This window comes from Panthera onca, chromosome Y (genome assembly GCF_046562875.1).
Source record: "Panthera onca isolate mPanOnc1 chromosome Y, mPanOnc1 haplotype 2, whole genome shotgun sequence".
Lineage (NCBI taxonomy): Eukaryota > Metazoa > Chordata > Mammalia > Carnivora > Felidae > Panthera > Panthera onca.
Window position 1 is genome coordinate 22,448,956 of NC_138358.1, and position 72,089 is coordinate 22,521,044.

Here is a 72,089-nt window from a genome sequence, read left to right on the forward strand (position 1 = left end):
CTTTGTCTCACCCTCCCCCCCCCCCCCCCCCAACCAAAGATATGTGCTGGAAATCATACTCCAAGCTTATGACACCCTGATATACATCTAAAGAGCCTCATCATTGAGGTTTCGCTAAATTGTAATAAATGAACCTCAAGGTCCTGGAAACCTTGCTTCCTAAATTTCTTAGAGACATACTCTATCCCTGACCCCTTGCCAACTTGAGGGTATAATCAGTTATCTGTCATAATTCCAGTGCAGCTCTTTCTGCCTATAGGTCCTGCCCCATGCATTAACAAAATCTTTTTTTTTTTTTTTTTTGCACCAAAGACATCTTCAAGAATTCTTTCTTGGCCATTGGCTCTGGAACACCTCACCATCACCCCCAAACCTTCATCATATGGCACCTAATGTGGGGCTTTGAGTCTTTTCATCTGGACTCTGAGCTGGTGCAAATTTGGTAAGTACTTTCTCTTTTCACCCTTTACTCTCATTTCAGGAGCTTTTTGAGAAGTATGTTCTTATTGGAGCACTTTTATGTCCATTGCTCAGGCTGTAATCCTGTAGCCCACGACTACCCTACAGGGAAGAGAAAGCCTGCATTTTGGCCAAAAGTTAGTACCCTTACTGGAGTGGGTCTTCTGAATAAGAACTAGAAACTTGCCCTCTCTTTATTCCTGTCCTTATATAAAGTTGTCTGCCTTGGGCACAAGACAGCCACCTAAGTCACCAAGACAGCTGCCAATCTTAAGACTCCCATGAAAGTTTTCCTCCTCATTGATGTAATGTGATCCCCTCCAGATCTCTGGTGTAGCTGCTTCTAGCCATAGGACCTCCACTGGGAGCTGACTGAAACCAGTATCCGATTGAATTAAAATCCCACTGGGGACCATTTCCTAGGGAAGTTGGCTGTAAGGACTATGTATGTTGGAATCTCGCTTAGATCATGATGGATTTTCTTGCTATTTTCAGTCAATGTCCTCTACTAACTACTACTTAGGTTACAGAATTGGGTAATTCCCCCATCTAAAATTTTCTGGTGTTTTCCATGGGTTAAAAAATCATGATTTCTTCTATACCTTCTCAGCAAGCAGATTCAGGTCCATACACCAGCAACTATCTGTAGTCCAGAATGCAGAGGGGAAGCAGGTAGGTTGGTCAGTGGTCATAGCAATTTCACTTAAGGAATGCCTCAGGGCTCTTTGACACCAGGAACCTCTGACATATCCTGCATGTAGGATGCCACCTGGGAGTAGAGAGGATTCTAGGGGTAATGGACCTTCTCTCTACTTCTCTCTCTCCTTTTCACTAGGAGTAACGTGGGAGCTTCCTTTCAGTCCTCAAGGAGTGTCCCTGGGGATGCCTTTTTAATTCACTGGAAACAACTTGGATTACAAAATGTACAAAGGACTAATCCTGTAAACACTACATGGCCTTAGTAAACAGGGCAAATGGATGGATATACCCCAGGTCCAGGGCTTCACAACTCAGGACGCAGACTCACGGCCTCTTGCAGAATGTGTTTGGTCAGCTACAAGGCCATTAAACTAGCTCCTGATATACTTGATGATAATTATTTAAATAGACGTCCTAATAGAAGCTAGATTGCTGGAGGAAACACAAGCCATCCTTGACAGAGGGGACGCTGACTCTTTCTCTGTGTTCCTTCTCCTAATAGATGTGAGGACCTCTCCCTCATTCACTTCCCAGTTAATGATTATGATAATTGGAGCCAACTGTGCTTAGTCTGCCTTAGAATGGGAACTTTAAGGGATATTCCCAAGCAGCTGGCAAAACTCCATTTGTTTGGGGGAAATTACCTGTCTTCTCTGACCTAACATTGACTCCATATATCCACTTTGGTGGAACTAAAAGCATGGTGTCTGTGACTCTGAGTGATCTGACAAGGTTCACAGCTGGGAAACTTACCTTCTCTGCCTTGTGATGGCACATAGCCTCTTCTGCCTTTCCCTCTCCCTCCTCTTTCTGTACTACCTTGGATGTGGCCTACATAGCTGGTTCCAGTACCATCTTCAATGCCTCAGGCACCATCATTACCTCCTCCTCCCACCCTCAGTTTCAAAGAGCAAAGAGCAGCCCATTGGACCACCCACTTCAGATTCCCCACCAATATTCCAGGAAAAACTGACAATAGGGAAAAATTGATTGACTTTTAAGCAGACACACATGAAACAATTTGGTATTTAAGCTAACTGAAGTTTGTCTTTAGAGTTGTCAGTATTAAATGTGAAATGTATTCTACCAAGGTTTACAAAAGTCCTATAAGCTCATATTATCTCTATTGCAGTTTGTTAGCAAAAAGATGACTTAAAATAATGGTTAATTCCGTCCATCTCAGAGTTTTCATAGGTAACTGTTAAGATAGCTTTCAAAGTCTTTAGTAACCTGAAACTTTAAAGTTTTTCTTACACAACAAATGAGATTGAATTCAGTGGACATCTAGGTCTTTTTTAAATAGAGTGGAGTACTAAAGTATTGATTACTAAACATATGGATTATTTGCTTTTGACTTATTGCAGAGCAACTAAGACTATTTGAGTCTTGTAAATGTGTGTGCTTTATTTTTATTATGGAAAACCTGCTTTCCATAATTTAATTGATAAATTAAACATTATTAATTAATTAATTAATTATTATTATTGATAAATTCACATTTTAAAAAATGCTGAGAGAGGAGCTAAGATGGCAGAACAGCATGAAAGTATTTTTTGCATCTCTTGTCGCTGAAATGCAGCCAGATCAATGCTAAACCATCCTGCACACCTATAAAACTGATTCGAGGATTAACACACCAAGCTACACAACCTGAACCATGGAACGTGGTACACAGCATGGATAGATGAACCAGGGGAGAGAGAAGGCAGGAAGCTACAGAGGGCAGGAAGCTGTTTTTGCTTTAGGAGAGAGGATGGAGATGAGGGGTGAGCAGGGTAAAGCACCCCCTCCAAAAGCAGCTGAAGAGAAAGTGGAAAAGTGGAAACAGCCACAGGGACTGAACAAAAAAAGGGAGAAAGGAGAAAGAAGAAAAAATAATTGTCCAATTGAGCTAACCACATTAATGAAACAATTGACCCAAAAAGTAATAGTGTGAGAAATTAAAAATTCATACAAATCTAGGCATGGCTGTCATCACTTATAGGTTAGTGCTCAAAAATTTAGAAAGAAAAAATTAACGTTTCCAAATAAAACTATGTATATTTTTAAAACCTTATTTACTTATTGAAAGAGAGAGAGAGAGAAGGAAAGAGGGAGTCCCAGGAAGACCCCACACTCTCAGTGCAGACTCTGATGTGGAGCTGGAACCCACCAATTGTGAGATCATGATTTGAGCCAAAGTTTGAGGCTTAACTGATTGATCCACACAAGTGACCCAATAAAACTAGATATTTTAAAGTAACAATGGTTACTAGTGGAGCAGTAATTGTAGTGCCCCTAAAATTTGGGAGACTTTTTCTACCTCTGCATTTTGATTATAGCATCCAGTAAATTAAAAAAAAATCTATTCAGCCATGTTGTTTCATTAAGAACAATAACAATGACGACGAAAACAACAACAAAAAAATTGAACTCTGAATAGTGTGGGGAAAGTTATTTAGAACAAAGCTGAGGTGAATTTTAAAATAGATAAGAAATCCCACTTGGAGAAGCAAGTCAATAATGCTACTACCTAAAAATCACAAATCCCTGAAGTGTCTTAATTTCTATGGATATTATTTTGTCTCTCTTTTTTTCCCCATAAACATAAATGAACAGAAGAAATCAACATGAGAAAGAGAAAGTCAGTTAAGAATATGAGGGAATGAAACAAATATAATTAGTTAAAGTATATTCAGGGTTAGCAGCATAGCATTTAGCAGAGTATTTGGTTGTTGAACCATAGGCTTTGACAAAGTCTTTAGGAGGCCATTGGTGCACCCTTTACTCAAACAGGTGTGTACCTAAATCATTCAAGTCAATTACTTTTAATTTCATTTTTAACCATCTCTGCAGCTAGGGATTCTATATTGCCTCTCTGTATCTTGTTTTTAATATTTAATAATTCTTAGAGTATAACTGGATTTAAAAAGGAAAGCATAACAAAACAAAACAAAACAAAAAAACAAGAATGAAAAGAACTCCTAATTATATTTGTACTTTACTGAGTTTAGGATATCAGAATATAAATTCTGAAACAGTGGTTCTAGAACTCCAGTTTTCAGACTCACAAATAGCCACACTGGGAACTTGTTAGAAATACGACCTTAGGCCACACCCCAGACTACCCAATCAGCAACTTTGGAGATAATGTCCCACATAGTTTAATTAGCCTCTTCTGGGATTTGCACATTCACTAATCTTGACAACCACTTCTCTAAAACATCTGGTGTTCTGGACTAGTGTATAGGGGCCTTGTGTTCTTTGGAGTGTCCTGTTCTAATTTTCCATATTTGGGAAATGTGTGCAATATGAGTCCATTATTTATTCTAAGTATGGAGATTAATTTATGGGGATAATTGAGGAAGGCAAATAACTGAACATTTTCTCAGCACATATTTTATAAATATACATATATACAGCACATTTATCTTTGAAAGGTTAAAAAGTGGAGAAAGGCCAAGAAAGGGGCTATTGTCAATATCTTGTCTTTCCACTTTGTAACCAGTATTCTCTTTGGACCCCAAGTGGCCATACTACATTAAGCAAAATTTATATTCCAGTTTCTTGAATATTTAGAATGCTTCTTCCAGGAAATCATATGGTTGGTTATTCATGCAAGGAATCGTCAAAAGATTTATTTTGGTCAACTACAATAGCTACAATCCTTTCTCCAAAGAAGTTTTGGTAAATATAGTATTCTTTATCAGATTCTTTATCAATATATCTCCAACGTGTAATTGTAGTCATATTTTAGGTTTTTTTTTTAAATTTTTAATTATTTTGAGAGAGAGAACAAAAGAGAATATGAGAGGGGTAAAGATAAAGGGGAGTGAGAATCCCAGGCATGATCCATGCTGTCAGCACAGAGTCCAATGTGGGACTCGATGCCACAACCTTGATATCATGACCTGAGGCAAAATCAGAAGTCATAGGCTTAAGATGCTGAGTCACACAGAAGCCCCACATTTAAAAATATTGGAACTCTAGACCCTTGCTTGGCTGACATACTCCTCACTTCAGTTTACTATCTAGATGAGTAAAACCTTAAGAGCACTACTCAGAGCCCCACATCAAGCTCTGCCCTGACAGCATGGAATCTGCCTGGGACTCTCTCTCTCTCCCTCTCTCTCTGCCCTTCCCCTGCTTGCTCTCTGTCTATCTCTCAAAAGAAATAAACATAGCCAAATAAATAAATAAATAAATAAATAAATAAATAAATAAATAAGGATGTCTTTTACATGCTCATCTTTTTTTTTAACTTTGTTTTTTATTTTTTAAAATTTACATCCAAATTAGTATATAGTGAAGCAATGATTTCAGGAGTAGACTCCTTAGTGTCCCTTACCCATTTAGCCCATCCACCCTCCCACAACCCCTCCAGTAACCCTCAGTTTGGTCTCCATGTTTATGAGTCTCTTCTGTTTTGTCCCCCTCCCTGTTTTTATATTATTTTTGTTTCCCTTCCCTTATGTTCATCTGTTTTGTCTCTTAAAGACCTCATATGAGTGAAGTCATATGATTTTTGTCTTTCTCTGACTAATTTCACTTAGCATAATAGCCTCCTGTTCCATCCACATTGTTTCAAATGGCTACATGCTCCATCTTAATGCATGACTTTAACTTCAGCTAGCCCAGAGCATGACTGAAGGACCAAAGGACCAGAACAATGACCACTGGGGTTTCTGTGGAATATCAGTGCTTTTTTCCTACTTTGATAAGAGACAAAGTAAAAATAATTGTCAGAAGATATGGTTGTATCTTTAAATTTTTTTTAAGTTTATTTATTTTTGAGAAAGAGAGAGACAGAGCTTGACTAGGGGCAGGGCAGAGAGAGAGAGACACAGAATCTGAAGCAGACTCCAGGCTCTGAGCTGTCAACACAGAGCCTGGCATGGGTCTCGAACCCATGAATGGTGAGATCTTGACCTGAGCTGAAGTTGGACCCTTAACCAACTGAGTCACCCAGGCACTCCATTATGCTTGTACCTCTAAAAGATAGTGTGCATTCCAGTCTTTGCTAGAGACTAACATATTTTGAAGATGTTCAACTTGAAGACAAATTTTTATCACTAACAAATGGATTAGATTTTGTAGAATTTATTCTTTAACTTAAATAATGCAAAAGAAGACTTACCATGAAGAAATGCAGGTATATTTTAGTATGGGAATCTATTAAGCATCATTAAATGTATCATTACTATGTAAATGTATTAAGTATCATTAAATGTATCATTTACTATGGGAATTTATTAAATATCATTAAAATGCAAGGAAGTGATGGGTGAAAAGTTAAATTAAAAATTTTAAAGGACACTTCAAGTTCATCCCTAGTTATAATTGCCAGGATTTAGCAAGTAAAAATTAAAAATATCAGTTATATTGGAATTTCAGATACAACAAATAATGTTTTAGTATAAACATGTCCTAAATACTTATATTAAATAAATACGACATAAGACATACTTATTCTAAAACATTATTTGTTGCTTACCCAAAATTCACATTTAACTGGGCATCCTATATTTTCTCTAACAATCGAATCCCCATGAATTCACTTCCTTGAAATCATGGTAAAAGTAAGCAAACAGTATATGAACTCATATTACTCCACTCCCTTCTCACCTATCTGAAGAGAAGAGTAAACTTTTGGAAAACTACCTTGATTGAATCACAAAAAGTGATTTTAGTGTCAAGAGATTTGCTGGCCTAGCCCAACACTACAAAATATCCATGTAGAAAAGTTGTTGGACTGGATTTGTCCTTGATACAGTGATTCTTCTTTTCTCTTCCTTTATTTTTATTTTTAAAAAAATTTTTTTCCAATATATGAAATTTATTGTCAGATTGGTTTCCATACAACACCCAGTGCTCATCCCAAAAGGTGCCCTCCTCAATACCCATCACCCACCCTCCCCGCCCTCCCACCCCCATCAACCCTCAGTTTGTTCTCAGTTTTTAACAGTCTCTTATGCTTTGGCTCTCTCCCACTCTAACCTCTTTTTTTTTTTTCCTTCCCCTCCCCCATGGGTTTCTGTTAAGTTTCTCAGGATCCACATAAGAGTGAAACCATATGGTATCTGTCTTTCTCTGTATGGCTTATTTCACTTAGCATCACACTCTCCAGTTCCATCCACGTTGCTACAAAGGGCTATATTTCGTTCTTTCTCATTGCCATGTAGTACTCCATTGTGTATATAAACCACAATTTTTTTATCCATTCATCAGTTGATGGACATTTAGGCTCTTTCCATAATTTGGCTATTGTTGAGAGTGCTGCTATAAACATTGGGGTACAAGTGCCCCTGTGCATCAGTACTCCTGTATCCCTTGGGTAAATTCCTAGCAGTGTTATTGCTGGGTCATAGGGTAGGTCTATTTTTAATTTTAAAGAAAAATATTCTTAATAAAAATTAAAAATAGGGGCACCTGGGTGGCTCAGTCGGTTGGGCGTCCAACTTCAGCTCAGGTCATGATCTCATGGTTTGTGAGTTCGGGCGCCACATCGGGCTCTGGGCTGACAGCTCAGAGCCTGGAATCTGTTTCGGATTCTGTGTCTCCCTCTCTCTCTGACCCTCCCCTGCTCATCCTCTGTCTCTCTCTGTCTCAAAAATAAATAAGTATTAAAAAAATTAAAAAAAATTAAAAATAAGTATGAATTTTTTTATTTTCTGTATCTAAGAAAAAAGAAAAGAAATTAAAAGAGAAAAAAGATTTAAAATACATAAAAAATAAATCGTTTGTAAATTTGAAAGAGTGAATACCTGTAGTATTCTAAAATAAAATGATGGAAATAAAATAGAACTTGAAAAAATTTACATAAAAAGCCCAAACGATAATAATGAAAATTAAGTACAAATATCTTAATAGAAATTTAAAGTAAGAATGAAGTTTTTCTCTTTCTGCATTTAAGAAAAAGAAAAGAAATGAAAAAGAAAAAGTGAAAGAAAAGGAAAAAAAAAGAAATTGTTTGAAAATTTGAAAAGGTGAATACACTGAAGTAGACTAAAATAAAATGATGCAAGCAAAGTAGAATTTGAAAATTTTACACAAAATTAAAAAATATAGTAATAAAAATTAAAGACAAATATTTTTAATAAAAATTAAAAATTAAAATGATTTTTTTCTCTTTCTGTATTTAAGGAAAACAAAAGATTGTAAAAGAGAAAAAGAAAGAAGAAAACAAAAGAAAGAAAATTGAACAGATGAACCTGTTAACTGATTGAAGTAGGACTGAAATTGCTTTGTTTTCTTCTAGAAGTCAGTCTATGTATCTCTTTATAGTCCATAAGTTAAGCCAGTGGTGAGACTTGTGTTCTTGAAGAGTGAAGTGGCCCAGTGGACGGGGCTCCATGTAACAGCTCTGCTCTCCACTAGATGGCTCTACTAGCCTACTGGGGTTGATTGTTGTGGCTCTCTTTGGTGCATATGCACATGCTCGAGAGTGGTGAAAATGGCACCACTCAACTACCCAGTCTGTTCTCCCGGATCAGCAATGGTGCTACCGTCCTCTGTCTTCATCTCTTGTCCACTCCCCACTCTTTCATTCTCTGTGACCAGGCCCCAGGCAGTACCTCACCCCTGAGTTTTGTCTCAGGTACGGCTGTTTTCCCTGGCCCCTTACTTCTGAAGGACTGTGGCTTTGACCTGCTCTGACCCTCTGTGGGAGGGTCTCACTGAGCAATAGCTGAATGAGCAATGACAATATATCGGCTGCATCGAGGAATGCCCTCTGGACCCTGCTGCTGCTGGTGCCCCAACACTACGGCCAGGTGCCAGCCTGTCCCAGAAAAAGTTCACAAGACAGTGTAGCAGCAGCATTTCAGGGATTATGGAAAATCACAACACACATCTGGCACCAGGCTTCACCCTCAACAACCTTGCCCCAGCACCAGTGAATATGGCTGCTTTCCGGGGCCTGCTGGGACCAGGTGGCTTCAACTGTCTCTACCAAATGTCCTTCCAAAGTGGAACGCTTTTCCCCATGTGGCCTGAGAACCTCCCAGACCCCACTCTGTTCCTGAGGATTCACCCTTCCCACCAGAGCACTACCAGGTATCAAGCTGCAGGAGTTGCACCCTTTGTGCTCCCCTTGTTTACAGCCTCCATGGAATTTAAACCTTCTCCTTTATCCTTTCTCCCTTTTTAGTTTAGTCCCTGTGGCTGTTTCCAATTTTCCACTTTCTAGCCAGCTGCTTTTGGGGAGGGGTGCTTTTCCTGTATTCTTCCCCCCTCCCTAGTCTCTGTCCTCTCTCTGCCCACAAAAGCTGTTCCCTAACTTTCATGGCTTCTTGCTCTCCACTTCACCTCTCCACTTCACATACCTGCTGAATTCTGTGGTTCAGGTTGTGCAGATTGTTGCGTTAATCCTCCAACCAGTTTTCTAGGCATGTAGGATGGTTTAGTGTTGGTCTGGTTGTATTTCATGGACAGGAGACACACAAAAAGCTTCCATACTGTTCCACCATATTGGCTCCTCCCTCACACAAGATACTTTTGAGACTGAAAGGGCTCAATATATAATTATGCCAGAACAATGTATATAAATTAGAATTACTTTAGGGAATCTGTGATGTGCAGTTTTCAACATATCACTACTTTAAAATAATACAGATGTTCATAGTTGCACTATTTCAAAATCTGTATTTTTATCTGATAATGAGAAATGCTGTCAGGCACTAGAAGGATTCAGAATTAATTACATTAAAAATATAATATATATACTTCTATTTCTGAAATATATGATATATTGTCATGCTTTGGGATTTTAGTTAAATTTGGAATTAAAGATAATTATTGCCCCATTCTCCTCTAAATGTTGGTTACCTATTAATGGAAACTTCTTTGGGTGAGTATAAAAGACAAATATTTATTGGAATACTTCCTGGTGATAACTGGAAAGGAATGTCTCTAGGCTCATCAAACTGCTGTATAGCTGGAAATAAACTGAAAACAAATGATTGCAAATGTGATGAATCTGTGTGAAGAGGACTGTGAACCAAAAAGTATCACATCTCTTTGTTGGTCTGCAAAGTGACTGTGAAAAATGACATATGGATCATGGTTGAAGGAACTGTGGCCACTTAGACCCTGTTAACTCCACCAGCTTTGACTATGAAGAATAAAGGATTGGGCGCTTGGGTGGCTCAGTCGGTTAAGCGGCCAACTTTGGCTCAGGTCATGATCTCGCGGTCTGTGAATTCGAGCGCCGCGTCGGGCTCTGTGCTGACAGCTCAGAGCCTGAAGCCCGTTTCCGATTCTGTGTCTCCCTCTCTCTGACCCTCCCCCGTTCATGCTTTGTCTCTCTCTGTCTCAAAAATAAATAAACATTAAAAAAAATTAAAAAAAAAAGAATAAAGGATAGAATGAAGGGATAGAATGAAGCATGGAGGTTGGAATAATAAGGGAGAGCCCTGCTCCATCATATTCAATGACTCACTAGTCTATGCCCTTTTGCTTAATACTGGTGGGTTCAATGCTTTGACATGGATAAATATATTCAGAAAACCTTTCTAGTCAACGCTGACCTCAGCAACTAATATTTAGCAGGACAATAGCTAAAAGGAGGGAAAACTTACAGAAGATTGAGTTTGTATTTTTTGTTGCATTAATTATTCATTCATAGACAATACTTTTTTTTGAAATTTATATAATATTAACAGATCTTCAATTGACCACATTAGGAAAATGCACAAGTAACTAACTTGTAATGTAAACATTAACCATGTTTTTGAAATTTTTCCTTTGTAGAAGAACAAAGAAGCTAATACTGAAACCCATCACATGATTTAATTTTCAACTACTCAATGAAATTATTGTTATGCTGATTTTGGGGATGAGAAAATGGAGACTGAAGTCTTTGACAAATGATAAATTGTCCAATGGATGAGTTTGACTTTGAAATAATGTCTATCATGGCAAACTCTATTTCTCACTATCATATTTGTTTCTCCAGAAGTTTCTGTTTTTCTCCTATTTCTCAGAAATCTGCTTTTTATTTTTTATTTTTATTTTTCCTTTCTGTAAAGGGCCAGATAATAACTACTTCTGGCTTTATAGAGCAACTACTCAACTCTACCATTTTAGTAGGAAAGCAGCCATATAGTATGGAAAAAAAAAATGGCCAGTCATAGATTCCCGATTCCCACCAGGGAAGGGAAGGGAAGGGAACGCAGGAAAGAAAAGGGGAGGAGAGGAGAGGATGAGAAAACAAGAGGATGTTGTGTCATTTCTCAAAGGGCATGCCTGTAGACCACATGTTTTCAATATTGGCACTATTGACATTTGGGATTGGATAGCTGGATAATTCTTTGTTGCAGAACACTGACCTGTGCATTGTAAGAAGTTTATCACTATTCCTGGCCTCTGCTCAGTAAATACCAGTATTCTTTCTTCTCCCCTTCCAGTCACTCATGACAATCAAAAATGTCTCCAGGCATTACCAATGCCCCTTTTCTGGGCAGTTGAAAACCACTGTCTTATACCCTTTCATAAAAAAACTACATGTAATATACATTGAAAGAGAAAACAAAGTTAATTAAAAAAATACAAAATATTAGATTATGTTAAACAATTTGTTTATAAGTATTCTTTGAAATAAGTAGATTTCTCTCAGCTTTAAAGCCAATACTTCAAGGGGCGCCTGGGTGGCGCAGTCGGTTAAGCGTCCGACTTCAGCCAGGTCACGATCTCACGGTCCGTGAGTTCAAGCCCCGCGTCAGGCTCTGGGCTGATGGCTCGGAGACTGGAGCCTGTTTCCGATTCTGTGTCTCCCTCTCTCTCTGCCCCTCCCCCGTTCATGCTCTGTCTCTCTCTGTCCCAAAAATAAAAAAAAATAAAAAAAACGTTGGAAAAAAAAAAAAAGCCAATACTTCAAGGCATTTACAAAACATTGAAAGCCAAGAATTCTAAATTCTATTCCTGATGATCACATCCTGACTGAGTCGCCTTGGGCAATTAATCTTATTTTTTCTATATATTACTTTCTTCCTCTGCAAAGTGAAGAGCTTGGACAAAGTGACTTCCAAGTCCCTTTTAGATGTAGCATCCCGTGGTTCACCTTTCAAAGAGTTGACTCATATGGCTTTATCCAGGACAGTCCACATGTCTCCCAAATACCCCAGTTGGTGTGGGCCTCCATTCTTCACTTGGCCCTTTCCCTTTCAGAGCAGTGTTTCTCAATCCCCTTGGCATTATCCACAATTCTAAACCTACAAGGAAAAAAAAATCTGGAAGCATTAAAACCTGAATCTGTAACTTAGCAAACCAAACTACCAATAAAGTGTAAAATAAAGAATAAAAATATTTTCTAACATGCAAAGTTTCAATATAACTCCCTGCTTTGTCCCATGATTCCTTTCTTAGGTAGCTACTAGAAGATATATCTAACAAAAGGGAGAGATAAAGAGGATGCAAGCTTCAGGAAATGGGTGCTGCAACACAGAAGGGAAGTGGAATGAATTCTCAGAACAGCAGTGAAAGAGGATCCTGGGTTATAGTAGTGCCCATGGTGTAGTGAACCATTCCACAGTGGAGCAGGTCATGAGTGTCTAGGAGAGAGTGCCTCTGGAAGAAACAATTGACAGATACACCTGAAGAACTGGGAGGAGATTATTCTCATAATGAAGAGATAAGTACATGAAAACTAAGAAAATGAAACAAAACCATACAAATAACAAAAGGTAACTGGAGGATACTCTGATTCCATATTGTAAATACTGAATACTGACCTAAACAAAATTAAGATAGAACTTTACTGGGCATCTAAGAATGAGAGCAGGACTCATATATTGTAGAGGTGAATGGGTGAAGAGGTACTAAAGAAAGTTGTATATTTGTCACAGCAGGAGGTCAGTAGATAATGCTTCAAATGGAAAAATTAAAAAGGAGTAATATAAGCATGTTACTTATTTTTTTAATTTTTAAATTTTTATTTATTTTTGAGAGATATAGCATAAGCAGAAAAGGCACAGAGAGACAGGGAGACACAGAATCTGAAGCAGGCTCCAGGCCCTGAGCTGTCAGCACACAGCCTGGTGTGGGGCTTGAACTCACAAACAAATCATGACCTGAGCCGAAGTCAGCAGCTTTAACCAACTGAGCCACTCAGGCACCCAAAACATGTTACTTAAATATGTGGAAAATTCATAATAATCAGGAACTCAATGCGCTTACTTCTAGAAAGGGGAGAAGAGCTGAGGGGGAGGTGGCTGGCAAGCAAATATTTTTATAAGAAGTCCTGCAGAACTGTAGAGATTTTTTAAATCATGTACATGTACAGCTTGAAAATAATTAATGAAAAATGTTTTTTGCCTAATTCTAAAAAGTAATTTGAGGTACTTCTGTGGCCAGGACACCACCATACCTGGAGAAGAATCTGGGGTTAATAGGCATAAATGAGGAAGATCACTGGGACTTTAATAAGAATGAAAATTTCTTTAGTGAATTCCTCTCTACCTTGCCTTTGGACAAAGGCCAGTTTTATGTTCACAGATAATCTAGCTTTTCTTTCTTGAGGCAAAACATAATCTGAGAGTTAACAGTTGGCTTCACAAAATGATGACTTGTCTTTATAAAACCCAGTGACATTCTGATCAAGTCAAATCTGACCTGATATTTCATACTTGGAGTAGATAGTACAGTAACTCCCTCACTGTCCTGTTAAGCCCAAAGTTTACTTCTTAATAACATTAGTTTTAGAATTTTTTGAACTTGACAGAAAACAGAACAGCCTAACATTAAATTATTCACTTGAATGGCTTTACAAATTGAAATCAAAAAGATTGCAAAGTACAGAGTCGTAATTACACAAAAACACATTTGAAATAATTTCAGATTTTAACATTTCCATATGGTCCTATTGATTTCAATGCAGACAGTCTACTCATATGGATAATGCTATGCAGATGGGGCAATGGCATTGGGGCCCTCTGCCAATGCCATCTCTGTGCCAGCCCACCTCTGGTATCCAGATTCTTTTTATGTAATCTGTAAGGATTATACATCTTTTTAAGGGGGACAGAGTAGCCAGAGTATGAACAAAAAATGTGTTCATAACATCAGTTATAGTGAGATGAGAGTATTTCTGCTGTGAGGACCACAAGGTTGTCTGCCAGGAAAATGAACTCATTTGCCATAGTCAAATACTAGCCTTCTCTCAGCCAGGTGCCTAGGGAGCAGGACGAGGTAGCATGTGATGGAATCCTATAGTAGAGGTCCAGGCACATTTACCGGGTGAAATAGGTTGTATGCACATGGTTTCTAATAACAACTTAAATTTTTGTATTATTTTCATGGTTAGAAGACATCTTTCCTTACATCTAATTTCATCTCAATCTTCCCTTCTTTTCACCCTAAACCCAAGTCTTCCAGACATGGAAAATTAAGGCTATTGGCAAAGGCTGCTCCAGCCAATACTTAAAATAAATGTGCCACATAACTTTCCAGTAGCATATGGGGTGCCCTGCTGGTTCAGAGTCACCATGAGCCAATATTTCTATGTCTCAGAGACTCACTCTTCTCTATGATGCCCTTCCTTTATTTGGTGACAGTACTTCCAACTCCCAGTTAGCTAACATTAGTCATCTGAGTAATCAATGTCATCTCCATAAACCAATTCTGGACCTCTCTAATTCAAAATGAAATTCAAAAATTGTATATAATTAAACAATTAGTAGCAAATGAGCATAGACACATGGTAAAATCTCCACTAATTTTAGATAAGATACATTAAAACATTATTTTCATTTCATCTTTTTAAAAAGTCAATTCTTTAGAGATGATGGAACTGTACAAATCTCTATTGAGTAAGGCTTGCCTTCATTCTGGAAAATAATCCTTTTGAATCCTCCTAGTCACTTGGCAGCCACAGAAACACATATGGAATATTTCCTGGGTAGGAAGGTCTCTGTCAAAACTATCTGTGTCACCTTATTGTACTCAGCTTGTGGGTATCATTTTTCTCTGGGCAAAGGAAACATCTACAACATCAAGCTGAGATCACCTTAAAATGAAATTCAGAGCTTGCTATTCCTCTGCTTAAACATTTCTGAAAGTCCTCTTGCAGGGACCCTCAGGTCCTGAATGTGAACCACAACTTCATGATCAAGCTTTCTGCTCTCCTGCTCTTCATCCTATGCCTTGGTTATCATGCTGAACCTGAGGAGCCTCCTTTCTGCCTTTTGGACTCACCATTCTACCTACCTGGAATGGTCTTCCAAAATTTGTACCTGATTAATTCCTACTCATCTTTTGATTTCAGCTTAAATATCATTTCCTCTGAGAAAATTTTCCTGGCAGACCTCCAAATGAAAAGCAGGACCTTCTCCCAATACAATTGTCTCTCATGGCCTACTATATTGTGTCTTTAATAATTTGTAACAATATATTTATTTTTGTGTTTCGTGGGTTATATTTATCTCCCCAGCTGGACCATAATTGCCATGAGGTTGGCTTCTGTTCCTTTACAGTCACCAGTTTATACTCAGTGCCTAGTAGAGTGCCTGGAACATTTCAAGAGCACAATAATAGTTTGCTGTCCAAATGGATGAGTCCATAATCTCCCTCCCTGCACTCCTGTGCTTCTGGGAGCTCTCACAAAACTTCATTCTCTTAACCACTCACTTTGCACTATTGCAGGCCTCAGCAAGTATTTTTAAGATTGATTTTTTGCTTCCATTTTTCTTTTCAGAAAGGCATCTATTGTGGGTCGAGTAGTGTCCCCATCTAAATTTGTACTTTCTTGCAACCTCTGACTGTGACCTTATTTGGAAATAAGATATTTGCAAATGCAATTAAGGATCTCAAGAGGAAATCATCCTGTTCAGGTTGGCCCTAAATCCAATGACTGATGTCCTTATAAAAAGAGTAGAGGACACAGAATAACACAGACTCACAAGGAAGAAGACCATGTGAAGACAAATACAGACTGCAGTGAGGAAGCTACTAACCAAGAAATTCTAAGGATTTCAGGAGCCACCATAAGTTGTAAAACACAAGCAGATTTTCTCTCCTACAGGTTTCTGGGGCAAGTGGGCCTGCTGGCATCTTGACTTTGGACTTCTAGGGCCCCTACAACTGTGAGAGAATACATTTCTGTTTTTTTTAAGCCACCTAAATTTGTGGTAATTTGTTTTGGTAAGGCTAGATAATGAATACAGTGTTCTAAGATCACTGGTATTATTATGTAACCACTATCATTTTGCTTCACAAAATTACTGAATAAGAAACCAATCCAGAGACAAGGACCCATATTAATAAGTCATTTTAAAAATTCATTTACAAATACATAGAGGAACAACAGATTCAGAATCTTGGAATTAAGGGAGCAATAAAGGTTATTTTGTTCAACCTACTCACAACACACATTCCTTACAGATGGTTCCCTGGCTTCTGCTAGATGACAGAACATTCACTATTCCATAGCACTGCATAGACACAGAATTCCTAAGGAAAATGGTTTATATGCCCTGTAACTCACAGCTGATAGCCTAACCTGGCATGGATTACTACACCTGTGAAGTGCTTTTCGGTTTCAAGGAGGTACAAAGAGTGTAGCTCCTTTTTTTTTTAAATGCTGACATAATCTTGCTCCATTTTTCTTAAAACCAATTCCATGTTTCTCATAATTAAATAATATAAGTAACATTCAGTGATTTAATTTTATTCAATTATCTTTGACCAAATTCCCATAGAAATTGGAGAATAGAGTTAATTTTCATACTTGTGACCAACACCCCAGTCAAATTCAATCATATACACTAAGAATTATTGAGTACTTTTTAGGTTAATTTTTTAAAAAAGTTTATTTATTTATTTTCAGAGTGAAAACAACAGGGGAAGAACAAAGAGAGAGGAAAAGAGAGAATCCCAAACAGGCTGTGCACACTCAATCTGGAGCCCAATGTGGGGCTCCACCTCATCAACCTTGAGATCCTGACCTGAGCCAAAATGAAGTATTGGCTGTTTAACTGACTGAACCACGTGGGTGCCCCAGTAAATGTTTTATTGAAGCAAAACACAGATCTAGAAAAGGGTTCCAGTCATAGCATACATTCAATGAATCTTTGCAAATGAGCCCCTGTGTAGCCCACAACCAGATGAGAGAGAGAGAGGGAGAGAGAGAGAGAGAGAGAGAGAGAGAGAGAGAGAGAGAGAGAGAGAGAAAGGGGGGGAGGGAGGGAGGGAGAGAGAGACTTACCAGCATCCTCAGGTTCCCTGACTTTCTCCTCATGGTCACTGATGCGACCAAAAGCAGGCAGTCCCCTTCACGAGTTTTGACTCACTAGATTAAACCGTTCTGGGTTTATATTTTTGTTTTTTTAATTATTATTATTTTTTAATATATGAAATTTATTGTCAAATTGGTTTCAATACAACACCCAGTGCTCATCCCAAAAGGTGCCCTCCTCAATCATCACCCACCCTCCCCTCCCTCCCACCCCCCATCAACCCTCAGTTTGTTCTCAGTTTTTAACAGTCTCTTATGCTTTGGCTCTCTCCCACTCTAACCTCTCTCTCTCTCTTTTTTTTTCTTCCCCTCCCCCATGGGTTTCTGTTAAGTTTATCAGGATCCACATAAGAGTGAAACCATATGGTATCTGTCTTTCTCTCTATGGCTTATTTCACTTAGCATAACACTCTCCAGTTCCATCCATGTTGCTACAAAGGGCCATATTTCATTCTTTCTCATTGCCATGTAGTACTCCATTTGTATATAAACCACAATTTCTTTATCCATTCATCAGTTGATGGACATTTAGGCTCTTTCCATAATTTGGCTATTGTTGAGAGTGCTGCTATAAACATTGGGGTACAATTGCCCCTATGCATCAGTACTCCTGTATCCCTTGGGTAAATTCCTAGCAGTACTACTGCTGAGTCATAGGGTAGGTCTATTTTTAATTTTGTGAAGAACCTCCACACTGCTTTGCAGAGCGGCTGCACCACTTTGCATTCCCACCAACAGTGCAAGAGGGTACCCGTTTCTCCACATCTTCTCCAGCATCTATAGTCTCCTGATTTGTTCATTTTGGCCACTCTGACTGGCGTGAGGTGATATCTGAGTGTGGTTTTGATTTGTATTTCCCTGATAAGGAGCGACGTTGAACATCTTTTCATGTGCCTGTTGGCTATCCGGATGTCTTCTTTAGAGAAGTGTCTATTCATGTTTTCTGCCCGTTTCTTCACTGGGTTATTTGTTTTGCGGGTGTGGAGTTTGGTGAGCTCTTTATAGATTTTGGATACTAGCCCTTTGTCCAATATGTCATTTGCGAATGTCTTTTCCCATTCCGTTGGTTGCCTTTTAGTTTTGTTGGTTGTTTCCCTTGTTGTGCAGAAGCTTTTTATCTTCATAAGGTCCCAGTAATTCACTTTTACTTTTAATTCCCTTGTCTTTGGGGATGTGTCGAGTAAGAGATTGCTACGGCTGAGGTCAGAGAGGTCTTTTCCTGCTTTCTCCTCTAAGGTTTTGATGGTTTCCTGTCTCACATTCAGGTCCTTTATCCATTTTGAGTTTATTTTTGTGAATGGTGTGAGAAAGTGGTCTAGTTTCAATCTTCTGCATGTTGCTGTCCAGTTCTCCCAGCACCGTTTGTTAAAGAGACTGTCTTTTTTCCATTGTATGTTCTGTCCTGCTTTGTCAAAGATGAGTTGGCCATAATTTTGTGGGTCTAGTTCTGGGGTTTCTATTCTATTCCATTGGTCTATGTGTCTGTTTTTGTGCCAATACCATGCTGTCTTGATGATTACAGCTTTGTAGTAGAGGCTAAAGTCTGGGATTGTGATGCCTCCTGCTTTGGTCTTCTTCTTCAAAATTACTGTGGCTACTTGGGGACTTTTGTGGTTCCATACAAATTTTAGGATTGTTTCTTCTAGTTTTGAGAAGAATGCTGGTGCAATTTTGATTAGGATTGCACTGAACATGTACATAGCTTTGGGTAGTATTGACATTTTAATAATATTTATTCTTCCAATCCATGAGCATGGAATGTTTTTCCATTTCTTTATATCTTCTTCAATTTCCTTCGTAAACTTTCTATAGTTTTCAGCATGCAGATCTTTTACATCTCTGGTTAGATTTTTCCTAGGTATTTTATGTTCTTGGTGTAATTGTGAATGGGATCAGTTTCTTTATTTGTCTTTCTGTTGCTTCATTATTAGTGTATAAGAATGCAACTGATTTCTGTACATTGATTTTGTATCCTGCAACTTTGCTGAATTCATGTGTCAGTTCTAGCAGACTTTTGGTGGAGTCTCTCGGATTTTCCATGTATAAGAGCATGTCATCTGCAAAAAGTGAAAGCTGAACTTCGTCTTTGCCAATTTTGATGCCTTTGATTTCCTTTGGTTGTCTGATTGCTGATGCTAGAACTTCCAACATTATGTTAAACAACAGCGGTGAGAGTGGACTTCCCTGTCGTGTTCCTGATCTCAGGGAAAAGTTTTCAGTTTTTCCCCATTGAGGATGATATTAGCAGTGGGCTTTTCATAAATGGCTTTTATGATGTTTAAGTATGTTCCTTCTATCCTGACTTTCTCGAGGGTTTTTATTAAGAAAGGATGCTGAATTTTGTCGAATGCTTTTTCTGCATCGATTGATGGGATCATATGGTTCTTATCTTTTCTTTTATTAATTTGATGGATCACGTTTATTGATTTGCGAATGTTGAACCAGCCCTGTGGCCCAGGAATGAACCCCACGTGATCATGGTGAATAATTCTCTTTATATGCTGTTGAATTTGATTTGCTAGTATCTTACTGAGAATTTTTGCATCCATATTCCTCAGTGATATTGACCTGTAGTTCTCTTTTTTTTTTTACTGGGTTTCTGTCTGGTTTAGGCTTCATAGAATGAGTTTGGAAGTTTTCATTCCCTTTCTATTGTTTGGAATTGCTTGAGAAGGATAGGTATTATCTCTGCTTTAAACATCTGGTGGAACTCCCCTGGGAAGCCATCTGATCCTGGACTCTTATTTGTTGGGAGATTTTTGATAACCGATTCCATTTCTTCAGTGGTTATGGGTCTGTTCAAGCTTTCTATTTCCTCCTGATTGAGTTTGGAAGGGTGTGTGTGTTTATGAATTTGTCCATTTCTTCCAGGTTGTCCAGTTTGTTGGCATATAGTTTTTCATAGTATTCCCTGATAATTTTTTGTATTTCTGAGGGATTTGTTGTAATAATTCCATTTTCATTCATGATTTTATCTATTTGGGTCATCTCCCTTTTCTTTTTGAGAAGCCTGGCTACAGGTTTATCAATTTCGTTTATTTTTTCAAAAAACCAACTCTTGGTTTCATTGATCTGCTCTATAGGTTTTTTTTAAGATTCTATATTGTTTATTTCTGCTCTGATCTTTATTATTTCTCTTCTTCTGCTGGGTTTAGGCTGTGTTTGCTGTTCTGCTTCTAGTTCCTTTAGGTGTGCTGTTACATTTTGTATTTGGGATTTTTCTTGTTTCTTGAGATAGGCCTGGATTGCAATGCATTTTCCTCTCAGGACTGCCTTCACTGCATCCCAAAGCGTTTGAATTGTTGTATTTTCATTTTCATTTCTTTCCATATATTTTTTAGTTTTTTCTCTAATAGCCTGGTTGACCCACTCATTCTTTAGTACGGTGTTCTTTAACCTCCATGCTTTTGGAGGTTTTCCAAACTTTCTCCTGTGATTGATCTCAAGCTTCATAGCATTGTGGTCTAAAAGTATGCATGGTATGATCTCAATTCTTGTATACTTATGAAGGGCTGTTTTGTGACCCAGTATGTGATCTATCTTGGAGAATGTTCCATGTGCACTCGAGAAGAAAGTATATTCTGTTGCTTTGGGGTGCAGAGTTCTAAATATATCTGTCAAGTCCATCTGATCCAATGTATCATTCAGGGCCCTTGTTTCTTTATTGACCGTGTGTCTAGATGATCCATCCATTTCTGTAAATGGGGTGTTAAAATCCCCTGCAATTACCACATTCTTATCAATAAGGTTGCTTATGTTTGTGAGTAATTGTTTTATATATTTGGGGGCTCCAGTATTCGGCGCATAGACATTTATAATTGTTAGCTCTTCCTGATGGATAGACCCTGTGATTATTATATAATGTCCTTCTTCATCTCTTGTACAGCCTTTAATTTAAAGTCTAGTTTGTCTGATATAAGTATGACCACTCCAGCTTTCTTTTGACTTCCAGTAGCATGATAAATAGTTCTCCATCCCCTCACTCTCAATCTGAAGGTGTCTCAGGTCTAAAATGAGTCTCTTGTAGACAGCAAATAGATGGGTCTTGTTCCTTTATCCATTCGGATACCCTATGTCTTTTGGTTGGTGCGTTTAGTCCATTTACATTCAGTGTTATCATAGAAAGATAAGAGTTTAGAGTCATTGCGATGTCCATAGGTTTCATCTTGTAGTGATGTCTCTGGTACTTTGTCTCACAGGATCCCCCTTAGGATCTCTTGTAGGGCTGGTTTAGTGGTGATGAATTCCTTCAGTTTTTGTTTGTTTGGGAAGACCTTTATCTCCACTTCTATTCTAAATGACAGACTTGCTGAATAAAGGATTCTCAGCTGCATATTTTTTCTGTTCCTCACATTGAAGATTCCCTGCCATTACTTTCTGGTCTGCCTAGTTTCAGTAGAGAGATCCGTCATGAGTCTTATCGGTCTCCCTTTATATGTTAGAGCACGTTTATCCCTAGCTGCTTTCAGAATTTTCTCTTTACCCTTGTATTTTGCCCGTTTCACTATGATATGTCGTGCAGAAGATCGATTCAAGTTACATCTGAAGGGAGTTCTCTGTGCCTCTTGGATTTCAATGCCCTTTTCTTCCCCAGATCAGGGAAGTTCTCAGCTATTGTTTCTTCAAGTACACCTTCAGCACCATTCCCTCTCTCTTCCTCTTCTGGAATACCAATTATGTGTAGATTATTTCTCTTTAATACATCACTTAGTTCTCTAATTTTCCCCTCATACTCCTGGATATTTTTATCTCTCTTTTTCTCAGCTTCTTCTTTTTCCATAATTTTATCTTCTAGTCCACCTATTCTCTCCTCTGCCTCTTCAATCCAAGCTGTGGTCATCTCCATTTTATTTTGCCGCTCATTTATAGCATTTTTTAGCTCCTCCTGGCTGTTCCTTAGTCCCTTGATCTCTGTAGCAATAGATTCTCTGCTGTCCTCTACACTGTTTTCAACCCCAGTGATTAATTTTATGACTATTATTCTAAATTCACTTTCTGTTATAATGTTTAAATCCTTTTTGATCAGTTCGTTAGCTGTCGCTATTTCCTGGAGATTCTTTTGAGGGGAATTCTTCTGTTTTGTCATTTTGGATAGTCCCTGGAGTGTGGAACTACAGGGCACTTCCCTTGTGCTGTCTTGAATAACTTCCATTGGTGGGTGGGGCTGCAGTCAGACATGATGTCTGCCCCCAGCCCACCTCTGGGGCCACAGTCCGACTGGTGTGTACCTTCTCTTCCCCTCTACTAAGAGTGGGATTCCCTGTGGGGTGGCATGGTCCATCTGGGCTACTTGCACACTGCCAGGGTTGTGGTGCTGGGGATCTCGCGTATTAGTTGGGATGGATCAGCAAGGTGCACAGGGGCGGGAGGGCCAGACTGAGCTCGCTTTTCCTTCAGTGATCCACTTCGGTAGGGGCCCTGCAGCACTGAGTGGGAGTCAGATCTGCCGCCGCTGGAGGGATGGTTTCACCGAAGCAGTGTTTGGTGTTTGAGTGGTGCAAGCAAGTTCCTTGGCAGGAGCTAGTTCTCTTTGGGATTTTGGCTGGGAGATGGGTGAGGGAGATGGCTCTGGCAAGCACCTTTGTTCCCCACCAAGCTGAGCTCTGTCCTCTGGGGCTCAACAACTCTCCCTTCTGTTGTCCCCCAGCCCTCCCACTCTCCGAGCAGAGCTGTTTGCTTATAACCCTCCAGATGTTAAGTCCTGCTTGCTGTCTGAACACACTCCATCTGACCCCTCTGCTTTTGCAAGCCAGACTCGGGGGCTCTGCTTTGCCCGTGGGTTGCGCCTCCATCCCAGCTCCCTCCTGCAAGTCCATGAAGCAAGCACAGCCTCTCCACCCTTCCTACCCTCTTCCATGGGCCTCTCGTCTACACTTGGCTCTGGAGAATCCATTCTGCTAGTCTTCTGGTGGTTTTCTGGGTTATTTAGGCAAGTGTGGATGGAATATAAGTGATCAGCAGGATGCGGTGAGACCAGCGTCCTCCTACACCACCATCTTCCTCGAGACTCTACTGTGCTGGGTTTTGTTTGCATGTTTTTTTGTCCTTTTTTTTGTGTGAGTATGGTATAGTTAAGAACAGTTTCAGAATGGAAAAACAGTTGCCTATAGATAGTCATAGGCAGAATAGCCACAGGCAGAAAACAGAAGAATTATCAGAGAAACTGAAGGGAAGTGAAGTCACCTGCACACATAAGGAGGGCATCAGGGAGTTAGGGCATAGTCTTTAAATAATTACAAGGGACACTTGGGTGGCTCAGTTGGTTAAGCATCCAACCCTTGATTTCAGCTCAGCTCATGATCTCACAGTTCATGAGTTCAAGCCCCACATTGACTCTGTGCTGATGGTATGGACCCTGCTTGGGATTTTCTCTCTCCTTCCCTCTCTGGGCCTCCCTGCTCCCCCTGCCTCAAAAAATAAGTAAACTAAGAAAATAAATAAATAAGTAATTAGGAAACCATATGGAAGATGATTTTTTTTCCATGACAGCCCAATACAAAATTCCACCTTTATCTCTCTTGCATGTGAAATCTTTATCTGACAGTCATGCCTCCAGTATGGAGAAGGGTAATGGTATGGTGTTCCTAATTGTGAATCATACTTACTTATGCATCACACACAGGACCTTGCCATTTTAACCCTCAATCATAAGCCACATGTGAGACTACAGAGGTTTCAGTGAGCAGATGCCACTATTACATCTTCAAAAGCTTTCTTGTTGTCCACCGGTGAGGTCAGGAGTACAGCCCTTCCCCCAATATCCATCACAGGTTACAGGTGAGGGAAAGGACAGCCTTAGAATGATGGTGCCCAAGGAAGCCTAGCATTCACAAGATGTAACTGATTGCCAATATGACAGATTGTCTGTTTCATATGCAAAAGAGGAAGAAACAGAGGAGCATCTCTGCATCTCAGTGCTCTGCAGCAGGCAGGCACAGCCTACAGGTGGCATGTGGCAGGCAAGCCAGGGCCTACCAAGGGCTTCTGTGGTGGAGTGAATTAGTAAACAGTGAACTGAGAGTAGTGAAGCCCCCCAGCTCTGCGTTTGCTTCTTAGTCCTGAGCCACAGAGTAAGAAAGGACTTGAGATGTCTATGCAATTCTTTCTTCTTCTTACAGGTGAGGAAAGAAAGGCACTGAATGGTGACTACCTGGTTTAGGTCATGTACATGATTAGTGCCACTGGTAGAAGGAGAACCCAGTTCACCTGACTCCTACACTACAGCTCCTTGTACTGTTTTTCTGAAAAAAGCAGCTTACCCAAGAACAAGTCCGTATAGTGTCAGTGGGTTACTGGGGGTGTGGATATCAGATTACATTTAGGCTTTGTATAAACAGGCAAGAAACCCATGCACAGCCCACATATCTGTCTAAAGTAATTCAAGTTTAGGAGGGCAGGGACTATCAGTGGCCCTCCATAGTGAGCCTTCATGCGGAATTATTCTATAATAGGAGTTTCCTCTAATGGTAATGATTTGTAACACCCATTTGCATATTCAAATTCCCTATCAAAAGAAGAATTAGGCAATTTTAAACTAAAAATAATTCTTATTCTAAAGAAAGAAAATTAAAGCTCAAGGGGAAAAGGGTTAAGAAGTATGCTTCCCACTTCAATCCACCCACCACCCCAAAAAAGCAAATATGAGAAAGAGAAAATGTGGGAAGAGGAGGGAGAAATGGAATTATCAGTATACATAGTATTAGCTTGGAGAGAATGCTTAATTAACATGTAACCACCAAATACTATTAGTGGAATGACCAGTATATAATAAACAGTAAAAAATGTAATAGGAGATGTGTGTGCCTACAAATAATCATAATTCAAATGGATGAGATGCTTATCAAAATTATCAAAGAGTCTTAAACCACTGATGCACCATCCAAATAGGATCATTCCTTCTCCCAGTATAGTACATGCCTTCCAGTTCAGTACACAATGCTACCATTTTTAAACCGTTTTAAAACAAAACAAAACAAAACAAAACAAAAACATTGCAGTATTAAAAAATGTTATGGAGCTAATTTCAGAAAGTTACTACACTAAATCAACTGCTTTCATTCTTGCTTATTCCCTCTCTTGCTTTGTCCACTTAGCTGAGTTTTATATAGTTATGAATGTAATTCTTACTTATTTTCAAATAATAATGCAAAACAACCAAAGTCTGTTCCAAATGAAATGTTATTCCTGTGAAATGTTGCAATGTTTACTTACAGTGTAAATGTTGCCTTGCTGTGGACCCTGAAGTCAGACAGACTGATGTAGTATCTCTGCTCCACCTCCTACTAGTGTTTGTGTACTTATCTGATAAGTAGGCTGGACATACTGATGGCATTTATCATGTAAGTCTGTTGCAAGGAATTTATATATGACACATATAAAGTACTTAGGACTGCATTAGGAACATAATAATAGCTTAGTGATATCACTTAAATAGATTAAAAATCTCCAGATGGTAGTTTGTAGTCTTAAGACAGAGTCAAAGCAATTAAGTCCTCCTAAAGATCTGCTCACTTACACAGTGTTTTCATCCTCCTTTCTCTCAAATTTCTGCATGAACCCATTACATTGGTCTGCTCCATTGTGGAGTATGTTTTGATTATGCACATCCAGCCAGCAAGAACCAAGGGCTTCCTAGTATTGCAGTTAACACAGTGCCACATACAATTACAAGATTAACACTCACATTCTGATGATAATACTAATGACAGTAATAGCACCATTGATAACTAAGAGATGACAAATAACCTGAAATTCAAAACTTGCCCAATTAGGGGTCACCTCTCCCTAACTCTGGGCTGAATACAATAAAAATGATCATCTCAATCATGTATGCAATTAAACACTTCCCTGTAGGAAGCTGAAAGTAAAAGATACATTAAGTGCATGGGAGCTGCGTTGGTGAGTATTTTGTGTCATATTGCAGACTGTGATTCAAAATATTAACAGGCCATTAAGTACCCAAGATCCCAATGGGTGCCCAGGTACCAGAATGATGCCTGAAAGCTTTGCCATAATTTTGCTTTAGGTAGTTTTTTCCCCATCAAATTTGGAGTTTTAATCTCAAATTAATGAGCTTAAAGAATTTTGAAAGAGTCCATAGGTATAATTTATGTCAGATGGATATTTACCAGTTCATATGTGATCCATCATGTTTTGTATTAAACAAAAGCTGGATTATTTCATTATGGCATATACTTCAGAACCTAATCTTTCAGCATGGCTCACTGAAAATCCAACCACGTTAGGAATTTGTCAGTTATCTACAGGGTATACCTGGCGGGCAGCTACACCCAGGTCACACAGCAGGCTAAAATATTCTAAACTTAAACACAGGAAATGATCAGAGGGGGAAATGACACATGGTGGTAATATATTAAGGCAGCAGGTAAGTCATTCTTCACCTAGACCAGCAGCTGCCATTAAAACTGTATGAATGAGTCTTCTCTAATGTAACTAGCGAAACTACCACTGAGCTTAGAAAGGCATATAAGAACTGTGCTTGCAATTCTAGCTGACGAATTCATTAGATTTTTATAAGGCAAATAATGTGGAAAGTTAGAACAGAATTTCTAGAACCATTTATCCTGTGATGTTGTAAAATCAAAGTACTACTTTACTAAATGAGTTATTTTACACAATATGAACATCTAAGTATAATTAGAATTGTAAATACTTTAATTGACTTTGGTACTTTGTTAGTGCTCTAGTTGTGTGCAAGACTTATTAGTGCAGTAAAATTTAAATATGTAGAATATGCTTGTACTGATAAGACATACAGAAATGTCAGCAATTTCCCAAAGTAGGTATAAGAAAATAGCAGTGAGTGGGACACAATGCCATGTTATTGCCATAAAAGACCCAAAAGATGAGACAGTAGAAGAGAAAGGGTCAAAGGTGCGAGTTCGCCTGTAAACTTTATGCCTGAACATCAGCCAGTTCTGGAGGAACTGGAGTCTCTACCAATTAGGAAAATTAATTCAAAAGTCAAAAAGGTAGAATGGAGTGTGCTTGGTGTCCCTTGAAGAACAGGCATAAAGGATGAGAGCCAGGTGGACTCAAGGGCACCAATGGAAATATTTTTCAGTGAGCAACAGGCCAGGGAAAGATACCTCTGTGGAGCTCACATAAATTCAGCAACTCATGATGCTCTGAGTCTTTGAAACAAAACTCTCTTTATAGATCTCCCCTCTGCCTCTGCCAAGCAGTCTGCCCACAGGTTTAACAGCGACCAATTACATATCAAGCAAAAAATAAATAAAATAAAATAAAAGCAGCAAAATCAAAAGTGCTGTGATTCTTAGAACCATGTATTTCCTTCCCCAACTTCTAAATCTATAGCCAACTTAAAGTCTGAGAGTATACCAACAGCCTTGGTGAGGAAAGGTTAAACTTCAAAGACTACAGGTCAACTTTTATGACAGATCTATAGTGAATTAATTCAGTTATCATTCAACAAAAGTTTATTTAACGCCTCCTGTGAGTCAGACTATGTTTTCAGCATTGAGCATACAGCAGTGAGGCAGACAAGGCATTCACCTTTATGTTCTTTATAGTCCAAAGAGGGAAACAGACAACAACAAATAGAGTTATAATATAACACCAATTACTATTTTACACATATTAATACAAGGTCACAGTATAGAATAATTCCAGCAGGTGTTGGGAGTGCTTACTTTAGGTAGGATGGTTTTCTGTCTGGCATACAATTAAGTTTTTGGCTTTTCTATGTTCACTGGCAGAGTAAAGTTATTCTGTTGGATACCAAAAATCTTTTTCTGAACAATCATGTAACGTTTCTATAGATCAGCTTCTTTCCTCTATAAGCCTTTATTCCAAACCAACATTGTTTTCCCCCTCTTTCTATTCAATATGTATATGTTAGAATTAGAACATGGAAGGTTCATTTGTGAGTACAAAGCAGTTAAATCTAAGGTTAGTTAAATCAGAGTAACGTCTCTTTTCCATATGCTAAAAGAAATACTTGCTTAGTATAGAGAAATTGGAAAATATAGTATGAAAAAAATTTTTAATCACAATCTCCACCAAAAAGACTACAAATAACATGTTGGTGTGCTCACTATATATTTTGGTAGATCTCTCTGTCTCTCTCTCTCTCTTTCTCTCTCTGTCTCTGTCTCTCTTTTGCATGTATGCTCACACACACAAGTCACACTGCACATTTTATTTTTTATCTTACATTTTTCTCTCCAAATTGCATCATGAGTATACCCTAATGTATAATAAAATTCTTTGAAGATATTTTAGTAGTTGCATAATAGTCTGTCTTATGATTATACTATACTTTAATCAGCCATTTCCATATGGATGACAAAGTAGACTATTTCTAATTTTCACTGTTATGAAAAATAGAGCTGCAATCAGCATCTCTGTCTATATATAGATGTACACATCTCTATTTCTTTAAAATAGATTCCAATGAGAAATATGGCTCAATAAAAAGGATATCAAACATTTTTAAGGCCTTTGATAAAATTGCCAAATTGATTTCCAGAAACGTGGCCAATGCATAATGTTACCAACAATGTCTTAGAATGCCTGTTCCACAATATTCTCAACAGCAAAAATTCATTATTCTTTTTAAATTCTGTTACTCAACAGTAAAAAAAAATCTATCTCACTGTTATTAAAAATCTTTTTTCTTATTCACAAAATTGAAAAATTTGTGAGCTTGGACTAGTTATTTAAACTCTGAGGATGAGTTTCCTGCCCCCCTGTAAAATGGAGATAATCATAGATTATCATAGGTGCCCTCCAAGCTGCCTCTCCAAGTTTAACAACAAAATATCTTACAGGCATTGTAGGAAGGTAAGTCTGGTCAGAGAAAGAATGGAGTAGAGTGAGCATGAAGTGAAACTTTATTTGAACGTGTTCAGCACCGGAATTCTAAAAGTATAAAAAGTAGCAGTGGACAAGGAGATAGCTTTTTGTGCTAAACTATATGATAAAATGTCCCCAGGTCATGATTTTTGGCCCATTTAACCCAGGATCCTTTTCCTCTAAGTTAAATGAGAGTTCAATTACTTTGTATATTTGCTGAAATTCTGTTGCAACATAGCATTTTACTAAAAACAGCAAATCACAGGGAACCTGAGTGGTTAAGTTGGTTGACCATCCAAATCTTACTCTCAGCTCAGGTCTGATCTCACAGTTTGTGAGATTGAGCCCTGTGTGAGCTCTGTGCTGACAGTGAGGGAACTGCTTGAGAGTCTCTCCATCACCCCTTCTGCCCCACCCATGCTGGTGCTTTCATTTGCTCTCAAAATAAAAAAAGCAAACACTGGAAATCAAATTTGGTCTCTTACATATACTGTCTTTTTACCCTATTATCTTTAGAACATTGTTGTTTTATTTATCTTTACAACATTGTTGCTTTATCTTTACAACATTGTAGAACATTATCTTTAGAACTGTCATATGAACCAGGAAACAAATTTTTGACCTTTTTCTAAAGCTGAGTTACCTATAGATGCAGATGCAGTAACCGTGACTATGCCTGGTGTAGTTCATGACTGAGACTTGGAACATTTCAGAGACCGTTACAACATCTTTATCTTAACATCTTCTCCCAACCCCTATACATGTTGCCTGTGCAAATTTGTGTTGACCTCTTTAGACTCTGGCTTCTGTATTGGATGTGATCCTGTCTCCCAAGATTCTGGGTTAGGGTTTTTCAAATACGTTGAAGCTAAAGAAATTTTACATGTAAAAAGGTATGAGATAGGTTTTTGGGGGGCCAATTCAAGAGTAACTTAGAGAAATAAAAAGATGAAAAAGAGGGCCAGATATAACAAATTTTACTTAGTATCACTTTCTGGGAAATTATCCAAGCTAGAACCAAAATACGATTATCTTGTATCACTATGCAAGCAATGACTATTAAGCAAATATGTAGTAATAATCATAAATCATATAGACCACAAATTTAAAATTAAATATCATAGTAGATATAGGGAAGCATTTCTAAATAACATAATATCATTTCTTTACTTTTTTTTTAACTTGGTTCTCTCTTGGGTCACAGTAAAATAGAGTCCTACTGTTCCTATATGCAGTTTGCTAACGGGCGTGACTTTCTTCTGTTCATGCCTTTATACCTGCTGTTAATGCATCATAGAGGCTTTCACCTCCCAATCCCTGCCTTCCTCCCTGTCATCTCCCTCCAGTTTAATTCCCTTCCTCATTTGTATCTCAGCTCTGACACCATCTCTCCATGACACCTCCTCTGACCCCCCTCTCTTCACCCCAAGCTCAGAAAGGTATATGTTTAATACCTTGCTCTTCTCAGAGCACTTTTCTCACCACATTTTTGTGTTTTTTCACTGTGGGTATTCATTTGTGAGCTCCTTAAGGGCAATGCCTAGTACTTTTTACCTCTCCTTTCCAGTGTGTTTCCTGGTACCCAGTTCAAGCTTGGTGCTTCTGGATGGAGAATGGATGAGTTAACAATAAACAGATGTACATATGAAAGTACTGAAACTTTTCAGGCAATGCTTAAACTGAGCTGGCAACATCCTGAATTCTTTTTGATTAACAAATAATCTGCTTTGAGGTAAAGGCTAGACTGGAACTTAGTGGTAGTGAAGAGAAATGAACAGAATTCAAAAATAGACTTCCAGAAACTTAAAACATCAGAGGAAACAATGTTCATTAATAGCCATCAGGAAATAATGGAAGCCTCATTATACTTGCAAAATATTTCACAAAATCCTAAAATATAACCATCATGCCTAGGTTTTCATAATAAATATAATTCTCAAGCTTTGGTATGTGGGACTCCTTGAAAGAAAAACAAGTACAAATGATAAACCCAGGGCTGTTTTCTCAGGACTGGACCTGGTCTGGACGAGGATTATTCTACCCAGATTTTTGTTCTGAGAGTTAAAGATTCCAAGAATTTTTTAATATAATTGGAATTATTTCCACTATGGGATTCTATTGTTAAAAGGTGCCAAAGTCACCTTTTAACATCTACACTTTTCTGAATGACACAGGTTCATCAAATGCTAGGATCAGAATGGACTTGCATCATGGCCTAATTAAGATATCTCTGCAAATGTTTTAGCATCCTAAAACTTAGTAGTCAGCTAATGAGAAATCCTTCCTGTCCAGAGGTTACTCGGCTGCCATAGGTTCTTTTTACGATGTTACTTGGAGCATAAAGTCGTTTTATGCAAAACGACTAGTCTAGTATGCAAAGAAGGATTAAACTTTGAAACCCAGTTGTCAAATCCTATCATATTTTTTTAACAAATCAATGATTAATCCATTTGTCATTAAGCAAAAGTTTTTGAGTAACTTTTATGTGCCAGGCCACATTCTAAGCAGAACACTCAGCTAAGTGATCTGTGCACCGATACACAGCTCAGTATGATAATTGTCATACCAACATCTGCGTTTGTAGATTCTCAGTCTAGTGCTCTTTCCACTGGACACATTCCAGACAAATTCTCTAGTTCTTTTATGCCCCATTACTCTTTCAGACCAATTTTCTACTTAAGAGAAGCATTGAACAGAAACCCCACCCTTCTGTGTGAAGACTACAAACATATGCATCAAAATAGAATAACGGACAGGGTATATGATTTACAGGCTAGTTTTACAGCCTTGAGCCTCAGAACTCTTAGAGCACAAGCTAGATGGAAGAATGCCCTGACACCCTACCATGTAACTGGGCAGTCTTTACACGAACACTAATATATCTTTTTGCCTGTGTCAGTTTCCTTTCAAATACCAAATTCCAAATACCCATATGTAAAAAGCATCAGAATTCCTAATAATCCTGTAGCCAGCTAGCCTCCTTACATTCTCCCAAAAATTCATTTTGAGGTTGATGCCACTTTTTTTTTTTTTTTTAATTTTTTTTTTCAACATTTTTTATTTATTTTTGGGACAGAGAGAGACAGAGCATGAACGGGGGAGGGGCAGAGAAAGAGGGAGACACAGAATCGGAAACAGGCTCCAGGCTCGAGCTGTCAGCCCAGAGCCTGACGCGGGGCTCGAACTCACGGACCGCGCGAGATCGTGACCTGGCTGAAGTCGGACGCTTAACCGACTGCGCCACCCAGGCGCCCCAGAGGTTGATGCCACTTTTAATTAGCCTCTCTGAAAACCAGGAACTTTCAGAGATCAAAATTCCTATTAGGATAACCATCTTTATCTGTGTAATTGATAATTACCCACTGCTATCCCTAAGAGGGGTAAATATAAATGTACTTAGAAAGAAATGAGACGAGCATTTATATTGCCATATGAAAAAATGGACTTGTTACTTTATAGTCACACTTAGCATAGCATAATTCTTAAGGGAATCCTTAGAGATGATGCCAGAGATATAGCTGTGGACACAATGCCCAGGGTTATTTCACCATCTGGGAAGCAAGTGCCCCAAAGCTTTGTATTAAGATGCATGAAGGGTACCAGAGGTATGATTAGTTATAAATTTGGGCCAGACTGTAAATTCTGCCAGGCTGAAGCATTTAGCTCATCTAGCTCAAAGGAGAAACATGAGGGAGGTTAAGAGAAGAAGATTGAAACAAAATTCTAAAAGTCTCCTATACCAATAGATACTGAGGTTGGAAAAGCATCAGTAAGAGCAAATAGCCATGGGCACAGGGGCACTCTAAACCTATAGAATAAGAAATAATTTGCATGTGTGACAGAAAAAAAAAAAAAGATAAAGACCAGTATCTTTAATACCACTATATTCCTGACTTATGGATGATAGGTATTTTGTTGTTTGTGTATCAAGAGCGCATGCCATTTATTTCATTTGCAATGTGGGATTCAGCACCCAAGTAGTTTCCACAAGCTTGGGGTCTTGAGCAGAAGTCTTCAATCACCATTTTCAATTAATAAAGCTTGAACTTTGAGGATATGAGGAGAACATCTTTCATAAATGCTAAATATAAGTGGAAAGTCTATATAATTTTTCTTAAAAGATACTGTGACTGCCTTTAAAGCCTCAAGTATTTATTTATTAAGTCAGAATACTAAATCGTAAGTAAATAAATTACCATCTGTCATTTTTTTAAAACAAATGGACTATCCATGTTATAAGGGCATATAATAAATTGTGTCATATAACCAGAAATTTTTCTTAAGTGTTACATTTGAACTTCATCATGTACAAGTGTAGACAATTTTATGTGTATTGTGAGTGTCAAAATATCACATTATATTTATAAAGTTTTATCATCTCTGTGAACTACTTTACACCCATCTTTACAGAATCATAGAATGTTCGCCTTAATAAGGGACCCTTAATAACTACTTAGTCTTAGACGTAGTATAAGAATATAGATCATTTTTTCCCACTTATCTCCTTGATTCCAAGTTTACTCTGGGAAGTGGAAAATAGAGAATATCAGATCCTGTGGATCCAATCACAGACCTCTGGGTTGTGTGTAATGATTTTCCACCTCTGTCCACAACCTAATCATGAGAAACATAGAAACTTTTGGGGGGAGTGGGGTGGAGGGAGTTCATTCCTTATCTGTCTAGTTTTTTTCCCCTTTCTACTTGATTTCATTTCCTTTTAGTTTTAAAACAAGTCCTGTCATCTCAGCACATTTTCCAGAAAGAAATCTTTGTAATAACTTTAAGTGAACAAATTGTCCTGACATGATAAAAACAAGAAAGAAAAGACATTAGAAGAAGCAATGTTAAAAAAAGATGACAAAATCCATAAAATCCAACTCACATTCCCAAATACATTTTCATGAGCAATGCTGCTGCTCCCTATCACTTATTTGCCCTCCTTTATACTCAAACCTGGCTTTGCCTTGATAACTTTGTGTAGAGTTTCAGGAGAATTAAGAGGTTTCTAAAAAAGGCATTTTCATGTTGGAAAAAAAATCAATGGTCAGTGCTGTAAAATGTCATTAGATAGCCTGTATGATGAGGTCTGTGAAGACAGCACCAAATTTGACAATGGGAAGGTCATTAATGGTATTTTCTAGAAAAGAATCAGTGGGGTGATAGAGGCACACAATTATAAGAGATGAATAAGGTAGACTTTTCTGTCTAAGAAGGAAAAAAGAAAGGCTGGAGATAGGTAGAAATAAAGGTGAGGCTAGGGTCAAGAATGTTTTTTGTTTGTTTTATTTCTGAGTAGAAGTGACATAGGGAAAGAAGTCTGTAGAGAATGAGATATCAGAAATTCAAAAGACTAAAAACAAATTAAAAAGTGAATAATTGATTAAACACGGCAGAAAAGAGAAGGGCATAGTGGGGGTGCTTGGTGTGACCTTTATCATTACAAATTAATAAATCTCTCTGTGTATTTTGCTAATACAAATATTCCCTTGAAATATAAACCTGTTTGTGTACTAGCTAAGCCATGTCTGAGAGCTTACAAAACTGATTTCTGACATTAATAAATTCACCTCTCAAAGAAGTCTTTTGGGAGACAACTGCCATCCTTTCTGACTAAGACATAATGCATACTATTCAGCTTTTTTATCTTCCATTCCTCCCTCCCTTCCTTCCTCCCTCCCTCCCTTCCTTCCTTCCTTCCTTCCTTCCTTCCTTCCTTCCCTCCTCCTCCTTTCTTTCTTTCTTTCTTTCTTTCTTTCTTTCTTTCTTTCTTTCTTTCTTTCTTTCTTTCTTTCTTTCTTTCTTTCTTTCTTTCTTTCTTTCTCTCTCTCTCTCTCTCTCTCTCTCTCTCTCTCTCTCTCTCTCTCTCTCTTTCTTTCTTTCTTTCTCTTCTTTCTTTCTTCCTCTTCTTCTCCTTTTCCCCCTTTCCCTCCTCCTCCTCCTCCTCCTCCTCCTCCTCCTCCTCCTCCTCCTCCTTCTTCTCCTCCTTCTCCTTCTCCTTCTTTTTTAGAATTTCTACACAAATGATTTCACCTCCTTCTGACTCATTCTAGTGCCTTTTCTTTAATTAATTGAGGTTATTTCCTTGTATACATTGATGTATACGTTGCAGTTGTTTTCAAAGAGCCTAAGATCCATCTCTGACACTTAACTCCTTGTCTTACCTTGGACATAATGTTGAATCCCTCAGAATTTTAACTCCTCTGGTGATAAAATGAGTACAATAGTGACCATTCTGCCCACTTGACTTGGTTCTTATGGGGATCAATAAATCACTATATGTGGAAACACTGTTATGGTAAAAAAACAAAATAAACTCTAGTATTATTGTTATAATAATAATTATTATTAACTTCATTTTTTAACCACTCTGTTTTTGCAATTTTTTCTATCTCATTACAAAATAGAGCAGTATATGAACTATATCCTCAGCATCTTCCTGTGTATAAAGAATAACCTTCCTTCAAGCTCTAACTCAACCTCCGACAAGAAGCCCCTACATCTCCCTCAATCCTCTCCCTACAATACAGAAATCTTATGGTAGGTGTTTGTACCTGTGTTAGTTTTTGAATTCAGTTGTTGAGTTCTTAATGGGCAGGATCCAAGTATTATCTATCTATAGCCCCACATCATTCAATGCCTCTTACATGGTATTCCCAGAAATGTTGACTGACTTAAAGCAATGAACATTTATTATCTGACACAGTTCATGAGAGTCAGGAATCTGAGCATGACTTAGCCAGTGTTTGTGGTGTGTGGTCTTTCATGATGCTTCGTTCAAAATGTCAGTTGCAATGATAATCATCTGAAAGCTTGACTGGGCTAGAAGATCCATTTCCAATCTCATTCACATGGTTATTTGGCACAAAGCCTTAGCTCCTTGTAATATGGGCCTCTCCATAGGGCAACTCACAACATGAAAGCTGGAATGCCCCAGAGAGAGTGATTTCAGAGATTGAAAGAGAGAGACAGAAAGCATGGGGAAACGGGGTTACAATGCTTTTTATAACCTAATCTCCAAGTCACATACTATCATTTCTGCATTATTCTATTGATTAGGAGTGATTTATAAAGGCCAGCTCATATTCAACAGGAATAAATTATATAAAGATGTAAATACCAGGAGGCAGAGATAATTGGGGGTCATCTTGGAGCCTGGCTACCACAATGACTGACTGTCTGAATGAATATGTCATGTCTATCTTTAACTTAAAAAGTCCATTTAGGGCTTTTCTCTTCTACTCAAAACAGACTTGATTTTACTTTTACTCAAATGTGCTCAGGAGTGTGAATGCAAACCAGTCATTAATTAACATTTATCTTATTCAGAAAAGATGACACAATAAAGAATTTTGAAACAAAATGAATTATCTGATCATTGTTCACTCTACCCTCACCTCCACTACAATGTATATATAAATGACTGATAAAATTTTACCCACCATTAACAAAATCTTTTCAGCAAACTGATAACAGTAAAATCAGTAAGTATGTGCAAACTGAAATAAGACAGCAATTTATTTTTATATTTTCTAATTTATATTTTACATTTCCTATATCAAATCCAGCCTACTCAGCCTTCTCCTCATATTGAAGAGCGACATTATATTTATTAGGTCTCTACAACATGCTAGGCACTGTGCTTGAGGTAGAAAGTAAGGAAGAGACACAAGGTACCTACTCTTATTCAATTTACAGGAGGGTAAACAATATGCACTACAAGCATTCTTTGGAACTGGATACATCAATTTATCGGACTTCATTCCACCTTTATACTTACTGCCTGTGAATTCCTTCATGCTTCTCCATTTACCCAAAGATTCTTCAGGTTTATTGATGTTACCCAAAGTGGAATGTCTACCATAAAATTTTCAGTGAATTCAGGTCAACATCCTTCTGCTTCTTTGAATTTCTGTAGCACATTAGCACTTAATTATGAACTGTCTTGTTTCTTTATCAAATGGCTTCAAATGATTTAGTCATGCTGCCCCAACAGATGGCAATTTCTTTGAGGTTCAGGCACCTCCCCACTGCCTAAAAGTTACTCAATAAATGCTTGCCACTTGATGTCTAATAAAGATAAAGTGTTTGATTCAATGTCCTTGGCCAAAACTGTGCATGTGAATCTGGACTAATAAGACTAGTTTCTGAATTAATATTCTAGATGCCTAAGACTGATCCTAATTTGAAATAAAATTTACATATATTATTTTAATCCAAATAAATGCACAGTGCCTTAATCTTTTCTGTACTTGTAATTTATCAGGAGATTAATAAATTACTGATATATAGTGTGGAAGCTTACCAATTGGAATGTTAAATATTTTTTCATAAATATACAAAAGAGTGTTATTTGCAGAATTCTTTAAATTTTTTTTAATGTTTATTTATTTTTGAGGCAGAGAATGACAGAGCATGAACAGGGGAGGGGCAGAGAGAGAGGGAGACACAGAATCTGAAACAGGCTCCAGGCTCCGAGCTGTCAACACAGAGCCTGACGCGGAGCTTGAACTCACGGACCATGAGATCATGACCTGAGCCGAAGTCGGACGCTTAACCGAGCCACCGAGGTGCCCCCATTATTCTTTAAATAAAATACCTGAAACAGCCCAAATCCTTGGAAATAATTTTGATCTTAGAGTCACACAGACCTGGGTAAGACAAATTCTAATATTTGGCAAATTGCAAATCAGTCTAAGCTTCCATTTCCTCATTCATATGAGGAGGATATAACTATTTGCTTTCCAGCACTAGCTGTGTGAATATCACTTCTACTCTTTTTGATATCTTCTAAAGAAATATTGGAAATATATTGTTTTATCCATGGGAAAATTAATTGTAAATCATCCAACGTGCCTAAATAAACAAAAAAGTCACTGAATATTTTTTTAAAAAATTATTATTACAAAGATCCCATGCACGATCACATCTGACAGTGCACTCAGTGAAATGGCGGAAAACTTAGACTTGTGGCTTCTTCAGATTTTAGTGGATCACGATCAGCCTTGGGTCAAAGACAGGCATCAGACAAAACAGAAAGACAAAACAGAAAAGCTAAGAAAAAATCATGGCCAAAGACAACTGAAGAGACATGAGAATAAAAGCACTGCTCTCTAGATTTTGTTTGTTTGTGCACCATCTTTTTTTGAGTGCAAATATATGTTGTTATTCTGGATTTACAGACTTCATCTGAACAGTTACATGTTTCAACACTGAATGTCTCTGTCCCATCCACAATGTCTATATTCTCTTGATTTCTAAAGATATTTAGATTCTGTTGTCACTACCAATTCGCATGAAACACTTTAGTAAGAATATTTGGCTTTGAGTTTTAGAATTATTTTTGTTTTATTCTGCTTGCCAGCAATCCATAGTATCAAGAAATATTTTTAGGATACATATTTAACCTGTGTGTATATACATAATCTAAATTTATTTGCAAAGTACCATTAAAAGTATCTAGCTAATATTCTAAGAGAAATTCAAGCTGTCTCCATTTTTCTTGAGCAAATTGGACTCTACTGAAGTCTTCCTAGAATCAATATTTATAATAAATTTGAGCAGTAGATTCATTTATGGAGTAAAAATTGCCGAGCTGAGGGTCAGGAGACATGGGTCTCAATCTGAATTAATTATAGTCTCTAAGAACAATGAAAGAAGAAGTTGGCCAGGCTAATGAGTAGAACCACCACAGGAAAGAATTTTGGAAGAAAGTTACACAGAGGGACAGGATGTTCTAGGTATGACAACAATTGCATTGAGTCAGCTTCCATAGATTAGCCCAAACTTCCATGTTGTCAATGGGAAATTATAGAGAAAGATAAGAGTATTGGAAAAAACATTATTAAGAAAAGTTAGCTCTAAGCAAGATTAGTGCTAGGACCTCAGCCCTGAACAGTGGTTGATCTATCTTCAATCCCCCTAATTCTACTTCAGAGAGACTATGACATTCCTAGAATTATGTGCAAAGGAGCTCATGGATCATGCTGAATTTATTTGTTCTATTCAAGAAGCTCTCATACAGTTGACAGGAAATAGGAAGGTCTGCCCAGTGGTGATAATTTGCTGATCTAATGGGCCTCCAGATCTTATGGGCTCTGACATGAGTCTCCTCTGGGATTTTGATTAGGTGTTTCTGGGTTTGGGACACTGTTCTCAGAAATGTGGGTTGATGAAGTAGAGGACCATTAACTCCATCCTGAACAATGGATGTTTGAGGTTTGAGAAAACTTACTTCTCCTGTGTGTTCTCTTTTACTACTCACACAGAACACTTCAGTTCTGACAGTTCTGGTCACCAATATGTGGAGGTTTTTTTCCACACTAAACAATTCTCTGTGATGCTAACTATGTCTCCTAGAATTTAACCCCATTCTGACACTATCTACATGAAGAGAACATCAGATTCCACAGATTAAGGGCTCAGTCATACAAGACTGTCCTCTCAAACCCTCTCCTCTTCAGACCTCAATCTAAAGTTGTTTGTTATCTGTGTTTATAAATGAATGGCCATGAGTTAGTGGTTTCCATGAGCCCCTACTCAGGTTTGATTAACTTGGTAGAGTGGCTCACTCAGGGAAAGTTTATTTTTATATTACCAGTTTATTATAAAAGGATATAGCTCAGGAACAGCCAGATGGAAGAGATACATAGGGCAAGTTATGTAAATAGGGAATGCATAGTTTCCATCCTTTCTCTGAGCCACTATACCAGCATCTCTACATGTCCACCAACTCCAGACGCTTTCTGAACACCATACTTTTTTGGATTTTTTATGAAGCTTCATCAGGTAGGCATGATTAATCATTAACTCTACGTCAAGCTCCTCTCCTCTCTCTGGAGAATGAGGGAGGTAGATGGGGATGAAAATTTCACCCATTGCTGAAAATTCTAATCATGGTGACTGGCCCCCATCCAGGATCCCACCAAGAGCTGCCTCATTAGAACAAAAGATATTACTATCTCCTTAGAAATCCCAAGGGATTTAGGAACTGTGTCAGAAATTGGGGTCAAAGAACAAATATTATAACAAAAGATACTCTTAGTGTTCATATCACTTAGAAAATTACAAGGGTTTTAAAAGGTATCTTTCACAAACCAGGCAGAGACCATATACGCATTTTCTTTGATCCCACAGCATCTCACTTAGACTATCCAAGCACTGTCAGCTACTACTTTATTTCCTTCATAATAAAAGGAAATTGATAAGTACACCAAAATAGGAAAACTTTTTGTGTATCATCCATTCTTCTATCATATCCATCTATCATATCCATCCATCCATCCATCCATCCATCCATCCATCCATCCATCCATCATATCTATTATCTATCTATCTATCTATCTATCTATCTATCTATCTATCTATCTATCTATCTATCTATCTATCTATCATCTATCTAATCTATCATCTATCTATCTATCATCTATCTATCTTTGATGGGGGGGAGGAGAAGGAGAAAGAGCAAGAGGAAGAGAGAGAGAATCATAAGTAGGATACGTGCTGAGGATGGAGCCTGACACAGGACTTAATCTCACAACGCTGGGATTATGACATGAGCCAAAATCAAGAGTGAGATGCTTAATTGAGTAAGCCACCCAGGCATGCTTGGAAAAAATATTTTTTAAAGCTCAGACTTGATGTGTTATGAATAGTTGTCCAGAGTTAAGCCAGTATAGAAGGGATTCTGGTAAGGTATGTAAAAAACACCTATTAAGTTTTAACCCCACTAGCCATGATGAGATGTAGTCAGTTGGAGGAAAAACCTAACAGGAATAAGTGCAGTCAGACTATTAGGAAGGAAGGAAATGAAGAGATCAGCACTCAATGCCGTTATGTTTAGAACGAAATGAAAGAGAAGCCTCAGGAGTAACTTTCCTAAGATTTGAGGAGTAGCTAAATGAATGATATTGGAGACCAGACATCCTGGGTTGGAAGAACAGTGGCCTGACCTGTGTCCCTGTGGATTAAGGCAAGATTTTCTCCACTGCTGATGTTGGTATAAACACTTTAAGTTGGCCCTTGAGAATCAGGCTTGGATTGTATCTGCATCCATAACATCAGAAAAGCTAATAAATCACACTGTCCAAATGTTTATTTTATTTTAATTTGATTTAGTTTTTTAATGTTTATTTACTTTTGAGAGAGACAAAACGTTAGCAGGGGAGAGGCAGAGAGAGAGAGAGAGAGAGAGAGAGAGAGAGAGAGAGAGAAAGAATCTGAAGCAAGCTCCAGGCTCTGAGCTGTCAGCATAGGGCCCAACGCAGGGCTCAAACTCATGAACTGTGAGACCGTGACCTGAGCCAAAGTTGGCCTTTTAACTGACAGACTTTAATTAAAAGACTTTAATTTAACATATGGAAAGACTCCTTGCTTTAAGGGGGCAGAAACGGGGGGGGGGGGCGGGGGGGAGGAGAGAGAGAGAGGGAAACCAAGAAAGAAGTTCTTAACTGTAAGAAAACTGATGGCTTTCAGAGGGGAAGTAGGTGGGGGGGGGGGGGGGTTAATTAAATAGGGGATGGGGGTTAAGGAGGATATTTGCCATGATGAGTGCTGGGTGATGTATGGATTGTTGAATGACTAAATTGTACATCTGATACTAATATTACAAGTGTGTTAACTAACTGGAATTTAAATCAAACTTAAAAAGTAAAGAGACAACAAAGCATGACTTCTCATAAATGAGTAACAATTTTTCTACTTCGGAAAGTTTTACCTAATGCAAAATTCTCCTAATGAAGGAATTTCCTTGAAGACATGGAAATTAACTGCAAGTTTGAATTATGAAAATAGTTTCTATCTATCTATCTATCTATCTATCTATCTATCTATCTATCTATCTAATCTATATATATGTATGTACATGTATATGTATATATCTTTATCTTTATCTTTATCTTTATCTTTATCTTTATCTTTATCTTTATATTTATATTTATATTTATATATGTGTGTTTTATATGCTAGTATGTATATATAGTGTATATATGTCAGTTCCCAGGATTTGGCTAATTGTGTGTGAGTGTGTGTGTGTGTGTGTGTGTGTGTGTGTGTGTGTGTGTGTCTACATATATATGCTGTCAGTTCCCAGGTTCAGGCTAATTATAAAGACCAATGGTAAGAGGACTAGGGAGTAATGAAAAGAAAATAGCTTTAGGGTCAAATTGACCTGGAGTTGACATTCAGTTTCCTTAGCTGCTTAGGAAATACCATTTAACTTGTCTACGCTTCCTAGCCCTTCTTTTTACAATGGAGCTAACAAAATATCTAAATCATATTGTGGTAGGGAATATGTTCCAACACCCCTAGCGGATGCCTGAAACCATGAATAATACTGAATATATATATATATGTGTGTGTGTGTGTGTGTGTGTGTGTGTGTGTGTGTATACATCAGAATATTCATGCATAGGAGAACACACACACATTATATATATATATATATATATATATATATATATATATATATATATATGCACACACCCACATTATATGTGTGTGTGTGTGTGTGTGTGTGTGTGTGTATATATATATATATAATATATATATATATAATGTGTGTGTATGTATGTATATCTATATATCTATATATCTATATTTCTATATATCATCTATCTATCTATCTATATATATATCAGAATATTCATGCATAGGAAAACACACACGTGTGTGTGTGTGTGTGTGTGTGTGTGTGTGTGTGTGTGTTTTCCTATGCATGAATATTCTGATAAAGTTTAATTTATATATTAAGCACAGTAATGGATTAACAACAGTAATAGTAAAATAAAACAATTATAATCATGCATTGTGATGAAAGTTTTGTGAATGTGGCCTCTCAAAATATCTTACTGTATTATACTCAGCTTTCTTCTTATGATGTGAGGTAAAAAAACACCCACATGATGACATGAAGTGAGGTTAATAACATAGGCACTGTGATGCAGTATTAGACCATGATTTACCAACCCTTCCATGTATTGTCAGGATGATCTGCTTCCAGGCTTTGGTTGACTTCAGGTAACTGAAACCAGGGAAAGTGAAATCATAGGTAATGGGGAACTACTGTGTAGATTGGGGAAATAATTTAAGTCTGACATAATGTAAGTACTTAGTAAATTGTTAATCCTTACTCTGGCCCCAACCCAAAGTAACTTATTAATGGACTCTGAAGGATTACTGTAGACACTGGAGTTGGGCTTTCCATGAACAATAGAGAGAGGAAATTCAGGGGGGGAAACAGGTATACATCATCATTAAAAATAAAAGAATTTAAAAAAATTCTAAAAATATGCTTGAAGATGAGAACACTATAAAAAATATCTTTCTCAGTGTTTGCAGGAGGACATACTTCCTTGTTTGTGGAGTCTAATTAATTTTTTTATCAATATAATTTACTGTCAAATTGGCTTACATAAAACACATCCCAACAAGTGCCCTCTTCAATGCCCATCACCAGTTTTCCCTCTCCCCCACCCCTTCATCCACCCTTAGTTTGTTTTCCGTATTTAAGTGTCTCTTGTGGTTTCCCTCCCTCCCTCTCTGTTTGTAACTATTTTTCCTCCTTCTCTTCCCCCATGGTCTTCCGTTCAGTTTCTCAAGATCCACATAAGAGTGAAAACATATGAAATCTGTCCTTTTCTGACTGACTTACTTCGTTCAGCATATAACCTTCCAGTTCCATCCACATTGCTGCAAATGGCATGACTTCATTCTTTCTTATTACCAAGTAGTATTCCATTGAATATATAAACCACATCTTCTTTATCCATTCATTAGTTGATGGACATTTAGAATCTTTCCATAGTTTGGCTATTGTTGAAATCACTGTTATAAACATTGGGGTACACATGCCCCTATGCATCAGCACTCCTGTATCCCTTGTGTAAATTCCTAGCAGTACTACTGCTGGGTCATAGAGTCGTTGTATTTTTAAATTTTTGATGAACCTCTGCACTAATTTTCCAGAGCAGCTGTACCATTTTGCATTCCCACCAACAGTGCAAGAGGGTTCCCATTTCTCCACATCCTCTCCAGCATCTATAGTCTTCTGATTTGTTCACTTTAGCCAGGTGGTATCTCAGTGTGGTTTTGATTTGTATTTCCCTGATGATGGGAGAGGTTGAGCATCTTTTTGTGTGTCTGTTGGCCATCGAGATGCCTTCTTTGGAAATGTGTCTATTCATGTTTTCTGCCCATTTCTGCACTGGATTATTTGATCTTTGGGTGTGGGATTTGGTAAGTTTTTTATAGATTTGGGATACTAACCCTTTAACCAGTATGTCATTTGCAAATATCTTTTCCCATTCCAAGGGTTGACTTTATTTTTGTTGATTGTTTCCATTAAGCTGCACAAGTTTTTTATCTTGATGTGGTCCCAGTACTTCATTTTTGCTTTTGATTCCCTTGCCTTTGGGGAAGTGTCACGTAAGAAATTGCTGCGGCTGGGGCGCCTGGGTGGCGCAGTCGGTTAAGCGTCCGACTTCAGCCAGGTCACGATCTCGCGGTCCGTGAGTTCGAGCCCCGCATCAGGCTCTGGGCTGATGGCTCAGAGCCTGGAGCCTGTTTCCAATTCTGTGTCTCCCTCTCTCTCTGACCCTCCCCCGTTCATGCTCTGTCTCTCTCTGTCCCAAAAATAAATAAAAAAAAAAAAAAAAAAAAAAGAAATTGCTGCGGCTGAGGTCAGAGAGGTTTTTGCTGATTTGTCTTCTATGGTTTGATGGTTTTCTGTCTCACATGTAGGTCTTTCATCCATTTTGAGTTTATTTTTATGTATGATGTAAGAAAGTGGTCTAGTTTCATTCTTTTGCATGTTGCTGTCCAGTTCTCCCAGAACCATTTGCTAAAGAGACTTTTTTCCACTGGATGTTTTCCTGCTTTGTGAAAGATTAGTTGTCCATACATTTGTGGGTACAATTCTGGGTTCTCCATTCTATTCTCTTGATCTATGTGTCTGTTTTTGTGCCAATACCATGTTGTCTTGATGATTATAGCTTTGTAGTAGAGACTAAAGTCTGGGATTGTGGTGCCCCACTTTGGTTTTCTTCTTCTATATAACTTTGGCTATTCAGGGTCTTTTGTAGTTCCATACAGATTTTGGGATTGTTTGTTCTAGCTTTGAGAAGAATGTTGCTGCAATTTTTATTGGGGTTGCATTGAATGTGTAGATAGCTTTGGGTACTGTTGACATTTTAACAATATTCATTCTTCCAATCCATGAGCATGGAATGTTTTTCCATTTCTCTGTGTCTTCTTCAATTTCCTTCATCAGTTTTCTATAGTTTTCAGCATAAGATCTTTTATATCTTTCATTAGATTTATTCCTAGGTATTTTATGGTTCTTGGTGCAATTGTAAATGGGATCAGTTTCCTTATTTCTATTTCTGTTGCTTCATTACTGGTGTATAAAAATGCAACCAATTTCTGTACATTGATTTTGTATCCTATGACTTTGCTGTATTAATACATCAGTTATAGGAGTCTTTTGGTGGAATCTTTTGGGTTTTCCATGTACAGTATCATGTCATCTGTGAAAAGTGAAGTTTCACTTCTTCTTTGCCAATTTTGATGCCTTTTATTTCATTTTGTTGTCTGATTGATGATGCTAGAATTTCCAACACTATGTTAAACAGCAGTGGTGAGAGTGGACATCCCTGTGGTATTCCTGATCTCAGGGAGAAAGCTCTCCATTTTTTTCCCATTGAGGATGATATTAGCTCTGAAATTTTCATATATGGCTTTTATGAAGTTTAAGTATATTCTTTCTATCCTGACTTTGTTGAGGGTTTTTATTAAGAAAGGATGTTGTATTTTGTCAAATGCTTTTTCTGCCTCTATTGACTATCATATGGTTATTATCCTTTATTTTATTACTGTTATGTATCACATTGATTTATTTGTGAATATTGAACTAGACTGCAGCCCAGGAAAGAATCCTACTTGATCATGGTGAGTAATTCTTTTTATATGCTGCTGAATTTGATTTTTGGAGTATCTTGTGGAGAATTTTTGCACCCATGTTCATTAAGAATATTGGCCTGTAGTTCTCACTTTTTTGTGTGGGGTCTCTGTCTGGTTTAGAAATTGAAGTAATGCTGGATTCATAGAATGAGTCTGGAAGTTTTCTTCCCTTTCTACTTTTTGGAACAGATTGAGAAGGATAGGTATTATCTCTGCTTTAAATGTCTGGTAGAATTCCCCAAGGAAACCATGCGGTCCAGGACTCTTATTTGTTGGGAGATTTTTGATAACTGATTCAATTTCTTCACTGGTTATGGGTCTGTTCAAATTTTCTATTTCTTCCCATTTGAGTTTGGTATTGTGTCCATGTCTAGGAATTTGTCCATTTCTTCCAGGTTGTCCAGTTTGTTGGTATGAAATTTTTCATAGCATTATCTGATAATTGTATTTCTGAGGGATTCATTGTGATATATACATTTTAATTCATGATTTTATCCATATAGGTCCCCTCTCTTTTCTTTTTGAGAAGTCTGGATAAGTGATTATTAATTTTGTTCTTTTTTTTTTTTTTTTAAACAAAACCCAGCTCTTAGTTTCATTGATACGTTCTGCTGTTTTTTTTTTTTTTTGGGGGGGGGGGGTGTTCTATATTGTTTATTTCTGCTCTGATATTTATTATTTGTCTTCTTCTGTTGGATTTGGGGTTTCTTTGTTCTTCTGCTCTTAGTTCCTTTAGGTGTGCTGTTAGATTTTGTATTTGAGATTTTTTCTTATTTCTTGAGATAAGCCTGGATTGCAATGTATTTTCCTCTTAGCATCCCAAAGAGTTTGGACTGTTGTGTTTTCATTTTCATTTTCATTTGCTTCCATATAGTTTTAAATTTCTTAATTGTCTGGTTGACCCATTCATTCTTCAGTATGATATTCTTTAACCTACATGCATTTGGAGGTTTTTCTAACTTTCCTGTGTTTGATTTCAAGTTTCATAGCATTGTGATCCGAAAGTGTGCATGGTAGATCCAAATATTTATTGAGGGCTGTATTGTGACCGAGTATGTGATCTATCTTGGAGAATGTTCCACGTGCACTTGAGAAGAATGTGTATTCTGCTGCTTTTGGATGAAAAGTTCTAAATATATCTGTCAAGTCCATCTGCTCAAGTGTATCCTTTGGGGCCATTGTTTCTTTATTGATTTTCTGTCTCAATTATCTGTGCATTGTTGTAAGTGGAGTATTAAGGTCCCCTGCAATTACCACATTCTTACTAACAAGACTTCTTATGTTTGTGACTAATTATTGTATATATTTGGGTGCCTCCGAATTCGGTCCATAAACATTAACATTGTTAACTCTTCTTGATGGATAGACTCCATAATTATTTCATAATGCCCTTCTTCATGTCTTTTAAAAAAAATTTTTAAGTGTTTATTTATTATTGAGAGACAGAGAGAGACAAAGCATGAGCATGGGAGGGGCAGAGGGGGAAGGAGGCAGAATCCGAAGCAGGTAGTGTGAGCTGTTAGCTCACAGGCTCTGTGAGCTGTTAGCACAAAGCCAGATGCAGGGCTTGAACTCACAAACCATGAGATCATAACCTGAGCCAAAGTTGGATGCTTAACCATCTGAGCCACCCAAGTGCTTCTTGTTACAGTCTTTAGTTTAAAATCTAGTTTGTCTGACATAAGTATGGCTACTCCAGCTTTCCTTTGACTTTTGGTAGTTCTTCATCACCTCACTTTCAATCTGAAAGTGTCCTCAGGTCTAAAATGGGTCTCTTGTAGATAGAAAATAGGTGGGTCTTGGGGCGCTTGGGTGGCTCAGTCGGTTAAGCATCTGACTTCAGCTCAGGTCACGATCTCACGGTCCGTGAGTTTGAGCCCTGTGTAGGACTCTGGGCTGATGGCTCAGAGCCTGGAGCCTGCTTCTGATTCTGTGTCTCCCTCTCTCTCTCTCTCTGCCCCTCCCCCGTTCATGCTCTGTCTCTCTCTGTCTCAAAAATAAAATAAACGTTAAAAAAAATTTTATAAAAAAAAAAGAAAATAGGTGGGTCTTGTTTTTTTTTTTTTAATAAATTCTGATACCCTATGTTTTTTGATTAGAGCATTTAGTCAGTTTACATTCAGTGTTACAATGAAAGATATGGGTTTAGAATCATTCTGTTATCTGTAAGTTTCATGCTTGTAGTGATATCTCTGGTCTTTGTGGTCCTTGCAACATTCCACTCACAGCATCCCTCTAAGGATGTCTTGTATGGCTAGTCTAGTGGTGATGAACTCCTTCAGTTTTTGTTTGTCTGGGAAAATCATTATCACTCCTATTCTGAATGACACCCTTGCTGGATAAAGGATTCTTGGCTGCATATTTTTCCTATTCATCACATTAAATATTTCCTGCCACTACCTTCTGGCCTGCCAGGATTCAGTGGACAGGTTTGCAACTACTCTTATGTGTCTACCCTTGTAGGTGAAGGCTGATTTGTCCCTATATGCTTATATCTGTTTTGATCAATTCTTTAGTTGTCTCTTCTTCCTGCAATTTCTTTTGATAAGAATTCTCCTCTTTCATCATTTTGGCTGGTTTTCTGTCCCTTATGTGTTTTAAAAGCTTGTTATGTGACTGCACCTGTTAACACTACTATATTAAAGAGGGGTCATACACTGTCCACAGCCTGGCCTTTCAGGTGGTGTTTTCTGGAGGGTTACTTGCTCTTTGTCATAGTGACTTGGTTACTTTATCTCCCTACTGGTAATGGTGTTTTGGACCCTCCACTAGGTGTGGTTTTATTTGTTCATTGAAGGTAGCCCTGAAATGAAAACAAACAAAGAAAAAAAACCAGAAAACAAAAACATTCAAACACACACACAAACAAAAAACAACTAAAAACAAAAAACCAGAAACACCAGCTACAAGTAAACAACATGGTGTAGGCAGTGACTATGGAAAAGGCTTTATCCCACACAAAGAGAGAAATGACAGGGGAGGGGAAAAGAAAAAAAAAAATGACCAGACAGAGAAACTGTATGGCTTAATCCAGAGGGAAATAAAGGAAAATAAATGAAGCAGGAAAAAGAAAATAAAAGAAACTTGTCCAGACAGAGAAACTGTAAGGATTAATCCAGAGATAGAGAATGGAGAATAAAGAAGAAGGTGTGTAACATATATCAAGAGAATGGGTTAAATTCTCTTGAGAATTAAATGCTCAGCCAAGCAGGTGTCTGCTTAAACAAACCAACAACTATAGTAACCAGACTAGAGGAGGGGAGATATAAGGAGAAAAGGAATAAGAATATATCTATATGACAAGAATTGTCTGAGAATTAAACCATGCAATGCAACAGAGCTGGTCTGTAGGAGGGGCTGTCTTGTTCTTCAGTGTAATCCTCCAGTAGATACGCAGTCACAAGGCACAGAGGGGTGTGGTTTGGTATACATGGGCCCCCCTCTCACTGTCGGACCACTGTCTGATCCCTAAAGTCCCACATTGGTGGTGGTGGGGAGAAAAACAGCAACACCCCATTCTCTTCTTCATGGATCAGGTGTCCCAAACCTCTCTTTTCAAGCCATTCTCACTGTGCCATGACCGTAAACGAGGGCTTTGTCCTGCTCCACCAACTACCTTGCCTCTGGTGATTGGCTGGGATTCAAATTCCTGCTCCATGCACCCTGGTATTTGGGGGAGTGCTACTCCATGTCTCCTGATATATGGCCCCTGCTGATGAATGTAGGCAGGCTTTGTCCTGTCCCACAGCACTCCAGGGAGGGGATCATTTTCTCCTACTATGGACTGCTCCTCTGACCTAGCCACTGAGTCTGGGACTGGCTCCCCTCCTCCCCAGGTTCATGATCTGGGCAGTCAGCCCCAGTCCAGAGAAAGCCCCTCAGTTAGAGATTTGATTTTTCTCAGTCCCGGTTTGTGGTTTTTCTCTTGTCCAGATAGAGTCCTATCCTTCCTCTGCCTCTCTTTCTCTTCCCTTTGACTCTCCACAGAAGGGGATCCCTTCTTTCTGTTTGTTTTATCTCTCCCAGTTTGCAGTCATGCACCTATGGCCCATCAGGTTGTCCTGGTGGGTCCCTGGGAGAGATTCTGTCACTTTGTCTGCTGGACTCTTGTGGTTCAAAGTCCTTTAGCTTCAACACTGCTTTGTTTGATAGATGAGGGAACTTCAGATCCCTCTACTTCTTCACCAGTTGGTCCCTCCTCTCTAAGCACATTTTTTGAAAAAAAAAAAACAATATTAAATGTTGAATGGAAAAAAATTTAACACTGTTGACCTGCAAATACATTTTAAGAACCAGAGTTCATTCCCTTTTCACTGTTTTGCTTTACTTTCTCCAAAATTAAAATCAGAAATGAAAACGCTAAACTTTATCTCTCCTAAAATTAATGGCAAAATGAATGAACTGTTATAAACAATAGAAGAGACAAAATCCACAGAGCTTGAGAGCTTCAGTAATACTCCAAGACCACGAGGCTGATTTCTAAGCTGACGAAATGATTACAGATCATCTCAGGAGCACGACAGCCAAAAGGATGGCAGAAGTGCTGTTTGTTTTCTACCTTTTGTGTTTTTCTTAATGTTAATCTTGCCATACTGCCACACAGATTCCAGCAGCCTGGGACACATTAGGGATGAAGTTTCTGATGTCAATGTAAAGGGCAACTGCTGACCAAGTATAATCAAGAACGTTCAAGGCATGACATGGTGTTTCCATCATTTTCACTCTTTTATGTCTGTCTCTGTAGCTTAGAAACAATTACATGGGAAGGTAAAGCATGCAGTAAATACTTTCCTTTTGTTTGTTCTGTACTTATCCTTCGTCTTGACTTTAAAAAGCATTTGATGTATTTGCTTTCAGAATCCTGGGTCATTCTGGCTACTGAAATAATTGCAGTTGATTCGTCTACAAGGTGCAGGAGGAAAAGTATTAATATATTTGTTCAATAAGAAACCAGCCTTCCTAGACCCCCCTGAACTTAAATAGGATCCTTTCAGGTGGCAGGCCAAAAACAACAGAGAGCATCAGTTTCTTGAGGGAAACATTTTTTTTCTTTCCATTTTGTCAGAAAATAAACAAGAGGGAGAGAGAAACATAAAGAGTCTGTCACATATATTTCCTCCTACCCTACATATATTTCCTCTGTAAAAAAGAAGGCAGTTCCTCTTTTTCCAATAAGAGACTAGTTCAGTTCACCCAAATTGGACAGGATACATGTCTTTACAAATTTAGCCAAAATAACAGCAGCAACAACAAAACAACAACAAAACAACAACAACAACAACAACAACAACAACAACAACAACAACAACAACAGAAACAGCAAGAACAGTCACAGAACCAGAGATGGCAGAGCAGCTGCTACAATAACATTTCTCATTGTGTAGCTCAGGAAGATGCTTCCAAACACATTGAGCCTCAATCAGCACAAGCTCAAAAAGAGGCATTTTAAGTCTTTACCTCCTCTTATTCATTGTATGCACACGTACTCTGTCATAATTAATAGGACAAAGATAGTTTCAACACTAATGTATTAGCTCTAGTGATACTAGTATGTGGCACGTGGGTGAAAGAATGGACAATATTTATGATTAAAGTATTTATTCAAAGACAAAAAGTTTAAAACCTCGGTATCAAGAATTAAAGAAACTTGTCTAATAATTAAAACATATGCCATAAATTAAATGCATTATTTCCTGTTTATCACAAAATGTTGGCTGAACTTACTTACTATTGAATTTCACTGCTCCTCAGAGATCTTTGGGCTGCACTAAAAACCCATTCGAGGTGGTATTATGTTCATGTTTTTGTAATAAATGCCTGAGGAAAAACAAAGATATCAAAAATTCTTCCTCTACCCTCAAGGCATCTACAATCTAGTTAAGAACCTCAAAATGACTTCAATTCGATGCAGAAGGAAATCAACCTTTAAGAAAAGATCATTGACTGAGAAAATACGTCAGTTTCTATATTCTGAGATTTTTTACTTAAGGCCCAACAGCTGCTAAAAGAAAAAAAAACCCAGGAGGAAAAAGGAAAAGGGAAAAAAAAAACCTAAAAGAACAAAACAAAACAAAACAACTAGCCACTGCATCTAACATTAGACTTGGGACAGGGTCATGGAGGGTCTAATTTGACTGTGTCTTGTGCCCACCACAGAAATAAGACTTGTCATATAAAGACTTGGTCTCAGTTTAGTAATCTGTAAATGAACTTAAAAATCCCCCACAATCCCAACTACTTAAAGTCTGGCTTGTTAAAATATTCTCAGATACAAGTCAACTCTTTGGGTACAAATCATTTACACATATATACTGACTACTAGAGGATAAAATTTTACATACTATGGGATAAAACATTGTCTCATTTGCTATTACAGTCAACAGTAGTTATCCTAAAATAGTGGTAGACATTATTTCTTGAGCACTTACTATATGACACATGCATTATTGAGTGTCTAACTCAATTTGATTAACTCAACTTAATCCTCTCAAAAATGTATGAAGTAAATATAACTATTACCACTTGTAGTCAAACTCTTAATTTGACTCTTAATTGTTAAACCCAAGACCTAAAGACCTTAGACTATATCTCCTAACCATTCCATTCCTGGACCTAGTCAGACTTAGAGGTATAAGTTGGTCTGATAAACAATAAAAGTTAAAGAAGGAAAGTGTGTGAATCAAAAATAAAGAACATATCATAGGACTTTCTAGAGTTGAATAGTATTTAAAGGCTATTGAACATCCTCATTTTACAGATAACTAAACAAAGGCCAAAAAACAAAAGAAAAGCCAATCGTTTGTTAAAGGTTACCCACCTACATAGTCAAAACTAGATATGGTCTACCAGCTGTTTGATTCATATTCTAGTGCTTTTACTCTTTCAGTATCTTAAAATAGTAAAAATGATGAGGGAAGAATATGGCCTACCCAATGTGCTAATTACCTAAAAGATAAACAGAAAGCTCTATGCCAACCTTTATTACTGAAAACTTAATATGAGCTGGATTTCCTGCTTTAGTAAACATAATAGAAGACCAAAATATATTTCTTGGTTTCAGTATGCTACAGTGAAAATGGATACTGAAGTAGGACTGACTTGGGTTCTATTCTCTACTAGTTATTTCCTACACAAATGTGTAGATTGTTGCATGAAGGCTTCCCATTGAATGACATCTTTGGGTGTTCACCCCATTGTATGGTGTCTGCAGTATAATCTCTAGACTTAGTCATGTGATTTGCTTTGGCCAATGACAAATTAGCAAGTGTGATACACAAAAGCTTGCACAGCTGTAATAGTAATGAAAGGGTACATTCTAATCTCCTTGAGCATGAAATACTGTAGAAGAGAGATGCCCAGCCAGTTCAGCTATTTTTAGAATAGGTGGTCCAGAACAATGGATGTACCATCGGTTATATGTAAGATTAATAACTAAGGCAGAAATAACTAAGTTTGCCCCATTGTGGCCTATCTACTTATAAGAGGAGAGTGTTTTGAGTCTTCAGTGAAAGATTAACAATGAGATCCAAAACTAGCCATAGCTTTTATCCATCCATTCCTTTCTATCCCATCAGAGGGTATATTCCATGTTTCAGAAAGGGCCCTCTTTCTTCCATCTTTTGAGTGTGAGCTAGACTTAGTGAATCACTCCCCAAAATATAGAGTATGGAAGGAGAAAATTACTACATAACAAGTGAAGAAACTCAGCAAATACTACCTTATCCAAGTCCTGAAGATTATCATTAATGACAGGTCATATGGATTTATATACCTTTTTACATGAATTATAGTAAGGACGCCTCATCTCTATGACATCCTTCAGGAAAATAACATCAGTCTACACATAAAAGAAATATCATACAACCCCAAATTACAAGGCATTATTCACAATCCCCAACTAGCACTCCTCAAGAGTGCCAAGATCATGAAAACTTTAAAGAAGACTGAGAAACCATTACTGAACAGAGAAGACCAAGGAGAAGGAGACATAACAACTGCATACAAGGTGGCCTCCTAGATTGCATTTATAAAAATATGTATTTTTCAGAGAGACAGAGTGCATGCAAGCATGAGTGGGGGAGGGGCATAGGAAGAAGGGGACACATGATCTGTAGTGGGTTCTGTGTTGACAACAGTGAGCCCAAAGAGGAGCTCAAACTCACAAACTGTAAGATCATGATCTGAGTGAAAGTCCAATGCTCAACTGACTGAGCTACCCAGGTGCCCTAGATTGCATTTTAAACAGGGAGAAAACAATAATGAAAAAAATGTGAAATCTAAATGAGGTTTTCAGTTTAGTGTAAAAATGATAGAGACATATATCATAACAAATGACACTACCTGCTTCCAACCCACAGGAGAAATTAAAAAATAAAAGATATTATCTATTCAGAAGAATATCTTTCTTCACTTCCCACCCTACGTATCAAGATTTTATTATGTATCCAGACACATAATGCACTAAATTCAGTGAAATTGTTACTAAATCTAAGGCCTTCAAAGTTATGGCACAAAATTAAAAAGGCAAGGAAGGAAGGAAAGGAGGAAAGAAGGAATGAAGGATGGAAGGAAGGGAAAAGATTATGTGATTATATCATCTTGTTTCATATCTCCCTCTCTGCTATCTATGTCCCATAAAAGTTGGAGCACCCAGAAAAAATATTATTGAATCAATTATTGAATTATTGAGTTATTCAATCAATTATTGAATCAATATTGAATTGGTTCAGAGCTGGGGCGCCTGGGTGGCTCATTTGTTTAAGCATCAGACTTTGCTCAGTCATGATCTCAGGGTTCATGCATTCGAGACCTACATGACTCTCTGCTGACAGCTTAGAGTCTGAAACCTGCTTCAGAGTCTTTGTCTCCCTCTCTCTCTCTGCCCCTCCCCCGCTCACTTTCTGTCTCTCTGTCTCTCTCAAAAATAATTAAATAAAACGTTAAAAATTTTAACAGAAAGATTCAGTTGTATTCTAGTTAATTGAATTTGCCCATTGACGTCTTTCAAGTGACTAGCATATACACACATAAATCACTTTTCATAAAACTGTTTTAAATAAATATTCACTTTAAGTGTTATTATTAAATATGCTTAGGTAAGTATTTATGCTTAGGTAAGTCACAGATCTTCTAATATCAATATTCTGTACTAATCCTTTGTTATCCCAAAGCACAAACTTAACTGAATTGTAAGTTTTCCTTTGCACAGAGACTTACATAGGTTAGTGGACAGTATTTCTACTGGTTTATGTAAACTGATTTTGTATGACAATTATGGTCTATGATAGAGATGAGGATAATCTAAAAATTTATACAGGTCTACATAAATAAAAGCTTACACTGTGACAAAAGTGCATTTGGCTCTTTAAATATTTATGAAAATAATAATATAAGGCCTCTGTTCTGTATGAGGTTTACTCCCTTTTGAAGAGTTTAGTTCTGCAAATGTGATGGTAAAATGGTTGGCATATTATACTGAATCATGCTAATGTGATGTGGTTAAAAACTTCTTTTTTTTTTTTTAATATATGAAATTTATTGTCAAATTGGTTTCCATGCAACACCCAGTGCTCATCCCAAAAGGTGCCCTCCTCAATACCCATCACCCACCCTGCCCTCCCTCCCACCCCCCATCAACCCTCAGTTTGTTCTCAGTTTTTAACAGTCTCTTATGCTTTGGCTCTCTCCCACTCTAACCTCTTTTTTCTTTTTTCCTTCCCCTCCCCCATGGGTTTCTGTTAAGTTTCTCAGGATGATGTGGTTAAAAACTTCTGATGGAAAATGATTACATCTGTGCCTTTTTATTTATTTATTTATTTATTTATTTATTTATTTATTTATTTATTTGGCATACTGGAAAGAGATCAAGAAGTGCCACGTGATAAGTAACATAAAATAGACATAGCAACATGAGGAAACAGAGACAGACGACCTGGAGAATGTGCTAATTTCAAACATGTCACTTTTAAAATTGGTCACACTCTCAGTTATATGACAAGGGCTATTCCTTACAGTGAATGATAAGCTTTGAGGGACAGGCATAATGCTCAGTTTGCAAAAATCTGTTTTCCTGGATTATAAAGAACTCATGTTTGAGGTCCAAGTATCTACATTGCTGAGAACCCAGCTTTGAATTTAAGGATGGTTATTTTAAGCCTCTCTGCAGGGGTCACTAAGCTAATGATAAATATAAATGCTATTATAATAAAAAACCACTGTTTCCATTAATAATAAGAGGGAAAAAATACATATGGAGTCAAAGACACAGCTGGGGAAGTTTTGGATGAAAACATAAAATATTTTTCAATAATGATAGCATTTTACACAGAGAGTCAAAATATAATAGTTGCCATTTAGTGTAAATCTTACAGAGGGAGTAACTGTCTAGGCAACAGTTTCTAGCACTTAGAAATAGAAATATATTCACATAACTTTGGTATATATTCTTGATGCTTGAAGAACACATCAAGCACAATTTCCTCAGAGCCTTGGGGCTTCCTCATTCCTCTGTGGAAGCTCCCTCCCACCCAATATTTGGGTGGATGGCCTCTTTGATGGGATTTTGGGATGATGGTGGGGTGTCTGGGAACAATGGCTAAGAAAGAATTCTTGAAGATGTCTTTCATACAAAAGGTGATTGTTTTAAAACATGAGGACAAGATCTGTGTGCAGAAAAGCAGAACTGAGTAATGACAGGTGGTTGATTATTTACTCTCAGATTGGAAGGGGGTCAGGGACAGCATAATCCTCTAAGGAATTTTGGAAGCAAGGTTTTCAGGACTTTCAGGAATTAGCTGCTGTTAGTAAAATTGCCATTTACTACTGTTTAATAACACCTAAGTCACGAGATTCCTTGAGGTATATCAAGGGGCCATAAGTTTGAAGTATGATTGACAGCATATACCTTGAGTGAGTTGAGATAAAGGAGGTTTCCAAATGAATTTTTATATGTTAAAGTAGACTTAGATGATCCTAGGGGGTCAGGAAAATGTTAAGACAAGATTTCCTTTTGGAATTTAAATTTTCATTTGCCTTAGTTTCCCATATCACCATGGAAGCACTTAAACACTTTCGTATTTTCTTCAGCAGCTAGGAGTGTCTGAGGAATATTATACTCATTCTAAACGGTAGAGGGAGGGAGGGTGTCTGTAGGCCTGTAATTTGCCCTCAATTTTCCCCAAGCTCTGTCATCATATCCCTCTCTCTCCCTGAACAATTTCGACCCCTAAATCTTTAAAGTTGTTGAAGGTGGAAGTTCTCAACCTCTGTAACTTCTTCTTGCTGTGTAGCGGTGTACAGGTGTCCTTACCTATGGGTCAACATTGGTCAGTCAGGGAACATATAGGGGAGTAACGTGGAGGTGACTCCAAGGTGGGCAACGTGTATGAACCTCCCTGAGTACAAAAAACAGGCGGACAGACATGGGAGAAAACAGCAAAACATAATTAGAATAACTAAAAAGATTAGCCCAAATAAAGTCCTTCGGTTGTTGACAAAATCCACTAGCCCAGGAGTTTATCCAATCACTACAGGAAAGAGAAAGATTGTTTAAAGTGCCAATGTGAGTATTCAGGTCAGATAGAAATCCAGAAATATTTTTTGTGGTAATCTAGAATGAATACACAGCATTTTGTTTCCACCTTGTGCAGCAGTGAAAATATCTGATGCCATTCTATTTTGTACAACTGTTTTATGCATTTGAACTCCTTTAGTTTAATAATATAACGTTATTTTGAGAGTCACTTAAGGCCTTAACTGTGTAACAGGTGGTGTTTAACCATCATATTCACTCAGCTTTGTTCAGTAAGGAGTTAATAAGAGGTATTTTTACAGAAACAAGAAAAAATACAGGTTAATGGTTAGAGCAAATTACAAACCTAGTGATGTCAGTGAGATTTTTAGGTGTCAGGCTTAAAGTTTCCTTATATGGGGGTGGAAACAGGCAGCAGGAATCAGATAAGTCTCTGTGGTTTGTAACTCAAATGCCTGTGGTGATTGTTTTGAATGGCCCATTGTAAGAAGGAATGATTAGTAGAAATTGGGAAAGAAAAATGAAAAAGAAAGTTGCAACCATCATAAGAGAAGTTTGAGCTCTTCCACAGGCTCACAGGAATAGGAAGGCACATTTGTTTGTTCACTGATTTCCTGTAAGGAGATTCAGGTTTTATTTAGATACAGGAGCCCATGAAAAGAGCCTCTCCAAGTTTCCTGCAGTGGGAGTACATGATATGACCTGATAGGGGCCCTTTATTTTGGAGTTAAATCCCCTGTTATATTAGACTTTCCATCCTTTGAATAACCCAGGTTTTCTGGGTTTATATGGGGTGGGTCTCTAGTAACTGTCAGATCACATTTAGGGAGGATACGGTTTGCATATTTAGAGATTTATAACTTAATCCGACCTCAAGTGAACAATTTAACAAAGCACTATAGTCTTTATCTATTGAGAGATGTACAGTGAGAAAGGCTTTTCATATACAATTACTGGGGATATAGGGGAAGAGTCCATCCCATTTTCCAGATATTTAAATAATATGCCCATGGGGTATTATTTCCACAGAGTAACAAGAAGATTGTCAATACCTGTGCTTTTGTGACAATTTTTATGAAATTTACCTCAAGTTGCTTAGTTTAGGGAAACAACAAACATTTAAAGACAATCAGAAGTAGAATTTAACATCTATAAAGTTGCATTATTAACTCTGGAAACCCTCATTTCTAGAGAGAGTCAAATCAAGACTAATTCGCTTGTAAAACAAGTCCAGTTTTAATAAACTTGGCCTGATTATTTACATAAGTTCAGCAAGAATAGTGATTGATCATATAGATCTTTAAAAATTAAATTTGTTTGAACTTTTTATAAGAAATCCCCAGATTTAACTTTTAATAGCCTTTCCAGGCCAGAAATCAAGCCAAGTACTTACCATTAGACATGCCTACAATACCGGTAGAATTGTGTGAATTCCTCTTCAGGAATCCCCAATATGCTGAGGTTCTTGCACCTGCCAGGAAGTGACATTCTTTTTTTTTTTTTTAACGTTTATTTATTTTTGAGACAGAGAGAGGTAGAGCATGAACGGGGGAGGGTCAGAGAGAGGTAGACACAGAATCTGAAACAGGGTCCAGGCTCTGAGCTGTCAGCACAGAGCCCAATGTGGGGCTCAAACTCATGGACCGCAAGATCATGACCTGAGCCGAAGTCGGCCGCTTAACCGACTGAGCCACCCAGGCGCCCCAAACATTCTTTATTCACCTTGTAAGGCTGCTGGGAACTCTGTAAGCAAGAAATCAGTCCAACATTTCCAAGGGACATTAGGCTCCATGTTTCACAATGTCAGCCTTAGTTCCTTAAAGCTACGGTCATATCTGAGTCTATGCAAGACTCTCAAATATGACATTCTAGTGAATGTCTTGGTAAAATAACCAGTATTTCCAATGGTGTCCTGTTACCAGGAGAAGATTCCCATTGAACTGATGCAAACAATTGTAATTGCCATGAAAGGAAGAAGACTCACTGAGAGTTTTTGAATTTTGGAAGGTTTAGGTAGAGATAAAAGTTAAATGCTTCAATTTTTTTGCAAATGAATACTTTATCAATTTCATAGATATGTATGTCATAGATATCTTAAGAGAAACTTTCTTTAATCTGAAAGAGAAAACATTAGAGAACCAGCAATAATTCCAAGAGTCACAAAACTATAATCTTAATTCATTTAGTCCCACATTGCAAATTCTTGTTCAGTTTGAATGCAGCGTTTTAGTTCTGGAAATTCTTACCCATGTTAGTTTTAGAATTTTAGAGATGTCAAACACCTGTATTTGTCCTAAAACCCTTTTTTATGAATCTCCTTGAAGATGAAATACATTTTGTGAAAGAATAAGTACAAGTATTAATGACAAAAATCTCAGAATGAACATTGTTAAAGATCTGATGAGAGTTCATTATTATACAATTGAAGAAGAAACTTGATTATTTTTGTGACACACAACATTTCAATAATCAGAATATCTAGCAAGGACCTTATACCAAAACATGAAAACTTTAGGAATTGCTTATATATTTGAGCAGTTACAGCATTTACCCATGCAATACAACCTAAGATTTACCATTATTGACAGTGTTTTCCAAGTAACTTAGCATACCAAATAAAAAGAACTAATTTTTCATAAAGATTTTATTTACAATTTAAATCTTGAAAGTTTGTTAAAACCTTAGAAAGTTAGAGATGACATCCTAAATAGAATTTAGATTATTACAAATCTTAATTTATCCATCCAATGTGGCAGTAAGAGATCCTAAAGGCAAATGTGTGGCATTATGTAGTTGTCAGCAAAACATAACTCCTTTAACATTGAGAAATTTTAACTTTAAATAACTAAAAACCTGATAAAAAGGAAATATAAAACTTTGGTTTTCCCCTCTGACAAAAGAGAAAGAAATTTTGTTTACATTTCTTACAAAAAGAAAATCAACAGTCCAATAAAACGTTGTTCTTTTGAACAGAGAGAAAAGCAGAATTTTAAAATCCATCCATTGCAACTTTAGTCCATCCTCACCACACATAAAATTCCTTTCCAAAGATTTCATTTCATGAACCTTCTACAACTTTCCTTTGCCTTCAAATTTTGTCCCCAGCCATTTCTTTCCAAACATTCTCATTTAGGACAAAATTAGGTTATTTTTTGTTTGTGTGTTTGCTTTCTTTGTTTTTGATTTGTTTTGTTTGTTTTTGTTTTGCCTTCAACAAAAATGTATTTCTATTCATTACATCTTTCTTTTCTATATATTTTTCAACATACAGGGTGGCTTTTCTTAATTCTATCAGCCTAAAGTACACTTGGCAGAATTTTAACTCAGAAACCATAGTCTCCAGAAAAAACTTAGTAACCAACTGAGGACTTTGACACGATAAATTTTTAGATGACAAATTCATAAACCAATGAAGCACAATGCATTTTTGCAAAACCCGAAAGTCTCTGCAGTAAATCAAAGACAAATCTCCATCTAGCAATCAATGCTTTAGCTTTTTATCTCATTAGATATCCATTGAATTCAATCCCATTTATCATGCAAGCAAAACTTTAAATTTTCAAGTTACTGAAGACTTTGAAAGCTATCTCAGCAATTGCCCATGAAAACTCTGAGATGAACAAAATTAACCATAATTTCAAGTCATCAGTTTTGCTAACAAATTGCAGCAGAGATAGCATGAGCTTATTTGATTTTTGTAAACCCGGGTAGAATGAAAATATCATATTTAATACTGATAACTCTAAAAACAAGTAAAACAAACTTAAATTAGTTTAAACACCAAATTGTTTTACCTGTGTCCACTTACAGTTTAATAAAAATTTCCCCATTGTCCGTTTTTACCTTAGAAGTCTGGTGGGGAATCTGAAGTGGGTGGTCCAATGGGTGCTCTTTTGCTCCTTGACATCAAGGGTGGAAGGAGGACCCAATGGTGCCTGAGGCATTGAGGATGCTATAGGAACCAGTTATGTAGGCTTCACCCAAGGTGGTGCAGAAAAAGGAGGGAGAGGGGAAGGCAGAAGAACCTAGTTGCTAGCAGAAGGCAGAGAAGGAGGATTGTTGGTTCTAAACCTTGTCAGCTCAGACAGAGAAGCACATACCATGTTTTTGTTTCACCAAAGTGGAAATATAGAGTCCATGTTGAACCAGAGATAGGGACAGGGAATTCCCCCAAATAAATGGAGTTTCACCAACTGCTTGGGAATATTCGTTAAAGTCCCCATCCTGAGACAGACCAACCACAGTTGGTTCCAATTATCATAGTCATTAATCAGGGAAATGAATGAGAAAGCCCCACATCTATTAGGAAGAGGAACAGAGAGAAAGAGTCTGCATCCCCCTTGTCAAGGATGGCCTGTGTGTCCTCCAGCAACCTGGGTTTTATTAGGAGGACGCCTATTTGGATAATTGTCATCCAATATATCAGGAGGGAATTTACTGTCTTGCGAGACAAAACAAAACATTCTGCAAGAGGCCCCTGGGTCTGGGTCCTGATTTAGAGTCATGAAGGCTTGGACCTAGGGTATCTCTGTCCATTTTTCCTGTTTACTAAGGCCATGCAGTGTTCCAGGAAATCTGTCCTTTCCTATTTTTTACAATCCAAATTGTTTACAGTGGTTTAAAAATGCATCCCAAGGAAGAGTCCATGGGGACCAAAGAGAAGCTCCCATGCTCTTTCTAGAAGGAAAAATAGAAATAAAAAGAAAGTCTGTTACCACTAGAATCTCTCCCTCCTGTCCCTGACACACATGCATAGGATATGTCAGAGGTTCCTGGTGTCAAAGCGATCCGAGGTGTCCCTTGAATGAAATCCCTAATGTCATAGACTCTAGGTCTGAAGTTATCTATTGTCTAGCAAGAGAGCAGGACACAGGATTAAAAGCAAGAGATAGCTAATGTCAAGGAAAAGACAAGAGACCTGAATAAGCATCCTTGCCCCATTTTTATTAGGATCAGAAGGCTTACAAACATGGTGGTGGACATGCACAAAGAGACAATGAATCTGTGAACATTACTTGAAGACGTGAGGGAAAGAAGGTCTTGAAGATATTTGGGGTTAGGGGTTTGGGTAAATACAAAAAAAAAAATCCGGGCATTGGGGTGTTGGGGCAGAAGGTTGTTTACATCAAACATGAGGCACCGCCTCTGCTTATCTTAGCTAGCTTAGGGGATGAGACAGGTAGGACACGTGACCTCAGACTTAACAAGACACCTTTTCCTTTGATAATCAGCTCTACTCTGGCCAGCCTCACCTGCAGTGCAGCGGTCAATAGCACTATTTTTTCTGTTTACCTAACGTGGTCCTTCCTTCCTGTGAAAGCTTCTTTCTGCTATAGTACTAAATTGGAGGGTGCTTCCACCCTGAATATCTAATCTTGTTTATTTCATATACCTATGTTCTATTTTGGGGCCTTGCTCCTCCATATTCTGGATGACTTTGCACCTCCCTGCTTTTTTGTGGGGGCCCAAGCTGCCCTTTACTCTATTGTGGGGTCCTAAGCTCTCTTTCTCTGTCCTTATTTGCCTAATCTTGTTTACCCAAATTGGGTTTGAGCATTCTATGACTTTGTACTTCTTTATAACTTGTTAACCCATTGATGTAAGCCTGGGGGATTCCTAACCTTATTCCCCACAGCTATGACCACTAACCAGTCGACTAAGGATCCCTGAGGAGGGATACTAACATCCTCCCACTTCCCAATTGCTCTCTAAAGTACAGATGAGTACCTGGCATATGGACGAAGTTTGCCTTGCAGAGAAAGCCATGAAGAACCATGGAAAACACTAGAAAACTTTCATAAGTGAGAATGATTCTATTTTGTAATTTAAGTATTTGGTAGAGGACATTGACTGAAAAGAGTAAAGACATAAATCAATCATGATATAAGTGATACCTATAGTACACCTATAGTCTTTACAGCCAACTTCTGTAGGAAACAGTTCCCAGTGGGTTTTAATTAAATTGGGTACTGGTTTTGGCTAGCTCCCAGTGGAGGTCCTGTGGCCAGAGCAGCTAGACCAGAGATTTGGAGGGTTGGTCTTAGACCAATGAGGAGAAAACCTCACATGGAAGTCTTAAGATTGGCAGCTGTCCTGGTGGCTGTCCCATGCCCAAGTCAGACAACTTTGTATAAGGACAAGAATAAAGAAAGGACATCAAGTTTCTGGGTCTTATTACCATTCCAGCAAGCATACTAATTTCTAGCCAAAAGTCAGGCTTTTTCTTCCTCATAGAGTAGCCACAGGCTAGAGGATTATAGTCTGAGGAATCGACATGAAAGTGTTCTAATAAGATCATACTCCTTGAAAGGCCTCTCAAATGAGAGTAAAGGGAGAAAAGAGGAAGTACTCACCAAATCTGCACCGATGTTCACAGTCCAGATGAAAAGACTCATAGCCCCACGTTGGGTGCCATATGATGAAGTTTTGGGGTGTGGGTGGGGTTCGTTGGGTCTGGAGCCAATGACCAAGAAAGAATTCTTGAAGATGTCTTTAGTGCAAAAACGGTGATTTTATTAAAGCATGGGGACAGGATATGTAGGCAAAAAGAGCTGCACTGGGGTTGTGACAGGTAAATGGTTATATACATTCAGGTTGGAAGGGGGTCAGGGATAGAATAAGTCTCTAAGGGATTTTGGAAGCAAGGTTTCCAGGACCTTGAGGGCCTACCTTCTCTTAGGAAAAATCACCATTTATTACCATTTAGTAAAACCTCAGTCATGATACATTTCAGATGTATATCAGGGCCATAAGCTTGGAGTATAATTGCTGGCACATATCTTGAGATAAAGGAAGTAGATTCACAGGGTCCTTGAACTTAATGTTAAGCTAAGGTTCCCTTTTGCCCCTAGCAAAGTGTCATCCTTGAGGCCCCAGAGCTTCTAGAGGGAGGTTACTCTGCCTATTTCAAGGACTTGTCAATGGGTTGTAGGCAGTAAGGGAATTTAATTTTTCATTTGCCATAGTGTTCCACACCCCACGACAAGCACTTAAACCCCTTTCCTTTGTTCTTAGGTAGCCAGGAGCACCTGAGGAACATCACACATACTCCACCTGAGGAGGGGGAGCGGTGCTGTTAGCCTGTACCTTGTTCTCAGATTTCCCCATGCTTCCTCATCAAAGGGATTCTCCATTCTTTAGAGGGAAACATCATAAAAGTCTCCTGCTTGGAAAAACGAACATATCTAAGTGTGTGTGTGTGTGTGTGTGTGTGTGTGTGTGTGTGTGTGTGTGTGTGTGTATTTCTCTTTGACAGAATGTATAATACAAATGAATGGATTAATATTATAGCCAAGTCAGGTAACGTGTCTGTGAGCTAGCTACATTTTATATTTGGTCATCAACAACCTAGCCATGTAGTTTAGATCTATGCTGAATCATCTCACCATGCTACAAAGCAAGTGTCTCAGTGGACCAAGTGATGTGAATGAAGTTTGCAGTTTAAAAATAAAGGAGAGTCACCAAGAGTGATGATGTGTCAATACAGGTTGTACACTACAAATGTACCATTCCTCTGATAGAGTATACAGAGAGTAAAGGAGTTTGGAAGGAGTAGGGTCAGGGAGTAAGGATGGAGGTTTATGGGAACTCTCTGCTCTACTGCACAGTAAATTTAAAGCAGCTTTAAAAACTAAAATCTATTAAAGAACAAAGGATATTCAGAAATGAATTCTTCATTACTTCCTTCTATATCAAAGTCAACATTTTAAGGGTATGTTGCAAATATGCCTAAAACTGATTATTAACCCACATCTTAATTTCTTCAGTTTACCCCTTCTAAATGTACCTAAACAATGCTGAAATTGAAACCACCTTTTGATCACTGACTTTTTTAAAGTTTATTTATTTTTGAGAGACAGCAGAGGAAGGGTAGAGAGAGAGGGAGAGAGAGAATCCTAAACAGACTCCACCTATCAATGCAGAGCTTACACAGAGCCCAATATCACAAACTGTGAGATTATACCTGAGCTGAAATCAAAACTCAGATGCTCAATGGCTTGAACCACCCAGGTGTCCTCTAGTCCAGTGACTTTGAGTGGACTTTCAACTAAACGTGTAGTCTGCATGCCCCCTGAGACTACCTGTCTATTGAGATCACCCCAAAATTGTGTTGGATCATCAAAGGTACAAGATTTCTGCGAATGCCAAGATGACTAACATTGTTAGGGTTTCTTTTATTTCCAACCATGCTTTTCTGCTCTTCCTTGTATTAATTCATATGGGACATAAAACATAGTCTGCAGTTCTGTAGTCTTCCCTCTCTTCCCCACTTTCTTTCTCTTTCTCCTCTCTCCTCCAATTTTGGGCACAAAACATAAATTCTTATAATTTTCTTATCCAGAAAAATCAAAATGTGTTATAGCTAAGCTTCCTGCTGATATTTATGCCCTCAGAGTCACACTTTGCACAAATGTTTATTAAAATATTTTCACAAAGTTCCATTCCTAAGATAAATTTTGATACCAGCTATTAATACAACTTTTACTTGGTTAGGAGTTGCATTTTTATTTGTCCTGAAACTATCTCATTTGAGTTGAAAGGAGTGCATAAAGGAAAGGAAGAGTTCACACACTGAATGCCTACAATATGTCAGGTACTTGGCTAGAACTGTTTGCTGATGTTTTAATGTTATCATGCCTATATTGTTACACTTACTTTAGAAATAAAAAGAATGCAGACTCAGAGAGGTTAAGTAATTTGTTTAAAGTTACACAGTGGTTTAGCAGCAAGCGCTAGATTGGGAAAATCCTACGCTGAAAAAATATAACATTTGTGTATTGCATCTATTGTCATAAGAAATATGGCAACTAAAAAAGAAAAGTTAAAAAATTTCAGATTTGAGCTCAAAAAAAAAATTAGTGCTATGTGACCTTGAGTGAAGTAATCAAACCTCTCTGATTCTCATCTTTATTTTCTCTAAGTCTCTAATCCTTCTGGTGCAGCTTAGTTTTCATAATGATTAGATGAGTTAATTTCTACAAAAATATTTTGTAAATGGGAGAGTTTCATTCAATGAAAAAGAGCACAGATATGGACATGAATGGCCTAGGATTAAGTCAAGGCCCCGTCTATCATTTACACATGGTATGACTTTGGTCAAGTTACACAACTCTCTCAAATTCAGTTTCTTCATGTTAAACAGAAATGATATTACCAATTTCCAAAGTTGTAGGCAGTGAGCGAGATAAAGAATACAAAGTATTCAACATGCTGTGGTGAGATATGAATAACACTTGATCGGAGGTGAATAAATGTGATGACCAATACTGTTAAGTAATTACATTTTGGAAGTGTTTGGGGTGACAACTGCTCACCTCTTCTCTGGAACCAAAGTTGCCATGTGGGATGATGCAAGGTGTGCCTACATGTCATTCACATAGTCTCAGATATGAATTATGACACCTGAGGTTATGGCATTTTGTGGGGCTGTCTTCAGCAGGGCCCTTCAAAATCATGAAAGAAAACACCAGCTAGGAATGGCTGAGTTATTGAGGAGTTCAGGAGCTGTGTTAACTCCCATCCTAAGCTTAAACCTTGAAATTCTCTCCTCTCTTTTACCCCTATGGAAACCTTGGTTTGGAAAACATGTATTTGAGTTCTTAGTCATTTATATGGGAAAATGGAAGAGTAAGAGGCATCTACATGTTCTTTGTGGTCTCACCTACAGCTTAATCTCTCCTATAATGTGGAAACATAAGTAGGTTTGACCCCTGCTTTAATTAGCTTTAAAATACATTCAACTATAAATGATTTCAGTGTTATCACTATTCATGGTTTAATAAAAGTTTAGTGCCTATCTTCCAATGTGTATTGTTTTGTAGATATGATTCCTGAGCACTCGGGCTGTTCTGGGGCAGTCACGGTGGTTCCTTTTCTGTACTTTTTGAAGCACCACGATCACCTTCCAGTGAAACATTATAATAGCACTTATCAACCTTTGAGTTGGCAACACACAGGTGTTCTTCTAATCTACAATCTAAGACTTTACAATCATTTGTTTATTTAAAAAAAATAAAAAATAAGCAAAATTGTTTTCTTGTAGAAATGTGTAAATAACTATAAATGATCAAAATGTCTTTTTACTCATTTCTCCAACCCTTAAAAAGACGGCCAGAGATTCTGGTAAATAGTACAAAGGTCTGAAACCGTGTGTGAATGATAAACATTTTGGAAACAGGGAAAAATTTAGGAGAATGCAATGGAATTATGTTGTTTGGGAAGGACATCAGTCTTAACGAATTAACTCTGGTTCTTTGAGAAACAAACCCAGCACTTCATTAGCTCATCAGGGTCTTCTCTTTACAAACAAAAAGGAATATTTTCTCTCATGTTTCTAAGACAAGCTGTTGATTTATGTGGAGTGGTAAACGTGTTGGCCCTAGATTATACTGATTTTTTTAAGTTTATTTATTTTACTTTGAGAAAGAGATAGAGAGGGAGAAAGCTATCACAAGCAGGTTCTTCAGTGTCAACACACAGCCTGATGTGTACTTGAGCTCATGAATCATGAAACCATGACCAGAGTTGAACTCAAGATTCAGACGATCAACCAACTGAGCAACCCAGGCTCTCCAACCCAAGATTATACTGATTGTAACTCTGATCATATTACTGCCATCTTGAGAAACAGAATTTTCTATCTTTGAGCTTTTAAGTGATTACCTGAGTCTGTGGAAGTGAAGAAACTATTAACTGTCTTTAAATTCTAATTTTATACGTGACTTCTTAGAAATTAGCCTCAAATACATCTCTTGCGAACTGAGTGCATAAATATATATAAATACAAATAGATCTATCCTATTCATTTAGTGACAATGCACTAAATCCCAACAATATGTTAAATAGGAACAGCGAGAGGTGTAGATATAGGTTTCTGAACTCAAATAGGATAGATAAAAAGTTAAAAATAGTAATAGTCAGTGTTAGGTTTAGTGGTAATGTAAGAGGGAGGTGGTACAGCTACATATATGTATGTATCAGTGCTTCACAACAACGTGACCTATCCAGCCCATGGGCAAAATTGTGGTTGCTCATATGTGAGTACCTCCCACTCCTTACAAGGGGTCCAGGTGCTTTGCCTATGCATTGGGTCACTTCCCAATTATTTCTGGGAGTCTCAGAACCTGCCTGAGCTGCCCACAGACCTCTAGCTGTGGCTGCTGCTGCTCAAGTTTTATTCACATTCCACTGAATTTCCAATGCCACTTCACCTCCAGGCTGAAGTACAGAGAAATGCACATTTTACTCTGAATTAAGAGGTTTAAGCTTTTTCTCTTAGGGTTTGGCTTAACTGGGGTTCTCTCAAAGCAGATGTCCCAGCTGTCCAAGTTGTTTAGGAGTTCTTCTGGTCATGTGTCCAGTCTTATAAGTGTGTGTGTGTTTGTGTGTGTGTGTGTGTGTGTGTGTGTGTGTGTGTGTGTGTGTGTGTGTGTGTTAAATCTCCGAATGGTTGGGTCAGGATGAGTTCATACTCAAGGACCCCTTCCATTCCTCTCAGCCATCAACCTCCTCCATGTACTTGTATGTCATCCATATTGCCAAAAGGATCCAAGCCCAGGAAAGCAGAATGTGCAAACATGTTTGAAAACAGGGAGGATCACCAAAGGCCACAGTTCAGCCCATGCCAACCTGGACTTTGGTGACTCCATACATTGTATATACTTAGGGAGTTCAGCACTGCATGATAAACACACTGTATAAATCTTTATTATTCTACACACTCTTTAAATCCAGATTCTTTACTTAAATAGACTTTGCTTCAAATTCCATCTCCCTCCTGCTCCCCGTGTGACTATGATTAATTTATATTATCTTTCTAATCTCATAGTTTTCATCTACAAAATTGAGGATAAAGTACCTATATTATTGGGTTATTTTGAGGATTAAGTGAAACGTTGACACTTACTTACTTAAACGTATGTCATTGCTTATTCTTTTATAGACTCCCAATGAGTGCATAAGTTGAATAAGTATACTGGGTCTTTAAGAGAAACAAACACACACAGATACACTGTGTATGTGTGTGCGCGCGCGCGCGCGCGTGTGTGTGTGTGTGTGTGTGTGTGTGTTAAATTAGATTTGCATGCTAAGATCTTACTCCTCTACCTGAATATGTAAATTCTCATATATACCCTAATCTTGATTCCAGAATTTCCCTCCTCATGGCTGTTACTCTGGAAAAGTGTTAGAGGTAACTTTCTCCAAACTACTGTCTCATCTGTATGGTTGTGGAGGTAGGGGGTGAAGAGTGAGAGGGTTAGGTCTTTCTAATTTGACTATCTTGAAGCAAATGATTCAGAAGCATATAATTTTCCCTCAGTATCTCACTGCCATCCTGTAGTACTATTTGCCAACTGTCAGCACAGTTAACACTATTACTGCTCAGGGTGATGTTGATACAAAAGAAGAGGGGGTGGTTTAAAGGAAGGAGGCAGAGGAAAGGGAAGAATGGAACACTAAAACATATAACTTGGATAAAAACCTTGAGATTATTTAAAGATATAACTGGGTTAATTTTTATATGTTTATAAGGTCTAAGTTTTTTACGCCAGCAAGAAGAACGAAGGGCAAAAAGAAGATATTTTGCATACACCTTTTTGTTCTCAGTAACAGAGCTGCTTTGGCTATAATGTCAGAGTTATTTGGCTCCCAGTTTGAAACCTAAGTATGATATTACATAATTTTCCAAACTGGATTCCACAGAATGCCACCATCTTGTAAAGTGTTAGTAGACATTCCATAAAATGAAGGGTTCCTAAGATCCGTGTTTAGATATGTGGCTTATAACCCCCATCATGAGATCCACAATACAAAATATTACATTCGAAACTTTGAGAAGTCTTACAGGATGGATGGATGGATGGATGGATGGATGGATGGATGGATGGAGTGATAGATAATCTCTCTTCATTATTTAACCCTGCATTTCCCAAATTTATTTGGCCAGAGAAATCTAGTTTTGGAGGAATTTTACATCTTGTAAAATAGTTAACTCCTCTGTGACAAAGTTTGTTTATTTATGAAGTAAGAAAAGGTAGCATCCATCTTGTATTATTATTGTGATAATTGATTGAGTGAATCCATGGAAAGCACTTAGCACAGTGCCTGGCACAGGGAGTCCTTTATTGTTATTGTTGTGTATTGTTTAATGACTATCACTAAAGGACATTAACTTCTTGAGGGGTGTGTTGTAAGAACTGTAATATTAGCTGTGGTAGATTGCAAAATTGGTGACAGTCCCTCTCCTCTCATCAAAGAGAGAAGCATATTTCTCTACTTTCTGAATCTCAGCTGGTTTCGTGATGGATTTTGGCCAATAGATCAAAAGCTGCAGAAGCTGCACTGTGAGTTCCCATCTAGGGCTCAAGGAACAAACCTTATTCTTGGACTCTCAACTCTTGGAACCCTGTGATCTCCAAGGGCCCTTTATGTGAACAACTCTAAGCTATCCTGCTCAAGGATAAAACAACCTAAAAAGGAGTCCCTGTCTTTCCAGTCAATGCCATCGTAAGTGGCCACTCCCACCAATATAACACCGGATCACATGTGCATCAGTGAGACCAGTCCAGCTGGCCCAAACCAGTAACACCCAGCTGATCTAACAAATCATGAATTAAATAAGCAATTGTTTTAAACCATTGAGTTCTGAGATGGTTTGCTATATAAGCAAACCTAACTGATACATTAGGGAAACAAACAAACAAATAAATACACTAACTTTGGTGCTTTACTCTACCATGAGTCTGTCAAGGACAAAAATCTATGTTTTGCTGTTTATGAGTATTCACTGATCTGCAGAAGTATGAAATATCTGTTTGCAGTTGAAAATGCTATCACACAAGGATTTTTTCAAACTTGCTTATATATGCATCTAATCACACCGTCAACACAGTATTCAACTGAGAAGGATAGAAATGTATGCACCTAACATATTATTTTCATATTCACTGTATACTTAAGAAACAATTTCTAATATTTCTCATTAAACACAAACTATATTTTACCCTATCACTGTCCTTAAAGACTTCACAGAAAAATCAAAATATTAGAATATGTTTTTTGTTTTATGAATCATTTAAAACATCACATGCCATATTGTGTAACTGAGACATTTGGATCACTTACACTTTCATATCAAATTTTGCTATGGTACATATTGAGTAGGACCCAAGGACACCTCTTTTCATGAGGAACTGCAACACTAATTGTATTAATTCACTTAACACTACAGAAAAATGAATACAATTAGAATATATTATAATGAAAGCATAATCCACAAATATTTTTAAAGTAATCCAGCAACAGTTCATTGACATATACTGTATCTTAGAACTTTGATAACCATTAATGATTCCCAATGAAGAACATTACCCCCTGCCTTCAAAGAGCTCCCAATCAAGTGGA

At 37.8% G+C, this 72,089-nt stretch overlaps 1 long non-coding RNA gene across 1 annotated transcript; it reads left to right on the forward strand.

The window, feature by feature from the left end:
* Positions 1-316: 316 nt before the first annotated feature.
* On the forward strand, positions 317-35,735 carry LOC145714957 (uncharacterized). Its single transcript, XR_014137088.1, has 3 exons — positions 317-442; positions 12,502-12,818; positions 35,608-35,735. It is a non-coding gene; the product is annotated as an uncharacterized LOC145714957 (long non-coding RNA).
* The last annotated feature ends 36,354 nt before the right edge of the window (positions 35,736-72,089 follow it).